This window comes from Sorex fumeus, unplaced genomic scaffold (assembly GCF_029834395.1).
Source record: "Sorex fumeus unplaced genomic scaffold, SorFum_2.1 ptg000131l, whole genome shotgun sequence".
Lineage (NCBI taxonomy): Eukaryota > Metazoa > Chordata > Mammalia > Eulipotyphla > Soricidae > Sorex > Sorex fumeus.
This window is the reverse complement of record NW_026606188.1, coordinates 2,513,207-2,585,295: the sequence shown is the minus strand read 5'-3', so window position 1 is coordinate 2,585,295 and position 72,089 is coordinate 2,513,207. Positions and strand designations below refer to the sequence as shown.

The 72,089-nt window shown below is 39.1% G+C and overlaps 2 pseudogenes; one reads left to right on the top strand and one right to left on the bottom strand.

Moving 5' to 3' along the window:
* Positions 1 to 25,812: 25,812 nt before the first annotated feature.
* LOC130046068 (craniofacial development protein 2-like) lies at positions 25,813 to 49,991 on the bottom strand (annotated as a pseudogene).
* Positions 49,992 to 57,438: 7,447 nt separating this feature from the next.
* LOC130015796 (craniofacial development protein 2-like) lies at positions 57,439 to 58,248 on the top strand (annotated as a pseudogene).
* Positions 58,249 to 72,089: the final 13,841 nt, after the last annotated feature.

Here is a 72,089-nt window from a genome sequence, read left to right as displayed (position 1 = left end):
TTCATATATCCATACTTTCAAAAATTTTGGAATAATGTTATTTAAAAACTGAAGAATATTAACTAAAACATTACTCACATTAGGTAGTAGAAACATGACGCATATTTTTTAAAAAAATATTTTGAGTATATGAATATTTTATTTAAAGAGATAAGAGACAAGAAAGACATAAAGCCCAGAGTAGAACATTAGCAAAAGAGAGTAATAATTAAAGAGGAAACCTAAAGAAATATGTATATATATTCAATCACAGTGAATCACACAGGGATATGTAACATTGAAGGTCTTATGTACAAATAATATTATCATGAATAGGCCTTCATGCTGTTGTCCACAGAATAAGAAATTTCATCATCATTATATGAGTGGAAGACTATGGACTGAAGACTAATCTAAATCAATATTAATTGATAACTGGACAAATTAAATTTTATTAACATTATGGAATACTAGACATATAGAATTAATTGATTAGCATGAATTTATCAATATTGCTAGATATCATATAGAGATATTTTATAAAAAATTAAGCTATCACAGGTTACATGATTCATGATACCACTTATATAATTTAGAAAAACATAAATTCTCTTTTCTGCTTTTTGATAAATTTATCACCATCTTAGGGCCACGAGTCCTAAGTATGGTTGTTTGATAATGGTTCTTAATAGAGATTACATGTTTCTATTTCTATCTTAAATCTCTTTAATAATATTCTTAGTTTGTCTTTTATCCTTATTCAAGTAAAGTTTAAAGACAGCTTGTAAATTAAATGAAAATGCGTTAAGGATATATTTGCATTTCACAGATTCTATTCTTGTTATTAATTAGGGAGAAATGATACCTTTGTGACAGACTTCCATCCTTAAAAATACTTTTTTAATAGTCATAAATATCTTTCCACAGTGTGTATATTTTCTTTAGAATAATAGCAAATGTTTTGTCATCCTAATTCTGTTACATATTTATTGACTACCTATTATCTTTAACCCTCTGTCTCCTGCATCCTTGCCACCTATCTTTGCAATAAGGTAATCTATTTTTGCTCTTCTCAAAATGAAGAACCACTCTCATTTTTGGTGATGAAAGAAACCCTATCTCCTCACTTTCTACCTATTATTAATGAAGTTGTAGATAAGCAGAGATCCATTAATATACGCCAGTTTCTATCATGAATGCCAGTCAGAAATTAAGCTAAAATAAATGGCAAGAAATACACGTTTGAGGTAAATATGTCAGGAGCCATGATTTACTAGCTCTGTCTAGACTGTCTGATCCAGGTATGTGGAGGCATTGCTGCTGGGATTATGACAGATGTGGCTGATTGATCAACGTTTAAAGGCCACATTAATAACACACTTTCAGAGAATGTAAATGAAGCTACGTGCAGGATTGCTTTTCCAAGTAGAGGAGTTGGAAATAATAGTTTGACTTTGCTCTTCATCCTCCTAAATCTGCTTACCTATGGGCCATTATACTGTAACTTCAGAATCAGACAAGTTATAGGATATATTCTTGCATTATGACAGTTACCCTAAGTAGCAGTAAAAATGTCTACTCATAAACAAATTCTACAGGATACTCATTTATTAAAGATACCAGTATGCCCTTTGAGTCTATGGGTTCAGAATTAAGCAGCTGAAAATAACAAATACTGCTGTGCCTCTAGCAGAGTTCTGCACTTAGCATAGTCTAGACATGTAACAAATACACCTAGATCAATAAGCAAATATTACTAATAAGTTATTTTTGCGATGTTTTGAATTTGAAACTGAAGTTTGTTTATTTATATGGGGAAACCCATTTGGTATTGTGGGAAAATTTCCAAAAGTGTTTAAATTTGTTCAGTTGTACCACAAGGATCTTTGGGTGTTTTTAGGACCCATGATATAAATCTTTCTGCGTGGAAACTTTATTATTCTATTTCTATCTATATGTATATTTTGGAGGTAGAAGGGGTCTCCTAAGCATTTCTCAGGGTGGTGGGAAACGTTTCACTAATTGTGATTCGTTGAGGGGGGAGTGCTCTTCAGGACACGAGATGATGGCAGTGGGGAATATCTGGGCCACTCATGCAGTATTTGGAGGCCACGGGCTATGACTGCTGATTCCAGGGATCTGGTGTATGCAGCACGAGTCTTAAACCCTGTTCTTTCTCTCTGCCTACTCCCCACCCTTATCTTTATATTTAGCAATGAGATTACAGAATCAATGTGTCAGAAGGATTTCAGCTTTTCATTATAAGTTCTGAAGCAAAGCTTAATATTTACTAGCTATCCATTCTGATTTCTATCCTTGGAAAACATAGTAATTAAGTTCAAAGTCACGAGTAAAATACTCAGCAACTATGAATTTAATTGTTTTATATGTCTATTGGAATATGAATTTTTATGTTTCCTTTATGAGTATTTCTCTTACTGGGTTGTAATTTTTAATAGGATAAACTCAATGACTGTTAATTATTTGGTGCTATTATTATAAGAAATTTGTTATGTAAAAAAGGTTGTTGGAATATGAGTGATGCTGCTGGGTTAACACTTTATTTTCTACAACATTAGCATTGTAGCATTGTAGCACTGTCCTCCTGCTGTTCATCAATTTGCTCCAGTGTGCCCAGTAACGAATCTGCTGTGAGACTTGTTGTTACTTGTTACTGTGTTTGGCATATTGAATATGTCACAGGTAGCTTGCCAGGCTTTGCTGTGCAGGCAAGATACTCTTGGTAGCTTGTCAGGCTCTCCAAGAGGGGTGGAGGAATCGAACTCAGGTCGGCCAAGTTGGCTGCATGCAAGGGAAAAGCCCTACTGCTGTGCTATCGCTCTAGCCCATTACTGACCTTATTTAGAATGGGGTATGGTTGGGTTGAATGGAACTCTGGACATACTTTAGCACCTTTTCATAATATCAAAAATTGTTTCCAGTTTGAACATCAAATGGTAACTAATTCTTAGTAGAGAAGATCAGAATAAACATCTGGGAGAGGGTCAAATGATGCATAGGATGAAGCATAGTTTGCAGGTGAAAGTGAGGAGTTTGGCTGTACCACTAACTGGTTATCTCTAGAGGAGAAAGAATTGTCCAGGGCATGAACTTTGCATGCTGGAGAAAGGCCACCATTCCTTAGCCATACCTTGATGACAATTTTCACCTTAAATTTTTATTTTAACCAAGAACATAAGCCAAGAACTTTTTTAAAAGGAGTGCAGTGAATACTGCGTTATTGAATACCAAAATATTAGATAGAAAACAAATTGGAAAAGAGGCAAAAAAGATCTGGTGAGAAGCTGAGGAAAGTCTAGTAATGAGAAAATAGGCTCAGTTTAGTGCATATGCAGTCAGGTATGGACCAGCCTGACTGGGATTCCCGAAACTTTGGGTGGCTGGAAGAGTGAGAGTTGGAAGTGGTATTCATTTGAATTCCAAATTATTGGCATGCAGGGGAAAAGGGCTCAATGAAGCTTCATGAGGTGACTTTGGCTGTAGGGAACAGCAGAGGCAAGAGTCAAGATGCTTTTAGCTATATTTGGCCCCTGTGTATGAGAGATTATCTTAGGCATTTGTTACTGTGGTAACAAGGTTCTCAGAGCCAACTGAGTTGGCCTATTGGGAATGACAGAGAGGGCTGTGTAGGGAACAGATCCGAGACACATTAGAGAGATTTATCTAGGCTCCTCAATAGTAGCACCCCAGAAATGGGAGAGCTTTCCAAGAAAGGATTGAGTCATAATATGAACTCCACCACAAGTGACAACTGCACTTGGTCCCTCAATTTGACAATTTGTAGCCACTCTTTTCTCCCATTCTTTCCTTTGGATTCAGTTCTCTAACTCACAGTGTTTATTACCCCAACAGTATGAAGAATCTTGGTTCCATGCCCAGAAAAGTATCATAAAAATACTTTTTGCAAGTATTTAAATGATAAATTTTAAGGTTATTGCTTGAAATCACTGAGCCAATGTTTCATTAGAATAGAGTTGAGCAGGGTATATGAAAATAGTCATTTTTGAACTTTGTCTACCAAGACTGACAGGAAGTAGTTAATTATATGTCACCACCTTCTCTGCATAACTTCCTACATAAAAAGCTAAAACATCTACCAAAGTACAACCAATACTAGCAGTATTTTATGTACTATTATTTTCCTGCCTCATCCCATCCCAGACTATTCTATTTTAACTTTTTAAATACCTTTAATGCTTAACTTTTTACAATGGCTTTAATACTTCACAAAACATACTTCATTGTAATATTTTGATATTTATATAATAATTATGTTATATTATTTAACTTTTTAATAATATAATATTTCATTGTGTACTCTATAAAACATTTGTAAGCAAACTACAGCTAAGGTCAAGTATACAGATTGTTTTTTATAAATAGAGCTTCATTTATTTATTTTTAATTTTATTAAATCACTGTGAGATAATTACAAGCTTTCATGTTTGGGTTACAATCACACAATGATCAAACACCCATCCCTCCACCAGTGCACATTCCCCACCACCAATCTCCCCAGTAAACCCCTCTTCCCCACACTCCCTCTGCCTCCATTGAAGACAATATTCCACATATTCTCACTCCACGTTTGGGCGTTATGGTTTGCAATACAGATACTGAGAGGTTATCATGTCTGGTGCATTATATACTTTCAGCACACATCTCCCATCATGACCGGTTCCTGCTGCCATCATTTTATTAGTGATCCCTTATCTGTTCCAGCTGCCTTCTCCCCTCTGCTTATGTGGCAGGCTTCCTGTTATGGAACAATCTTCCTGGCCTTTGTATCCACTGTCCTTGGGTGTCAGTCTCATGTTATTTTATACTCCACAAATGAGTGCAGTCCTTCTATGTCTGTCCATCTCTCTCTGACTCATTTCACTTAGCATGATACTCTCCATATCTATCCATTTATAAGCAAATTTCATGACTTCATCTCTTCTAATAGCTGCATAGTATTTCATTGTGTAAGTGTACCAAAGTTTTTGGTACATCTACACAATGGAGTACTATGTAGCTGTTAGAAAAGATGAAGTCATGAAATTTACATACAAGTGGTACAACATGGAAAGTATCATGCTAAGCGAAATGAGTCAGAAAGAGAGGGACAGACATAGAAATATTGCATTAATCTGGGGAATATAAAGTAACAAAATATGAGATTAATACCCAAGAATAGCTGAGATCAGCACCAGGAGGATGACTCCATGGCTTAGAGGCCAGCCGGGCATTCTAGGCGAAAGGGCAGCTCAGATAGAGAAGGGAGCAGCAAATAAAGAGTGTTTGGAGGATCCTCCCAGGAGGGGAGATGCATGTCGAAAGTAGACTATGGACTGAACATTTTTGCCACTCAATGCTTCTTTTGCAGACCACAAGACCCGGAAGGAGAGAGAGAACAAAAGGGAATGCCCTGCCACAGAGGTAGGGTGGGATGGGGAGGATGGGGGTGGGAGGAATATTATCCATAGTGTTGTAAAATGGGCACTGGTGGAGGGATGGGTATTTGATCATTGTATAATCGAAACCCAATCACAAAAGTTTGTAAGTGTACAACTGTACCACATGGTGTTTCACTAATCACTTCACTTAATCACTTAATCCCCGTTATTCATCGATTTATTCTAGCGGGTGCCAGTAACGTCTCCATTCATCCCGGTTGCGTGCTAGCGTAGCCCAATGGTATCTGTTCGTTCTAGGAACATGCAGAGCCTCAAACCAATCATTTAGAGTCTTGAGGAAGAAGTCTGACCATCTTATAGGTGGGTGTCCACGTGATCTTTTGATGTCCCGTGGAATCCAATCAGTAATGGCTCTAGTCCAGCGGTTGTCTGTAAACCTCATTACATGTCCAGCCCATCTGATTTTTGATGTCTTGGCAAATGAGACAGCGTCCCTGATTCTTGAGCGTTGACGAAGATCAGAACTCCGGATTCTAACTCTCATTTGAGTGAATCGTGATATTCCAAGCATAGTTCTTTCGATTCCTCTTTGAGAGACCCAAATAGCGTTCTCATCCTGTTTTTGTAGGGTCCAGGTCTCTGAGGCATATGTTAATGCAGGAAGAATAGTGGAATCAAAGAGATGTGCTCGTAGCTGGAGGTTCTTTGTCCTTTTAGTTATTCCTTCAATGCTCTTGAAGGCATTCCAAGCCGCTCTCTTCCTCCTGCGCAACTCAGGTGCCAGGTCATTCATCATGTTGATTTCTCGGCCTAGGTATATATAACTGTTGCAATCGGAGCTGGTGGTTCTGTTGAAAGCGAATGGAGCGTCAGGAACAAGGCTGTTTCTCATAAACATTGTCTTCGTAAGATTCAGCTGTAGTCCGACCTTTCTACATTCACGGTCAAAGTCGTTCAGCATTTGTGCTGCTTGGCTGATGTTTGGTGTTATTAGAACGATGTCATCAGCAAAGCGGAGGTGGTGTAGTTGCCGACCATCTATCTTCACTCCCATGTTTTCCCATTCCAGTCATTGCATGATGTTCTCGAGGGTGGCACTCAAGAGTTTTGGTGAAATGGTATCACCCTGCCGAACCCCTCTCTTGATATGGATGATTACTTCTTTGTAGAATGGTGAGATCTTGGTAGTGAATCCGCAATAGAGCTCACGAAGGATCCTGATGTATTGAGTTTGTACGCCCTGTTTGGCTAGGGCTTCCATGACCGTTTCCGTCTCAACAGAATCAAAGGCCTTCTTTAAATCAATGAACGTTAGACAGAGCGGCATCTTGAACTCCCGAGAAACCTCAATGAGCTTAGTAATTGTGTGGATATGGTCGATGGTACCGAATCCTTTTCGGAATCCAGCTTGTTCACATGGTTGTCCTTCATCTAGTGTTCTGCTAATCCTATTCAGGGTGACTCGAGTGAATAGTTTGTAGATGACAGACAATAGGCAGATTGTGCGATAGTTGCCAATGTCGTGGATGTCTCCTTTCTTGTATAGTAGTACAGTCCTGCTGGTTTTCCATTGGGACGGAACCTTGCATTCAGACAGGTAGCGTGTGAAGAGTCGAGCCAATGTATTGATGAGTACTGATGGTAAGTTCTGCAGGTGTTCAGGTCTGATCTTGTCTGGGCCAGGTGCTCTTTGTTTCTTTACCGACGAGATGGCATGTTGGATTTCAGAAGGGAGAACATTGGGAACGACATATCCATCATGTGGTATGTGGTATGTGGGCAAGTGGATGTTGCTATTAAAGAGATCTGAGTAGAAGTCATGAATAATCTTCTCCATTGCCCTTCTGGAAGATGTGATAGATCCATCATGATGTTGGAGTGCAGTCATCTTGGTTTTGTAGTTGGTCAAGGACAGGCGGGCATTACAAATGTTTTTCCCAGCTTCTGCTGCATCTACCAGTACTGTTGCTCTCCTGTTTTTGAGGTCATCCTTGATGGCTTCTCTGCACTGTTTATCCAGTTCGGATGTTCGCTTGTGGTTGCCTGAGGCATGTGCCAAGCCACGTTGGCGAATGAGTTCAAGAGTGTTCGAAGAAAGATGGTTTTTTGTGGTTATCTCTCTCTTGGCATTCTTTGCACAATCATGGAGGTGCTGAATCATTCGATCGTATTCCTTATCAATGTTGTCAATGACGGCATCTTCCCATGTTGCCGCAATAGAGCCAAAGAGCTCCCAGTTGGTGGTTGTTCTGGGAGTCCTCTTCTTAAACCTTGCATTCTTTTCTCCTCGTTCTGTGAGGTAGAATTTTGCATGAAGAAGATGGTGGTCTGATCCCGTTTGAAATTTTGGGACAACAGCAACTTCGGTTAGGCAAAACCGCCGATTGAATATGATGTGGTCTATTTCATTTTGGAACCGTCCATCGGGAGACTCCCATGTCCAACGTTTAGATTCAGCCTTTTGGAATTGTGAGTTTCCATGGAAGGTTTTGGTTGACATGATGAATTCAGACAGTCTGTCACCCTGTTCATTCCATTCCAGGCCATGGGTTCCGATGTGGAGTTCATCGACTGATCTTCTTGGTCCTATCTTGGCATTAAAATCACCGACAATGATCTTGTAGAAGGTGTGATCTTTTTTATAGAACTTCTCCAGCTCCATGTAGAATTTCTCAGTTTCTCTTTCACCATAACTGGATGTTGGTGCATAGACAACAAAGATAGAAACTGCCGGTAGTGAGCCACATTTATTCAAGTGTAATCGTCCGATTCGGGTTGTTAGGCATTCGAATGAATCAATGCTCATGACTAAGTTTGTGTTGACAAGGATACCGACACCACCGACGCCTCTTTTATCACATGTTCCAAGGAACAGTTCTTCTCCAGTGTCGAAAACAGCATGATGGGATTGATGTCTTCTCGTTTCGGTCAGACCAATGATGTCGTACTTGATCTTTCGCGCTTGTACCATAAGGTCTTCAATGGATGCAGCAGATGCCAGCGTACGAGCATTAAAAGTACAGACAATCATTTTTGTTTTTCTGCATTTTGGCAGCCTATGTCTGCCTTGGTGTTTTATCAGCCTCTCCTTCCATATCCTTCTCGACTCTGCATATTCAGGGTTAGGGAAATGAGATCCATTTATTACTGGATTTGGCATATCAATTTGGTCTATTTGGCATAGACCACGGATAGCTTGCCAGGCTCTGCCTAATAAAATTAAAAAAAAAAAGTGTACCAAAGTTTCTTTAACCAGTCATCTGTTCTAGGGTACTTGGGTTGTTTCCAGTCTTTGGCTATTGTGAACAGTGAAGGTCATTTCACATTATTCAATGAATCTGTACATCAGGAAAAACGTGCACTCCTAAATATATATGCACCTAACAAGGGATCACCAAAGTACTTAAAGCAACTACTCATAGACTTGAAGGAAGACATTGATAGCAACACAACACTAGTGAGAGTTTTAAATACCACTTTATCACTTCTCAATAGATCAACCAGACTCAAGCTTAGCAAGGATATATTTTATCTGAAGGGGAAAAAATGGAAGAAAGGGGCTTAGTGGATATATACAGGACACTCCATCCTGAAAAAGCTGAATACGGGGGTATGTTGCCGCAAGCAGGTCAATTTGTACTTGTGAGACGAGAGCATCAGCAGCCTGATGGCACCTTCAGACTTCCAGATACCCAAAATTGCTGCTGTGCTTTTGGCCAGACCCAAAAAAAGTGAGGCAAAGTTTATCAAGAAAGTAAATGGCCGAAAGTTAGGTATGTGGGAGGCACACCCACAAAACACCTCCGGCTCAGCTACATAATTAGAGGCATGGCCTCTCTGGTTCTTGAACAAACTGCTTAATGTCCATGATCCCAGAGACTCAGAAACAAATTGTGAAACCCAACGTCTTTTGGCAGAAATGTGTCCAGTCCCTGCAGTAAGTTACAGGTGCTAGGCCACCTCAGATGGGAATAGGTTTCGTGCGTTAGCCTGTTCCCCCTAATGGCCCAGTGGCTGCCATCCTCCAGAGGCCACTGGACAGTCAAGTTTAGGCCCACAGTGATGAGACATATGGGTCCTTATGGGATGGGTATGGAGCTGGTCCTTTCCTCTCTGTCCCAACGAGACCCCGAGTTGCCACCCTTGAACAGTCTCTCTTGCTCCTGATCAAGCTGCTTAACGGCCATGATTCCAGAGACTCAGAAACAAATTTTGATATCCAGCAGCTTTTGGCAGGAATGCATCTAGACCACTCAGTAAGTTACTGTTGCCAGGCGACCCCATGGGGGAAGGATGCTGTCCCTTGCCTACTCCCCTTGGCAGCTCGGTGGCCACCATCTGCCAAAGGCCACTGGACAGTCGGGTTTGGGCCCACAGTGACAAGAAACATGGGGCCTCACAGGATGGGTGTGGAGCCAGCCCTTTCCTCCTTGCCCCAATGAGACTCCAAGTCGCTGTCCATGAACGTCTCTCTGGCTCCTGATCAAGCTCCTTAATGGCCATGAACCCAGAGACTCAGAAACAAATCTCAAAACCCAGAGGCTTTGGCAGGAATGCATCCGGACCTCACAGCAATTTACTATCACCGGGCCATCCCAGAGGGGAAAGGGTGCTGTCCTTCTACCTGGTCCCCCTTGGCAGCTCTGTAGCTGCCATCTGCCAGAGGCCTTTAAACAGTCAGGTTTGGGCCTGCAGTGACAAGACATGTGGGGCCTCATGGGATGGGTGTGGCCCTTTCCTTCCCATCCCAATGAGATCCTGAGTTGCCACCCATGAATGGCCTCTCTGGCTCCTGATCAAGCCGTTTAATGGCCATTATCCCAGAGACTCAGAAAAAATATCTCGGAACCCAGCAGCTTTTGCCAGAAATGTGTCTGGACTGCGCAGTAGGTTACTTTTGCTTGGCCACCTCAGGGGCGAAATGGTGCTGTTCCTCCACCTGGTCCCCCTTGGTGGCTCGATGGCCGCCATCTGCCATAGGCCATTGGACCATCAGGTTTGAGTCCACAGTGACGAGACAAGCAGGGCCTCATGGGATGTGGGTGGAACTGGCCCTTTTTTTCCCCATCCCAATGAGATCCCGAGCTGCCCCCCATAAATGGCCTCTCTGGCTCCTGATCAAGCCATTTAATGGTCATGATCCCAGAGACTCAGAAACAAATCGTGGAACCCAGCAGCTTTTGGCAGAAATGCATCCAGTCCCTTCAGTACATTACCAGCACTCGGCCACCACAGGTGGGAATAGGTTTCGTGCCTTGGCTTGTTCCCCCTGGCAGCCTGGTGTCTGCCATCCTCTAGAGGTCACTGGACAATCAGGTTTGAGCTCACAGTGATGAGACACATAAGGCCTCATGGGTTTGGGGTGCAGCTGCCCCTTTCCTCCCCACCCCAGTGAGACCCCGAGTCACCACCCATGAATGGCCTCTCTGGCTCCTGATCAAGCTACTTAACGGCCATGAACCCAGAGACTCAGAAACAAATCTCAAAACCCAGTGACTTTTGGCAGAAATGCATCCGGATCCTGCAGTAGGTTGCTGTCACTGGCCCATTCCAGGGTGAATGGGTACTGTCCCTTCTCTTGCTCTCCCTAGGTGGCTTGGTGGCCGCCATTTTCCAGAGGCCATTGGACAGTCAGGCTTGGGCCCTCAGTGATAAGACATGCGGTGCCTCATGGAATGGGGGTGGAGCTGGCCTTTTCCTCCCTGTCCCAATGAGACCCCGAGTCACTGCCCACGGATGGCCTTTCTGGCGCCTGATCAAGTTGCTTAACAGCCATAATACAAGAGACTCAGGAACAAATCTTGGAACACAGCAGGTTTTGGCAGAAATCCCTCCAGAATTAATTCTTAAAATTTTGGAATTTCAAAATTGCGCAGCCACGTGACATCATGTGTTATTTATAACCAGTGATAGAAAACAAATTGTCTACTGTTGCCTTTTCAGCAGTTCTGAGAGTTGGGTTAAAATCCCAAATAATAATGGGTCTGGTGTCAAAATATTGAATGTAATCAAAGTAGAGAGAGAGAAAGAGTAATGTGGAAATCATCTGCCCCACAGGTAGGGAGAGGGTGTGGGATGGGGGTATACTGGGATTTTTGTTGGTGGAGAATTGGCCGTGGTGAAGGTTTGGGTGTTTCATTTTATGACCGAGACTTAGACCTGAAAGTTTTGTAACTGCTCTCATGGTGATTCAATAAAATGAAAAAAGTAAGGTGGAGTTCATGCCCAATTCAATCAGCTAATCAGTGGTTGAATAAATAGCAGAACTCATATATATGTATATATATGTATATATACATATATATATGCTGAATATAAATCCTTCTCAAGAGTGCTACATGGGACATTCTCCAAGATAGACCATATGCTGAGTCACAAAACATACCTCCATAAAATTAAGAAGATAGAGATGTTGTGTCTACTGTCCTTGGGTGTCAGTCTCATAGTATGTTATTTTATATTGACAGGAGCATTTTTTAAGGTTTGTTGGTTGTTGTGCTTTTATATGATTTAACACTCACAAAATTAGTAAGAATTAAGTAGAACCTCAAGGAATTTATGATTTTTTCGTCAGAGAAACATAGAACACAAATTTGGCAGTTGAGAATCACATGAGCAAAAATATTTAACAGGAGAGAGAATCACATGAGCCAAAATATTTACTGTTTGAGAGAAAGGGTATATTGCCCTAAATTTTTAAAATAAAAACTGACATATCAGAAGGCAGTTATTTGGAAATATAAGTAATCCATACTGCATAATGGAGGAAGGGTACAATACAATTGGATTTAGCCTCATGATCATTTGGACTCACCTCTACCTGTTCTTTCCTAACTGGGTTCACTTGAATCCTTGGCTTTTTTTTATACAACTGTTGATCAAAAGTCTAGCAAAAAACCTCTAGCAAACTCTAGCCCAAACTCAGTAACAACAACAACAACAAAAGTCCTAATAAGAACCATCCTCTGTGGCTATATCTTACACATTCAAGAGAATTTTTAGTTACATCTACTCCATTAAAATATCTAATGACCTATAGTCAGTAAAACGGACATCACTACTGCCTTTAATCGGATGTACAAGAACCTGTTTTAATGGAGCTCACATATTTTTAGTAATTATACTTAGGCAAAAATTGTATTAATTATATGATTTTTGGTGTTAAATTAACAAGCAGCGAATTTTTGCATTTTTTTCAGAAACTGAGGTTTATAGTGAGTAACACTTTAGTATTATCAAATGCACACAATTTTAATTTAAGAAATTTAGCAATATCACAGTTTTAGGAAATTAACAGCTTTTATATGGAATTGAGACTGGTTAGTTGTTTTATTCTTCAATATTTTATTTAATTAAAACATCATGAATTATAAAGTTATGCATAGTTGGATTTTTGACATACAATATTTTATTACGAATTCCACTGCTAGTGTCAACTTTTCTTCATAAATGTTCCCAGATTCCCTCTCCTACCCCTAGAACAGCCCCAGACTGCCATCTTGACAAACACCTTTTGCTCGAGCAGGCCCAGTAATGTCTCCATTGGAGACTTTGTTGTTACTGTGTCTGGCATATCGAATACGTCACGGGGAGCTTGCCAGGCTCTGCCGTGCGGGCGAGATACTCTCGGTAGCTGGCCGGGCTCTCTGAGAGGGGCGGAGGAATCGAACTTGGGTCGGCCATGTTGGCTGCATGCAAGGCAGACGCCCTACCCGCTGTGCTATCGCTCCAGCCCCTTTTAAATCTTGTTATTAAGGTTGGATCTTGTGATGTCAGTGTTTTTAGCTCTGTGGTTTGGAAATTTAACTCTATCATTCCTTAACACCACAATGTACCTGGGTCCCCTTGACCCCTGCCCACATTGCTTCCGATCTATCTCTTCTTCCTTTCTCTCTATTTCTTTATTTCTCCTCCCCAGAAGTCAAGGGTTATCTAAGCATCACCACAATAGACTATCATCCAATTATTCCACCACCACTAATAACCTCATCCAGTTATTCCAAAGACCACATATAAGTGATATCACCCTGTGTCTGTTCTTCTGGCTTACTTCATTTAACACGATATCTTCCAGTTCTAACCATGTTGCAGCAAATTGCATGACTTCATCACTCCTTGCTGCTGTCGTGTACATTGTATATAAACCCAAATCCTCATGATACTGATTTGTCATTGTACACTAGGTTGATCGGACGTGTTCAGGGTGGTATGGCTGGAGCAATAGACCATTGGGTAGGGTGTTTGCCTCTCATGCTGCCAACCTGGGTTCTATTTTTCTGTCCCTCTCGGAGAGCCTGGCAAGCTACCGAGAATATCCCACCAGCATGGCAGAGCCTGGCAAGCTCCCCATGGCATATCCAATATGCCAAAATAGTAATAAGTCTAACAAAGGAGATGTTACTGGTGCCCACTAGAGCAAATAGATGAACAATGGGAGGACAGTGCTACAGTGCTACATCTAGGTTCATTACAAATCTTAGCTATTTTGCTGAGTACTTCAATGAATAATGGTGTGCTTATGTTCTTTTGGTTGAATAAATGTTTTTCTGCACTGGGGGTAGGTACCCCATAGTGGAATTACTGGTTCGTAGGATAGGTCAATTTTTAGTTTTCTGAGAACTCTGCATACTCAGTTGAATCACACAACATTTCACACCTCTGCCAAAAATACTGCTCCTGGTATTATTGACATTTGCCATTATCATAGGTGTTTCCCATATTTCTTTTTTCATGCAGAAACTCTAATTTGATATAATCCCAGTTGTTTATTTTTGATTCTGTTTCCTTTGCCAGTGGCACTGTATCATTGATATAATAAATTGCAGTTCAGATCTTGGAGCATTCTGCTCACATTTTCCCCAATGTAATAGATTCTGTTTCTGGTATCAAGGTATTTGATTCAGTCTGAATTGACTTTTGAGTTAGGTGTGAGATATGGATTCAGTTTTAGCTTTTTGCACTGGATAATTTTAGTTTTATACAACTTTGCCAGCACCATTTGTTGAAGGAATTTCTTTACTCCATTTAATACTCTAGGCACCTCTGTCAAATTAACTGACCAAAAATGTAGTTTTTTTTAGATATTCTATTCTGACCCATTGGTCAGAGATTCTGTCCTTATTCCAATATCATTTTTGATCACTGTGGCTTTATATTATAGTTTTAAATTAGATAATGAGTTAACTCCCAGTTTCTAATTTTTCACTATGGTTTTGGCTATTTGGGGTGTTTTTATGATTATGTACAAATTTCATTATGCACAGTTCTAAATCCCTAGAGAATATCATAGTCATTTGGGTTGGGATTGCATTGAATCTATATAGTAGTTTAGGTAAGATGGTAATTTTACCAATATTAGTCCTTTCAATTCAAGAGCATGCAATATTCTTTTACTCTTCCTAAGATCTTCTCTTTCTTAACTATTTTGAAGTTTTAATGGTATAGCTTTCCTACCTCTTTTGTTTAGTTGATTCCTAGGTACTTGATGTTCTTGGACACTATTTTAAATGGAATGGAGTCTATGATCTCTTTTCCTCTGATTTGTTATAATAATGCAACCAATTTTTATTTATTGACTTTGTAGCTGGCCACTTTGCTATGTGGACTTATTGTTTCTAGAAGCTTTTGTGGACTCTTTTGTGGCTTCTATTTAAAACATATTATCTGCAAATAGATATAATTTGACTTCTTCTCTTTTAAATTTTTGATTCCTTTGACTTCCTTTTCTTGCTTGACTGCAGTACCTAGGACTTATAATCAGTATTTAACAAGAAAGGAGACAGAGGAAATCATTGCCTTGTACCTCATCTCAGTAAGAATGCTTTCAGTTTCTCACATTAAGAACAATATTTGCTGGGGGCTTGTTACAAATAACCTGTACTATCTTGAGGAAGTTGCTATCTACTTCTATTTTAATGGGAACTTTTTTCTTTATCATAAATGGATGTTGAATCTTGTCCAAAGCTTTCTCCACATCTATTGATAGGGCTTATGCTTTTTATCTTTCTATTTACTGCTCTGGTATATTAGGTAACTTATAATTATGGTGTATATGCTAACAGTGGTATATTAGGGTAATTATTAGATATATTGAACCACACTTAGAGTCCTGAGGTAAGTCCCACTCGATTGTGGTGTATGTAATTTTCGGATATGCTGTTGGATTAGGTTTGCTAAGATTTTATTGAGGATTTTTGCATTGATGTTCTCAAGAAGATTGATCTGAAGGTTTCTTTCATAGTAATGTCTCATTTTTAGTAATTTCTCTGTATCAGTGTAATATTAGCTTTGTAGAAATTGTTAGGAAGGATTCCTATTTATTGATATTTTCGAAAAGCTTAAGGATCAAAGGCAGGATATCTTCTCGGAAGGTTTGATAGAACTCACCTTTTTGTTTTGGGGAGATGCTTGATTGCTGTTTCACTTTACTTGCTTGAAATTATCCTCTTCAGGTTTTTTACTTCTCTCTGTTTAGTTTTGAGAGATTAAATGTTTCTAATACTCTGTCAGTTTCTTTTCTTCTGGTCCTCCACTTAACTGAGTAGAGTTGTTCATAGTAAGCTTACATGATATCTTGGTTTTCTGAAGATTCTGCCGTAATTTATCTCCTTTCATTTATGATTCTATTTATTTGAGTACTTTCTCTTTTTTACTTGTGAATTTAGCCAGGGGTTTGTTTATTTTATTCTTTCAAAGAATCAGCTTCTGATTTATTTTAACTTTTATTGCTTTTTTAGTTTCTATATTGTTGATTTCTGCTCTGTTTTTTTATTATTTCCTTCATTCTTCTTGTTTCTGGGTGTATTCGTTGTTGATTCTTCAGGTTCTTGAGATATGTATTTAGGTTGTTGATTTTATCTTTTTCTTCTTTCCTGATATAGGCCTGGGAGTTTCTAATGCAGGCCCATGAGTTTCCCTCTAATTATGACTTTTACTGTGTCAAATAGAATTTGGTAAATTTTCTTTATTATCGTTAGTATCAAGGACTTTTTTCTCTCTTCCTTGTTTTCCTTTTTGGTTCTTATTTAGTAGTGAGTTGTTTAGTCTCCAGGTGTTAGTTTCTCCACATGTTTTTATGATTCATTTCTATCTTTGCAGCATTGTTATATGATAGGATATTTGGTATAAGATTTATGTTTGTGAATTTGTGTAGGTTTGTCTTATGCCACAGTATGTGATCTATCCTGGATTATGTTCCGCTTCACTAAAGAAGAATGTGTATTCTACTATGGAGAGATTTAAAACCCTGTATATGTCCACAAGCCCCATATTTTCAAGTTCTTCATTCAGTGCTCTTATTCCTTTAATGAAAATATGTCTAGATGATCTGTACAATGGTGACGGTAGAGTGTTGAAGACCCCCAATACTGATATGTTTCCATCCGTATGATTCTTTAGATTTCTGAGCAAAAGCATTATATACTTTGCTAATCCTACATATAGTGTGTATATGTTAATTTTTGTTACTAATGGGCTGGAGCGATAGCACAGCGGGTAGGGCGTGCGCCTTACAAGCGGCCAACATGGCCGACCCGAGTTCGATTCCTCCGCCCCTCTCGGAGAGCCCGGCAAGCTACCAAGAGTATTCGATATGCCAGACACAGTAACAATGGAGATGTTACTGGGCCCGCTCGAGCAAATCGACGATCAACGGGAGGGCCTTTACCTTTACTAATGCTTAAACAATTGTTCTTTAACCAGTATTGTCCATTCCTATCTCTGATTACTTTCTTTAGATTTGTAAATATGGTGGTTCCAGCTTTTTCCTGTTTACTCTTGGCTTGTACAATTGTTTCTAATCCTTTCACTCTGAGTCTGTGTTTATCCTGTGATTTTAGATGTGTTTCCTCTAATCAGAAAATAGACAGATTTTGTTTCCTGATTCATTCTGCCACTCTGTATCTTTTTATGGGAGAGTTTGGTGCACTGACATTAAAAGAAATTATTAATATAAAGAGCTGTTTTGCCATTTTATTTTGTGGGATTGTTACTTCTACAATTGGCTGTTCAGTTTAATAAAAAGACTTTCAGTATTTTATTCAGGGCCAGTTTAGTTATATCAAGTGTAGTCAATTATTGTTTGTCTGAGAATAGTCTTATCCTTCTCTTCCATCTAAATGAGTTTCCTGCCCCCGCGCCTGACTGTATTCATGGGTTTCCATTGAAGGGGGCGCATTGAGTTTTCCTCCCCACCCCCGGCAGCCGAAGACCTCCAGAATCTGCCACAGCCATGCTGAGACCCCTCTCCACACATGCGGACAAGCCTCATGCATGAAGGAACTGGCAGAGGAATCCAGGCATGCGGGTCCCAGGGCTGAGATCTCAAAACCTGCTCTGATCAGGATGGGCCTTCTCCACCCAGATCTCCCATCTTCCTTTAGGTAGGTATTACACCCATTAGCTGCCGCCGGCACCAGCCAAGACCCAGTGACTATAAAACACAGCTCCTGGAAGCACGTGGCTGTATTTGCAGCTGTGCAACATCTTATTATCTCGTTTTTACTTTGGAGAACCCAGCAGGCTACCGAAAGTATCCTGCCCGCACGGCAGAGTCTGGCAAACTTCCCATGTCATGCTCAATATGCCAAATACCAGTAACAATGGTAGGTCTCATTCTCCTAGCCCTGAAAGAGCATTGAGTATGGCTCTTTTAAAATCTCAGGGCTAGGAAGAAGGATATGTTACTGGTGCCTGCTAGAGGCAGTTGACCAAGAACAGTATGATCGTGATCATGATCCATCTAAATGAGAACTTAGCAGGGTAGTTGACCCTAGGTTGAAAGTATTTTTTGGTGAGGAATTTGAATATGCAAGGCCATTCTTTACTGCAGTATTTCATATGAGAAATGAAATGTTGTGATTCTTACATTGATTCCCTTATATTTAAGGCTTCTCTTCTCTCTAGAATCTTTTAATAAGTCTTTCTCTTTAGGATTTGCCATTTTAATTACTACATGTCATGGCATTGTTCTGCTTGGGTTTATTTTGCTTGGTGCCTTTTGTGCTTCTTAAATCTATGTATTAGCCTCCCTCCAGGAAGTGGAGAGATTCTCTGCTATGATCTATCCCACCAGTTGTTATCCCCCTTTCCCATTTTCCTTTCCTTCTGGTATTCCTATAATTTTGGAGATTATTCCTCTTACAGTTATCCATAAAGTACTTTCACTCTCTTCCATTCTAGTGTTTCTCTTCTCTTTTGTCAGTTCCTTATCAATGCTGGATTGTATTTTGTTTGCAAATTCACCTATCTGGTTTTCTGCCTGTACAGTTCTGCTACTCTGGCTTTCTATTTTGTTCTTTATTTCTTTAAGTTCATTTTCTATGAAATTTTCATCCTCTCAATAAGTTCTTTGAATTGGCTGAATTTCTCATCTATAATTGCTTAATTTCATTGGCTAGTGCTTGCTTAATTTTGATTGCCAATGTAGTCAGTGTTAATTTTGGGTCCTCATCAACCAGCCATGCAAGTTTAAGTGGGCTTGGGGCCTTGCCTGGTTTTCTATTTCCTTCTGATAAAGTAATTGAAATTTTTAGGTTTCCCATTTTTTTGAACTTTATGTGGGCTAATATTGGAGATTTAGATTCCCAATTACTTAAGAACTAATATCCTCAGTAGTGTAGACCAGAGGGGTACTATTCTTCAGATTATTTCCTGTATCACATAGTGCTATTAGACTATGACAAGGGACTTTTGTCACTCCATTTAGTTGTCTGAGATATATGATTTTATTAGGTCAGTGATGTGTGGCTCCTGCATTCACTGACTGTAATATGAAGAGTGTGTTCAAGTAATAGTGTTGGTAAGCTGTGTTAGCGTCTCCCTGGTTTGGTGTTTGAAGAAGCAGAGCTGATGTTAGATGGGGTAATCCCTGATCTAGGGTCTCAAGTCCACGGAAGAGAAGCCCAAGTCTGAAGGGTTCAGGACACTGGGCTCTATTTAGAGCCGCTTGTGGTGAGAGGGAGCAGGTGGGCCAAATTTTGGAGAATTATTCTGATGTCAGACAGGATGACTCCCTGATCCAGTGTGTCAGGCACAAAGAATATAAATCTGCCATGTTCTGGCCGGAGGCATCCCCACCAGAGCCTGGTAATGGTGAAATAGAGCCTTGTTTGGGTTTGGATACATCATCTTAACTGACTACAATTTTTTATTAGCTATCTTTTTATTTACAAGGATAACACAGAGTATTAAAGGGATTATGCTATTATATTCAACTAATCTCTAGAAATATTTCTGTGAGAACAAACAAGCAAGAGAAGCCATGCTTATAGTTTCAAGATGGCAACATTCATTGCTTATGCTTATACCCAGTAACAATGATGGGTCTCATTTCTCTAACCCTGAAGGAGCCTCTAATGTGGCACTTTCTAAAAATCTCAGGGCTAGGACGAAGGAGATGTAACTGGTGCCTGCTCAAGGAAATAGATGAACAACAGGATGACAGTGATATAGTGATACTTAATTTAATGGCAGACTTAAATCATTTGGAAACCTTTATGTAGAGATTTAGAACAGAGGCCTAATAGCATTTCTCCCTAATAATTACTGGGGGAAAATTCATGAAGGTGGGTTGAGCCTTTGTAAAAAATTCAATCATTCATTCACATATTCATCAAATTATATTTATTTTGGGATGGGCCTCCCAGCTCATCCTCAGTGACCTCTGGGAGTCCTCCCAAAGATTCTCGGCAATCAGGTGGGTGTGATTCACTGAGGTGCTTCTGGGACTCTGTGGTCCATGAGATTTCCTGAGCATCCCCTGAGATGCTTGGGTGCCTCCAGGACTAAGTTAGAGATGACAGGCTGTGCAATTTTAATTCAACTGGGTTGGACAAGATGGAAGGCATACATCTTAACCCCTGTGTGCTCTCTCTGACTCTTGTTCATCAATTTTTAATTTATTCTTTTCTAGGCCTATTAGATATAGTTAATGAAACAAACAGAGTTCCTCATTGCCAAATTTATGTTCTAGTTAGTAGTTATGATGAATGGAATAAGTAGAAGAGCTGGGGTAAGATATTGAAAGGGAAAGAGTTTTTATTGTTATTTATAAAATTGTTGGGAAAGGGAAAATCAAGCTTCATTTTTAACTGAGAGACTCATCATATAAATGTTGGGAAGTCTGGTTTTAAAAAGTAGAAAATCGAAGATGGGAAGATGCAGGGAATCAGTAGCAAAAGATTAATTATTTTAAAGTAGTGAATATGGGTCTAGTACAAAAGTATAATGACATGAATATGTATAATTATTACTACTGAAATTGAGTGGTAAAGCACAGATATTAGAAGTGCTATAATTTGATTATGAGTATAGGTACCAAGTTACCTTTGGATCAGAGACGTTTAAGGAATGATAATTTAGGACAGACTTATTTTATCTGTTTATATCACTAAAATTACAGGAGGGGAGCAGGTTGAGCTTTCCTCCCCGCCCCGACCAGGGCTCCGGCAGCCGAAGACCTCCAGGACCAGCCACCACCATGCTGAGACGACTCTCTGCACACATGAAGGTACTGGCAGAGGGTCAAAGCCACGCGGGTTCCGGGACAAAGACCTCCAAGCCTACTCGAATTGGAGTCGAGCATCTTCCACCCAGATCCTCCAAATTCCAGTAGGCAGGGGTCACACCCACCACCTGGCCCCCTGGCGCCGTGTAATCCCATCAGCGGCCAAGACTCAGAGACTATAAAATCCAGATCCAGGAACCGCGTGGACGCATTTGCGTCCGCGCGACATCTTATCAGAACTTTTTTTTTATGACATCTTATTGTCTCATTCCTACTTTGGACAAACTTGCAGGCTATCGAATGTAGCCTGCCCACAGGGCAGAGTCTGGCAAACTCCCCGTGGCGTACCAAATATGCCAAATACCAGTAACAATGATGGGTCTCATTCTCCTAAATAGCCTTGAATATAATCTCAGGGCTAGGATGAAAGAGACGTTACTGGGGCCTGCTCGAGGCAATCGACGAATAACAGGATGATGAAATTAAATGAAATGAAATGAAAATTACAGGAAGAATATTGGGCAAGAATTTCTTGCTAAATTCTTCAAGAAATAAGGTAGAAGATATATGGGTTCCATAGATGATCGTAACAGGAATCATATGTCTTTCAGCAACTAGGACCCAGAAAATTTAGCCAGAGCTTTTTCCCTGATTGGAAGGTTGGGTAGTTAATCTTTTGCATTAGTCCAGTGGGACTATCCTTTATCTGTAACTTCAAGGTTTAAAGCCAGAGAATGTTGAAGTAGAATCTGCTGAAATGATCTGAGGGACAATAACTTCAATTGTAGCATCAGAATAAGGCAGCCCTCGGTAAGGTCAAATAGTCAAAGATCTGAGGATTCTGGACATAAGATCGAAGCGATGATGTTATTGAGCGTCTACTTAGATTTAGACTAGACAGAATGTCAGGGCAATGCAGAATTGGTTGTTATATCTGTTTTTCAGAGATCCTTACAGTAGATCTTGAAAGAACTTGCACAGAGCTCCAGGATCAGAGTAAACAACCCCCTACTGCCAAAGAATATTTTCTCTTTGATACAGTGATTGATATCAAAGCTGTAAGTGTTCCCAACTACTACAGAATCCTATCTCTCCATTCTGACCATTACTTGTAAAGGTGTATGTTTCTATCATATGTGCCTACCATTCTACAAGTCTCTTTTGTTTGATCATATTGTTTCATCATAAAATACCACTCCTGGGAATATATCCCAGAGAGGCAAAAATGTATAGTCGAAGTGACATCTGCACTTGTTTGTTCATTGCAGCACTCTTTACAATAGCCAGAAACTGGAAGAAACCTGAATGCCCAAGAACAGATGACTGGTTAAAGAAACTTTGGTACATCTACACAATGGAGTACTATGTAGCTCTTAGAAAAGATGAAGTCATGAAATTTACATACAAGTGGTACAATATGGAAAGTATCATGCTAAGCAAAATGAGTCAGAAAGAGAGGGATAGACATAGAAAGATTGCATTCATCTGGGGGATATAAAGTAACAAAGTATGAGATTAATACCCAAGAATAGCTGAGATCAGCACCAGGAGGATTACTCCATAACTTGGAGGCCAGCCGGGTATCCTAGAGGAAAGGGCTGTTCAGATAGAGAAGGGAGCACCAAATAAAGGATGTTTGGAGGATCCTCCCAGGAGGGGAGATGCATGTCGAAAGTAGACTATGGACTGAACATGTTTGCCACTCAATGCCTCTTTTGCAGACCACAACACCCAAAAGGAGAGAGAGAACACAGGGGATTGCCCTGCCACAGAGACAGGGGGGATGGGGGGATGGGGGTGGGAGGGATATTATCCATGGTGGTGGAAAATGGGCACTGGTGGAGGGATGGGTATCTGATCATTGTATAATTGAAACCAAAGCACAAAAAATTGTAAATCTACAACTTTAAAAAAAATAAAATAAAATAAAGGGAAAAAAAAGTCGCAAAATGTTGGATAATGATGTTGACAGTTTTACTGGAAGGACTGAGCGTTTTTACTTGTGATTGGTCCACTGAATGGGGAACAGTAAGGCAGCCTCTGCTTACCAATTCTGGGTAGAACAGCATTAATTAATGAAAGCAGGGGAGTGGGAATATGGAGAGGTCTAGTTCCCCATTGATTCTTCTGAGCACACATGACTGTTGTCATTTGTACTGACATTTAAAATTCTCCCTGTTTTTTTTTTCCATTGTGTCATCAGCTCCCTCATTGAGTTTCTTTATGTTCACAGCCTGTGTAAGATTTTCTCATATAAAAAAAAGCTGCTAAAAATGCTGAACCTTGCTTGCTATCACTTTTTACTTTCTGCTGCTATTCTTGCTGTCTGTAGTCAATCCCAAAAATATGAGAATAGGTAGATCCTTTACAGATTCTACTATAAATTTGAGATCAAAATCTCTTCATTTTCACAAATAACAGAGATGAGGGTCTGTGCTTTCATTTCTTTCCTGTCAAAAGAACTAAATTTAGTTGGTTGATTTACTTTTATTCATCTAAAAATTAATTCTGAAAGCAAAGAAACTTTCCCAGATGAACTTTAAAGATAATATATCTGATCCCAAAAGTCTCAAATCAGAGATATTACATTAGAGACTTGTTCTGGTAGTGATTATTTTTTCACATTCACATTTATCATTTGCAGAAATGATCTATATGCAGAAATAAGATGCGAGCATATGCATTCCTCTGTATTTTCTGCCACATCAAATCTTCAATCCATGTTATACAGATAATAAATAAACTCTTAGAACCTTACTCTTAGTCACCAAATACAGATATTACTGATTTACATTCCTTAATTTTACTGCTTGTTTGGAATTAGATGAGTTGATTAGAAAAAAGGACCAAAGGATGCATGAATAGGGTTAATAAAATTATTATAAATTTGTATCTTACAAAGCTCTTAGCATTAACCCCAAAGTTATTATCCTTCATCTCCTTAATTTACTAATGCATAATCTAAGTATGTTTTAAATATTTCCATATCTCTCTCCCTCTCCACCCCCCGCAATACCATCAGTCTTTAGGTTACCTTGCTACCCCATACTTAGAGATTTTACAACTTTCTTTAAAACCATTTGAATGCTTCTATTTCCTTCATTAAACTATCTTTTCATGTGAATCACAATGTTATAACATGGAGATGGCTTTGAAATATTTAACTGTTGTATAGTCAGAATTCAGGCTACTCAATTGCATTTGATATTCTTTAGGGATTTATATATAAAAAGGCGCTCCGAATTAAATTTGCATAGCTTTGGTTCTAAAGCTGCATTCAACCAATGTTCAATATGAAGCATTTTAATAGAGTTACCATATTTCTATGGGTAGAGTGATAGCACAGTGGGTAGGGCGTTTGCCTTGCATGTAGTCGACCTGGGTTCGGTTCACCTTGCATGTAGTCGACCCGGGTTCGGTTCCTCCGTCCCTCTTGGAGAGCCTGGCAGGCTATCGAGACTATCCTGCCCCCGTGGCAGTCTGGCAAGCTCCATGTGGCGTATTCGATATGCCAAAAACAGTAACAATAAGTCTCACAATGGAGACATTACAGGTGCTCACTCAAGCAAATAAATGAACAACGGGAAGACAGTGCAGGACAGTGCTACAGTACTACAATATTTCTAAGTTTTTAGGTAGAACTCAGTATTTTAGATCCCGACTGTTTGTTGTATTTTTTTTATTTTTAGTATTCCTTAGAGTGTATATTATGTTGAAAATTAGAAGTATCTTGAAGCCAAAATTTGAAATCTAAGTTTTAAAAGATATATTTTGTAATTTCTGTAACAGAACATTGAAGATGTGTCACTGGAAAAAATGTGAACCTCAGTAGAATTAGCCAGAACTGTGGTTCACAACTGACCACTTATTTCGTTAATGGGTATTTATTAGGCACTTACTATGAGTAAAAAGCATTAATTTTTGCCTTTGGGATACTGTAGTGAACAAGAGAAAAATCCTTATCATCATTGAATCATCCTCACTAATTAACTGGAGATGTATAGTATAGATGATGAGATCTGAGGCAAAGGACAAAAAGGTGGAAAAGGATAAGGATGAAAACTCCAAGTTACTAGGGAGGTACATAGATTTTAAAAATAGTATAATTACCACTTTTTACAGTAAGGTTAATGATAGAGTTTCATGCAGACCACATTCCAGCACCACACCCTTCCCTAGCTTGCCTGCTTCCATTCGACATTTCCTCAGGCTGTCATCTCTCACACATTCTTCACCCCCATCCAGACTCTTCATAATGGCAAAGTCCGTTCTTAACTCATCTCTCAAGTTTTCTGTCTCTTATTGTTATTCCTTTAATAAAAGCTTGTGTTTGAAGAGACATATTACTTTTTATCTTTCATTTAAAATTTTTTAATTTTAGCTGCTGTGGTGTATAGCATTGCTATGCTCATTGCAGCACTTTTCACAATAGCCCAAATCTGGAAAGAACCAAATGTCCAAGAGCAGAATACTCCCTAAAACACAAGGGGGCTCATCTTTCCTTCCTTCCTTCCTTCCTTCCTTCCTTCCTTCCTTCCTTCCTTCCTTCCTTCCTTTTTTTTTGTTTTTTGGTCACACCTGGCATGCTGAGAGATAACTCCTAGCTCTGTACTCAGAAACCATTCCTGATGGGTTGTTGGCCATTTGAGATGCCGGGGATCGAATCTGTGTTGGTAAAAAGCAAAGGAAAGGTCCTACCTGCTGTACTTTTGTTCCACCCCAAGACCCATGCTTTCTTTACCCTGTTTGGTAAGTGAGAAGCAGAAGCTCAGGGCTGGAGCAAGAGTACACGAGTCGGGCATATGTCCTGCACACAGCAGACCTGAGTTCAATCCCTGGCATCCCATTTGTACCCTGAGCCCACTAGGGATGGTCCTAGAGCACAGAGCCTGGGGTAAGCCCTGAGCATCACTTCTGAAGGAATAAGTTGAAGCTAAGCAGGGTGTGACTTCTGTAGGAATCACGAGCCATTACAGCAAGATGTTTCTCCAGGTTTGAGGAAAATTTTGCCTGTGAATTTGTCTGTTGCATGCGGTAACTGGTAACATAAATATTAATGTTAAAAATGAGCCAGTAAACAATCTGGTTCAACCCTCCCAATTTGTCACTGGAGTGTGAAATGACCCTCCAAATACTTTAAACTGACCAAAATGATATCTGCAAAAGCCCAGTACTAAATTCACATGCTTTTCCCTGATAGTTACTTTACAAGTACCTTTCTTTTTCCCTTCTAGTAAAGGTGGTCAGCAGAGAACTATTAAATACAGGACTTTAAAAAAACATTTTCCTCAAAAACTCTTTCCATTTTCCGTCATTCCTGTTATTTAAAATAGATGAATTCTGGCATAACATTCATTTCTGAAGAAACCAACACTGAAAGTGCTATAAAATGTTTATAACGAGAGCGGTAGGGTGTTCGCCTTACAAGTGGCCAACATGGCCGACCCGAGTTCCATTCCTCCGCCCCTCTCGGAGAGCCCGGCAAGCTACCGAGAGTATTCGATATGCCAGACACAGTAACAACAAAGTATCCAATAGAGACGTTACTGGGCCCGCTCGAGCAATCGACGATCAACGGGAGGGCCTTTACCTTTTTACCTTTAACGAGAGTTCTGGATGTCTGTTTATTTTCTCAAGATCCCCTGGTTCCTGAAGTGGCAGTGATGCTAGCTCTTTTTGAGTGACTGCTTTGTATCGGCAGCAGTGCTGGTGTCTGAGTGCATCATTCAGCTCTGGTTTGCTCCACAAGAGAATTTTCTGGGAAAATGAAGGTTTATACATGCACGTAAAGGAAAGACCTGTTTCAAGTATGATGCATACCAGAAGCTCTTCTATTTAATAGAAAATACTCTCTAAAATGTTGTAATTATGAATTTGAAAGTTTAGTCTTTTGAACGCCTAATTTCATGGTTCCTTAGACACTAGGATTGGGACTCATAACATTTTGGTATGGTGATCAAGTTAATTGTGTGTGAAGTAAACCTTTATTAATGCAGAAATTTTCTTCCATCCTGTTACGTTCACCTTGTGTTAGAGATGGTTTCTACAAACAAAGTACCATGGAAGACATCTTCCAAAGCTGTTTTCTGTCAGGCCTATTAGAAAGTTGTCAGGAAGTTTGTGAGATCACAGTCATACTGGTGAGAAGAGACTGTATGCTCTGATCCATAGAAACTGGCCACCTTAATGAGTGAAAAGTTGTGTTTGTAATTATATATACACTAAATCCACATGTATCTTAACATAATGAATTACTTGTTATTTCCTTCTTTTCTAGAATTGTTGTAATCTCCGTTCTTATGCTAGAACTTTACTTCTTAGAAAGTGATTGAATACTTAGAAACAGATTGCCTGTAAGGTATCATGAATTGAGGGGCAAGAGTGATAGCATAGCAGAGGGACCTTTGCCTTGCATGCAGCTGACCCAGGTTCCATCTCCAGCATCCTATGTGGTTCCCTGAGTTCCACCAGGAGTAATTTCTGAGAGCAAAGCCAGAGTTAACCTGAAAATCACTGGGTGTGACCCCCAAACAAGCAAACCAACAAGGTATCATGAATTTGGAAATGGACATAACAATTTATTTTAGATACTTGAGGGTTTTTTATCTTAACTTGACTATTCCTAGGGAAAGAATGTTCAAAATATTTAGCCATTTTAAATATGCACATATAATATCTCAAGTTATCTGATTTGAAATCTAGCATCAGATATTTTTGATGGTATTGAACCTAGCAAATGTTCAATAAAAATACATGAGTAAGTTAAACATGGAGATCTTCAGTTTTTTTCCACTTTTCTTAAGATCTCAGTTGTCCAAAGTTTACCTACTACAGAATGTAGTATTTTCTATGATCTATTTCATCAGGTTCTAGGATTTACTCTATAGAGAATAAGAGATGGGTTTTGACCCTCAAGAATCTCATTATTATAGTACAATAAAATATTCTAGGGTCATTTTTATATTACATATGTTATATTAGGCATTATGAATGCATGTTGCTATAGATATAAAAATTAATGCATCATGCCTGCCCCCAGGAGACTTACAGACCAATTGTAGGGTAAGAGAATTGTCTACACAGGATTGGACAATTAGTAGTGTGAGGCTTTGGGTAATAGATCTCCACTGTTTCTCTGTTTTCTTGCATTCCACACAATTCAATGTCTCCCTTATCCACTCTATGAATTGTCCTTCCTAATTCTTCCAGTGATTTGTATTTTAACATCTCCAGTTACCCCTATCTTTATACTCATCATTCCTTTTTGAAACTTCTTTCTCATATTCTCTCATAGTTTCAAAGGGAAAATGACTAGTTATTCTATTCTAAGTAATTCTTTCTGCTTGGAAAAAGAATCACTTGGCAGCACTGGGACAGAATTCTTTTTTTTTAGGTATATTATCTCCAATGAACCATTTAAATCCCCTTTGTTCTCATTTTTTGATCATTTTAGATTGCATCTGTAGGAGATCCCATTATTACCATAAACTCTTTAATCAACTCAGTAACCTTCATCACACTATAGCAAAGGCCAAAAGAGGTAATTTAGGCAAAAGTAAATCCCTAATATTTGATTTGATGAAAGGATAAAATCATTCCATTCAACCTAAGTGACCCTATTTGAACTTTTTATTTAACAAAATCCTGGGATTAGCTTAGATTGTCAGTGACCATCCTTGCATAAGATGAAATATAATTACAGGGCAATGTTAACCTCTTGAAATTGGTTTTAGATGGGAAAGAGATACAATTAGCTGGAATAAGTGAGAGAAATAAAGGAGGGGATGTTTTATAGTAGTCCTTATTTTTAGTTTCTTTACTGTAGCACTGTAGCACTGTCCTACCATTGTTCATCGATTTGCTCGAGTGGGCCCAGTAACGTCTCCATTGTGAGACTTGTACTGCATATGTTAAATTCTAATTTCTAACAATACTCACATTGTATCATAATGCTTGACCATGGTCAGCATGCATTGTTTATTCCATCCTGAGTGTACAAGATCATGCGCTCAGGTTTCGTGACTAAATAAGAAAACAAATTCTTTTGTTAGATATTTAAATATTATATATCCATAAATCCCTTGGAGAAACACTTCTTATATAAAAGGGGTATGATCTTACAGAGGTGTATTTTATTCTTTGGACAATTGGAATTGCCTTTTTGTTTGTTTTGCTGTCTTTAGTTTCTCCAACTTCCAAATTCCTTCAGTTAGTTTTGCATTTTGCTTTAGGAAAAACCTTTAGTAAACTCAGACCACTTGTCTTTGAATGAACCGATGTTGTATCATTAGTGACAATCACATACCTCATACAGATACCTTAGAATGTTCACTTCACCTTTTTAAGTATTACTTATGAGGGACAGAGAGATGATGCAGGGATTAAGGTACTTGCTTTCCTTGTGGACAACCCTGGTTTGATCCTCAGCACTGCATAAGAGTCCAGAGTAAGCCCAAAGAACCTCTGGGTGTGACACCTCTCCCCAAACAACATGAATATTTTCTTTTATTGCAGTTAAATAAACAAAACGATTATTATTATAACTTCAGTACAAGACTTTTTTTTCGACCTGTGCTCTTAAATAAACTCCTCATTTCCTAAATTACTCTGATAACCTTATGCTGAAATCTTTTCTATTTCAAGCCTGAAACATCATTACTTTAAAAAAGCCTTTCCAGAATTCCCATTACTAGGTTATCTCTTTGTGTAAATTTTCAAGTACCCTTCATTTGTGTACTTTTTTATTATAATATGCTTCATCATAACACATATGTACATATATATGTAAAAATATATGTGTAGTTTGTATCTGTGACTTTGTCTCTTTATTAAACATAAGGAAATATTAATGTATTCTTCATTGTACTTTTGTGTATGGTGTGTTCTTTTTGTAGAGACATTCATACAGAAAACTTTTAATAATCATTTCTAATTAAAATTTTGGTATTGGATCATCTGTAAGAAACTACACTCAAACTGTAGACTGAAAGCCTACGGTAAGCATCATCCTAAATGGGTAAAAGCTGAGAGCCTTCTCTCTAAGATCAGGGACACAACAAGGATGCTCATTCTCTCCACTGCTGTTCAATATAGTACTGGCAGTACTTGCAGTAGCGGTAAGACAAGAAAAAGATATTAAGGGCATTCAGATAGGAAAGGAAGAAATCAAGCTCTCATGATTCGCAGATGATATGATACTATACTTAGAGAACCCTAAAACCTCTACCAAGAAACTCATAGAAACAATAGACTTATATAGTAAATTTACAGGCTATAAAATCAATACCCAAAAATCCATGGCTTTCCTATATGAAAACAATGAGAGAAGAAAGTGACATTAAAAAAAAAAAGATCCCATTCACAATTGTGCCCCAGAAAATCAAATACCTAGGAATCAGCTTAACAAAGGACGTTAAAGACCTGTACAAAGAAAACTACAAAACTATACTTCAGAAAATAAAAGTGGACAGGGGGAACTGAAAAGATATCCCTTCCTCATGGATCAAGAGAATTAACATTGTCAAAATGGCAATACACTATACGAGTCTATTGTTTCTAGGAGTTTTTTGGTGGAGGTTATTGGGTTCTATAAGTATAGTATCATATCATCTGCGAATAGTGAGAGCTTGATTTCTTCCTTTCCTACCTGAATGCCCTTAATATATTTTTCTTGCCTAATCGCTATTGCAAGTACTTCCAGTACTATATTGAACAGCAGTGGAGAGAGTGGGCATCCTTGTCTCGTCCCTGACCTTAGGGGGAAGGCTCTCAGTTTTTCCCCATTGAGGATGATGCTTGCTGTAGGCTTGTGGTAGATGGCTTTAATTATGTTGAGGAAGGTCCCCTCTATACCCATTTTGGCTAGGGTTTTCATCATAAAGGGGTGCTGGATCTTGTCAAATGCTTTCTCTGCATCTATTGATATAATCATATGCTTTTTATCTTTTCTTTTGTTGATATGATGGATTATGTTGATTGATTTCCGAATGTTGAACCATCCTTGCATCCCTGGGATGAATCCTACTTGGTCATGGTGTATGATCTTTTTGATGAGTAGTTGGATTCTATTTGCTAGTAGTTTGTTGAGGATCTTTGCATCTGTGTTCATCAGGGATATCGGTCTGTAATTCTCTTTCTTTGTGGTATCTCTGTCTGCTTTTGGTATCAGTGTGATATTTGCTTCGTAGAAACTGTTTGGAAGTGTTTTTGAACAATAGACTCATATAGTAAAGTTGCAGGCTATAAAATCAATACCCAAAAGTCCATAGCATTCCTATATGCAAACAGTGAGAGAGAAGAAAGCAACATGAAAAAAACAATCCCATTCACAATTGTGCCCCAGAAAATCAAGTACCTAGGAATCAGCTTAACTAAGGAAGTAAAGGACCTGTACAAAGAAAACTACAAAACGCAACTTCAGGAAATAAAAGAGGACATGAGGAAATGGAAAGATATCCCCTGCTCATGGGTCGGGAGACTTACCATTGTCAAAATGGCAATACTACCGAAAGCATTGTATAAATTCAATGCAATCCCTATAAGGATACCCACGACATTTTTCAAAGAAATGGAGCAAACACTCCTGTAATTTATATGGAACAATAAGCCCCCACGAATAGCTAAAGCAATTCTTGCGAAAAAGAAAATGGGAGGAATCAACCTCCCGATCTTCAAACTGTACTACAAAGCAGTAATAATTAAAACAGCATGGTACTGGAACAAAGGGAGAACTGCAGACCAATGGAACAGGGTTGAATACACTGACATCTCCCCTCAATCATATGCTCATCTAATCTTTGATAAAGGTGCAAGTAATGTAAAGTGGAGTAAGGAAAGCCTCTTTAACAAATTGTGCTGGCATCACTGGACGGCTACATGCCAAAAAATGGGCTCAGAACTCTGCCTAACACCGTGTACAAAAGTAAGATCAAAATGGATTAAAGACCTCAACATCAGACCAGAAACCATAAGGTACATTGAAGACAAAGTTGGCAAAACCCTCCATGACATTGAAGCTAATGGTATCTTCAAAGATGCCACGCCACTGGCCGAGCAAGTGAAAACAGAGATAGATAAATGGGACTATCTTAAACTAAGAAGCTTCTGCACCTCCAAAGAAACAGTGACCAAAATACAAAGACAGTCTACAGAATGGGAAAGGATATTCGCCGAATACACATCTGACAAGGGGTTGATATCCAGGATATACAAAATACTGGTTAAACTCCACAAGAAGAAAACATCCAACCCCATCCAAAAATGGGGCAATGAAATGAACAGAAACTTTCTCAAAGAAGAAATCCGAATGGCAAAAAAGCACATGAGAAAATGCTCTACATCATTAATCATCAGGGAGATGCAGATCAAAACCACAATGAGATACCATCTCACACCCCAGAGACTGGCCCACATTCAAAAGAACAAAAGCAACCGATGCTGGTGTGGATGTGGCGAGAAAGGGACACTCCTTCACTGTTGGTGGGAATGTCGACTAGTTCAGCCCTTTTGGAAAACAGTATGGACGTTTCTCAAAAAATTAGAAATTGAGCTCCCATTTCACCCAGCGATACCACTCCTGGGAATATACCCCAGAGAGGCAAAAATGTGTAGTCGAAGTGACATCTGCACTTGTTTGTTCATTGGAGCACTCTTTACAATAGCCAGAAACTGGAAGAAACCTGAATGCCCAAGAACAGATGACTGGTTAAAGAAACTTTGGTACATCTACACAATGGAGTACTATGTAGCTCTTAGAAAAGATGAAGTCATGAAATTTACATACAAGTGGTACAATATGGAAAGTATCATGCTAAGGGAAATGAGTCAGAAAGAGAGGGATAGACATAGAAAAATTGCATTCATCTGGGGATATAAAGCAACAAAATATGAGATCAATACCTATTAATAGCTGAGATCAACACCAGGAGGATTACTCCATAACTTAGAGGCCAGCCGGATATTCTAGGGGAAAGGGCAGTTCAGATAGAGAAGGGAACACCAAATGAAAGGTGTTTGGAGGATCCTCCCTGGAGGGGAAATGCATGTTGAAAGTAGACTATGGACTGAACATGATTGCCACTCAATGCCTCTTTTGCAGACCACAACACCCAAAAGGAGAGAGAGAACAAAGGGGAATGTCCTGCCACAGAGGCAGGGTGGGAGGGGGGGTGGGGGGAAATGGGCACTGGTGGAGGGATGGGTATTTGATCATTGTATGACCGAAACTCAGGCACAAAGATTTGTAAATCTACAACTGTACCTCATGGTGCTTCACTAATAAAAAAATTAAAAAAAATGGCAATACACTACAAAGCATTGTACAAATTCAGTGTGATCCCTATAATGATACCCATGACATTCTTCAAAGAAATGGAGCAAACACTCCTGAAATTCATATGGAACAATAAGCCCCCACGAATAGCTAAAGCAATCCTTCGGAAAAAGAAAATGGGAGGAATCAACCTCCCTAACTTTAAACTCTACTACAAAGCAATAATAATTAAAACAGCATGGTATTGGAACAAAGGCAGAGCTGCAGAACAATGGAACAGGGTTGAATATACTGACATCTCCTCCCAAACATATGATCATCTAATCTTTGATAAGGGAGCAAGAAATGTGAGGTAGATCAAGGAAAGCCTCTTTAACAAATTGTGCTGGTGAAACTGGAGAGCTACATGCAAAAAAAATGGGCTCAGATCTCTGCCTAACATCATGTACAAATGTAAGATCTAAATGGATTAAAGAGCTCAACATCAGACCGGAATCCATAAAGTACATTGAAGATAAGGTTGGCAAAACCCTCCATGATATTGAAGCAAATGGTATTTTCAGAGATGTTATGCCACTGGCCAAGCAAGTGAAAACACAGATAGACAAATGGGACTATCTTAAACTAAGAAGCTTCTGTACCTCAAAAGAAACAGTGACCAAAATACAAAGACAGTCTACAGAATGGGAAAGAATATTTGCCCAATACACATCCAACGCGGGGTTGATATCAAGGATATACAAAGTAGTGCATGGAATCTACAAGAAGAAAACATCCAACCCCATCAAAAAGTTGCGCAACGAAATGAACAGAAACTTTCTCAAAGAAATCCCAATTGCTAAAAGGCACATGATAAAATGCTCTACAACATTAATCATCAGGGAGATGCAGATCAAACCAACGGGATATCATTTCACACCACAGAGACTCACCCACATCCAAAAGAACAAAAGCAACCAGTGTTGGTGCAGATGTGGCAAAAAAGGGACCCTCCTTCACTACTGGTGGCAATGCCGACTGGTTCAGCCCTTTTGGAAAACAGTATGGACGATTCTCAAAAATTTAGAAATTGAGCTCCCATTTGACCCAGCAATATCACTTCTGGAAATATATCCCAGAGAGTCAAAAAAGTACAGTCAAAATGACATCTGCACTCCTATGTTCATTGCTGCACTGTTTACAATAGCCAAAATCTGGAAAAAAACCCGAGTGCCAGTAACAGATGACTGGGAAAAGAAACTTTGGTACATCTACAGAATGGAATACTCTGCAACTGTTAGAAAAGACGAAGTCATAAAATTTACATATGAGTGATACTACATGGAAAGTATCATGCTTAAGTGAAATGAGTCAGAAAGAGAGGGACAGATATAGAAAGACTGCATTCATATGGGGAATATAAAGTAAGAAAATAAGAGACTGACACCTAAGAATAGCTGAGATAAGTACCAGGAGGTTCACTCCATTGCTTGGAGTCCAGCCACACATCCTAGGGGAAAAGGCAGCTCAGATAGAGAAGGGAGCACCAAGTAAAGGGTGTTGGGAGGATCCTTTCAGGATGGGAGATGCATGCTAAAGGTAGACTACAGACCAAATTTGATTGCCACTCAGTGCCTTCTTTGGAAATCACAGCACCCAAAAGGAGAGAATGAACAAAAGGGAATGCCTTGCCACAGAGGAGGGGTGAGATGTGGGGGGGATTGCGGGGTGGGAGGGCTACTGGGATAACTGGTGGTGGAGAATGGGCACTGGTGGAGAGATGGTTACTAGATCATTGTATAACCAAAACCCAAGCACAAACAATTGTAAATCTTCATCTGTACTTCATGTGTTTCACTAATAAAAATTAAAAAAAAACCCTTTATTTCAAACGGCAATATCCTAAAGGAAAGAGTGAGCAAAAGGAAATGCCCGGCGACAGAGGCAGAGTGGGGTGGTGGGATGGGGTGGGGTGTGTAAAAGCTACTGTGATCATTGGTGGTGGAGAATGGGCACTGTTGGAGGGATGAGTACTCAATCGTTGTATAACTGAAACCCAAGAACAAAAGTTGTAAGTCTACAACCGTACCTCATGGTGTTTCACTAATAAAAAAAAAAATTGCTGAGTAGTAAAATAAAAAAAAAAACAATGTAGACCTATGGAAATAAAAGAGTTAAAGAATCCTTTCCCATGATGAAAAATGTAAGTGATTTATTTCATGAAGAAATTATAGAAGAAAGTGGTAACTGGTGCTCTATCCACATAGAGTTAGGATTTCTAGAAGTGGGATAAAATGTCCAAAAATAATAGCTTGTATAGGGGCCAGAGCATAGTACAGCAGGAAGGGTGTGTGCCTTGCACATGGCCGAACCAGGTTCAATCCCTGGTGTCCCATATGGTCCTTCAAACACCTCCAGGAGTAATTCCTGAGTGCAGAGCCAGGACTAAATCCCTGTGCATCGCTGGGTGTGACCCAAAAAGCAAAAAAAAAAAAAAATAATCATAGCTTGATAGTCAGTGGGCAACTCTTAAAAGCTTATTAAACTGAAATACAATGAAATTTTTTGTTAATTTATCAGAGTATCAGTGCATGCAGACTCCAATAAGCAGTTATTGTATCTATCAATCAATCAGGAAGAACAATGGGATCAGAAGTCAAAGGCTCCATGTAGGTCAGGCATCTGGGAATGACTAGATTCAAGGGGCAGCTCTAATTTTTTATGGAATTAATTTGAAAAGATAAGTGCATATATTCAGTGTTCAAGATATATAAGCCTATCAAGTACAAGAAGAGGGGAGATGCAAAAAATTATAGAGAAAGAGAGCTGAAGTCTGTTGAAATAAATATCTGAATACATATAAGAGCCATTTTGCAACCGCAAAAAATAGATTCAGGGTGATTTTCTCTGAAACAGAGAAAAGAAAGTATAGAAAAAATTACAAATACAAGAAAATAAGTTGAGATAAAAATCAAAATAATAACTCAAATTTGAAAAGAAATGTTTCATGATAATTAGAAGATGGCATGAATATATTTAATTCATGTGTTCTTTCAGGACTGGAGCGATAGCACAGCAGGTAGGGTGTTTGCCTTCCATGCAGCCACCATGGCCGACTAAAGTTCGATTCTTCCACCCATCTCGGAGACCCCAGCAAGCTACCAAGAGTATCTCGCCCGCACGGCAAAGCCTGGCAAGCTACCAGTGAAGTATTTGATATGTCAAACACAGTAACAACAAAGTCTCACAATGGAGACATTACTGGGCTCGCTCTAGAAAATCGATGACCAACGGGAGGACAGTTACAGTGACAGTGTTCTTTCAAATATGAAGACTATAGGAAAACTATGAAATATGAAAGAACTCCAGGACTATTATCGTTGGTGCGCTTTCTGCAAAAACTACAAGAAAATCAATTTTATAAAGTAATGTGAAGTGTTTCTGGCAGCGTGATCAGTGTTGTTTTAAATATTTAGGTAAAGGTAAAGGCCCTCCCGTTGATCGTCGATTTGCTCCAGCGGGCCCAGTAATGTCTCCATTGGAGACTTTGTTGTTACTGTGTCTGGCATATCGAATACTCTCGGTAGCTTGCCGGGCTCTCTGAGAGGGGCTGTGGAATCGACCTCGGGTTGGCCATGTTGGCCGCGTGCAAGGCGAACACCCTACCCGCTGTGCTATCGCTCCAGCTGTGCCTAAAGTAGAGAAAGAGTAAGAAGGAAATTGTCTGCCATAGAGGCAGGGGGTGAGGTGGGGTGTGGATGGAGTGAGGAATACTGGGGACATTGTTGGTGGAAAATGTACATTGGTGGTGGGATGGGTGTTTGATCATATGACTGAAACTCAGTCATGAAAGCTTTGTAACTATATGTCAAGTGATTCAATAAAAATAAATATTTAGTTGTAGATGGAAGATATAAAATAACACTGTGAACAAGAGGAAAAGGCAGATTTGTTAGTGCTAATTCATTATCAAGGTGAAAATAGTGCAACTAGAGTATAAGAAAGATGAGATGGAGGGAAATTGAAATCAACAGTCTTTAGATATTATTTTAAAGCTGTACAAGAATAGTAGAAGTGTTAGCATTATTAATATAAAAGTAATGCCTTAAGAAAGATATCAATAATGACGAAAAGTATCTGAAAAGCTGTGAAAGATAAAGAGAAAGGAAAGATAAAAATGGATTTTATTGTGGCTCACCTCATGAATTTTTATTACCCAATGAAAGGTATGTTATTATCAAAATATTAATTTAAAAACATCCAACAGAATAAAATTTCGACAGGTTTGATAAACAAAAATAAAACAAGAAAATTAAATATTCCACTCAGTGAATAACTATAAAGATACATAAGAAAGAAAATCTCTCTCTCTTTCTCTCCCCCACCCCATTAGGGCATTGTGGTTCACAATATTGATACTGAAAGGTTATCAAGAATATCTCTTACCTACTTTTAACCCTGAGATATTGTCTAGTGTGATCATTCCCAGCTATTCTTATCATACTCTCTCTTCTCTATCTTACCTTGCCTACCCTCAGCCCCCCACACACTTGTGGTTAGTTTCAAACATTGATTAGTCCTCCTAACACTTGTTTTCCCTGGACATGGATATTATTTTTCTACTATATTAGAGAAAAAAAGTGTCTGCTATAGAGGCAGGTAGGGGGCTGGGGGTGGAAAGCTACGGGAGGGAACCTGGGACACTGGTGCTGGGAAATGTACACTGGTGGAGGGACGGGTGTTGGAATTCTGTGTGACTGAAACCTAATCATGAACAGCTTTGTAATGGTCTATTTCACAGTAATTCAACAAAAGAATTTTAAAAAAGAAAAAATACCCATATTTAATTGTATTATTTTCATAATGGGCTGGAGCGATAGCACAGCGGGTAGGGCATTCGCCTTACAAGCGGCCAACATGGCCGACCCGAGTTCCATTCCTCCGCCCCTCTCGGAGAGCCCGGCAAGCTACCGAGAGTATTCGATATGCCAGACACAGTAACAACAAAGTCTCCAATGGAGATGTTACTGGGCCCGCTCGAGCAAATCGACGATCAACGGGAGGGCCTTTACCTTTACCTTCATAATGAGAAAATCTAGAAGAATAATCCAGAAATTGACTAGTGATCACCTCTGGATGGTAGGAGGAAAGGGGCTGATGGAATAGAAGTGGTATTGTGACTTTTCTATGTATGTTTTCATTAAAATATTTTATATGTGCTATATAAATGTGGTAAATATTAAAAATAAAGCTAAAAAGTGTCCTATATCTTGGCATTCACACCCAACAGCTGCCATTGTGCCTCTGGTCAGACATTACCACCTCACAACTGGGCTCCACAGAGATGCCAAACTGCCCAAAATTTTAGGTACACTGGGTTTTTAATTTTGGGACTGAAAACTTTGGGCCTACTCAGAGTGGGGCAGGTGACCTCTGCCCTCTCCCTGCAACCAAACTTCTGTAAGTCCTGGCAGTCATACTCATATCCCACTGCTGCCACCCTGTAAGCTCACTGCTTAATTGAAAATTCTGGATTTTCTACAGTGACATCTCTAAGCTCTACAATACTAACATCCCAGTAGGAGCACATCAGAGTGAATGGGAATGCAACCTAGAAGCCAACTAAACTCAATTAACAAAATTAACACATAAGGCTCCACTAGCAACTAAAGATTAGTAAACCCTCAGGACTCAATGTCCCCATGGAGAGATAAAATAGTTTTCACCAATTTTCTTTTACTGAAGTATTTTTTGATAATTCCATTAGCCATTTAGTAATAGAAAGCAATATAAAATAAATTATTGCTGACCTATTTGAGGGATAGACATATTTGTTGGGAGAACCCTGGGAGGATAATTGGACAATGGTGGAGGGAAGGTCACAGTGGTGGGGGGATTAGTTTTGGAACATTGAATGCCTGTAGCAAATGCATCATGAGCAATTTTGTAAGCATTGTATGTAAATAAAGTGTGTGTATGTGTGAGAATGCCCAAATTTAGATTAACAGAAACAAGTCAGTTATATAATATTCGAGATTTATAAATAAAATTATTATCTTGAATGTGACTCAAACACAAAAATGAATACAAACTTAGTAACTACAAAAAGGATGAAAAGAAGTGTAAAGAAATCTCAAACATCATTGAGTAATGTCAGTAGCCATAGTGATAGTATATTATTGTATGTGTATGTGTTTAGGGTGTTATATAAATAAGAATAACCCAAAAATATGTGATATTTTTTTAATTGTTAATATAAAAACACCATGGGGTACAGTTGTAGACTTACATTTTTTTATTAGTGAAACACCATGAGGTACAGTTGTAGACTTACAAATTTTTGTGATTGGGTTTCAGTTATACAATGATCGAGTAGACATCCCTCCACCAGTGCTCATTCCCCACCACCACTAATCTCAGTAACCCTCTTAAACCCCATACTCCCATCCCACCCTGCCACTGTGGCAGGGAATTCCCTTTGGTTCTCTCTCTCTCCTTTTGGGTGCTATGATTTCCAAAGAAGGCACTGGGTGGCAATCAAGTTGGGTCTATAGTCTACTTCAGTACACTTCTCCCATCCTGGGAGGATCCTCCTAACACCCTTTATTTGGTGCTCCCTTCTCTATCTGAGCTGCCTTTTCCCCCCAGCATGTGTGGCTGGCCTCCAAGCAATGGAGTAAACCTCCTGGTACTTATTTTGGCTATTCTTGGGTGTTAGTCTCCTATTTTGTTACTTTATGTTCCCCAGAAGAATGAAATATTTCTATGTTTGTCATTCTCTTTCAGACTCATTTCGCTTAGCATGATACTTTCCATGTAGTACCACTTGTATGTAAATTTCATGACTCCATCTTTTCTAACAGCTACATAGTACGCCATTGTGTAGATGTACCAAAGTCTCTGTGACCAGTCATCTGTTTTCGGGCACTCAGGTTTATTCCAAATTCTAGCTATTGTAAGTAGTGCTGCAATGAACAAATAAGTGCAGATGTGACTTCGACTATACTTTTTTGCCTCTGTGGGATATATTACCAGGAGTGGAATTACTGGGTCAAATGGGAGCTGAATTTCTAATTTTTAGAGAATTGTCCATACTGTTTTCCAAAAGGACTGAACCAGTTGGCATTTGCACCAGCAGAGAAGGGGGGTCCCCTTTTTGCCAAATCTGCGCCAACTCATTGTTTTGATCTGCATCTCCCTGAAGATTAATGATGTTGAGTATTTTCTCCTGTACCTTTTAGCTAGTCGGATTTCTTCTTTGAGAAAGTCTCTGTTCACCTCGTTGCCCCATTTTTTGATGGGGTTGGATGTTTTCTTCTTGTGGATTTCAACCAGTACTTTGTATATCCTTGATATCAACCCCTTGTCGGATATGTATTCGGCAAATATCCTTTCCCATTCTGTAGACTGTCTTTGTATTTTGGTCACAGTTTCTTTTGAGGTGCAGAAGCACCTCCTGTTTTATTTCCTTAAGTAGCGTTTTGTAGTTTTCTTTTACAGGCCCTTTACTTTCTTAGTTAAGCTAATTCCTAGCTTGTTGATTTTCTGGGGCACAATTGTGAATGGGATTTTTTTTTATCTCCCATCCCGACCGATTCCTCCAGCAATCTTTTTCTTAGTGATCCCTTCTCTATTCCAGCTGCCTTCTCCCCTTTGCTCATGAGGCAGGCTTCCAGCTATGGAGCATATCTATCTGTCCCATGTATCCACTGTCCTTAGGTGTCAGCCTAATGTTATATTGTTTTATACTCCACAAATGAGTACAGTCCTTCTATGTCTATTCCTCTCTTTCTGACTCATTTCACTTAGCATGATACTCTCCATGTCTATCCATTTATAAGCAAAGTTCATGACTTTATCTCTCCTGACAGCTGCATAGTATTCCATTGTGTAGATGTACCAAAGTTTCTTTTTTTTAAATTATTTTTATTAGTGAAACACCATGAGGAACAGTTGTAGATTTACTATTTTTTGTACTTGGGTTTCGATTATACAATGATCAGATACCCATCCCTCCACCAGTGCCCATTTTCCACCACCATGGATAATATGCCCCCCACCCCTATCCCCCCATCCGCCCCAGCAATCCCCTGTGTTCTCTCTCTCCTTTTGGGTGTTGTGGTCTGCAAAAGAGGCATTGAGTGGCAAACATGTTCAGTCCATAATCTACTTTCGACATGCATCTCCCCTCCTGGGAGGATCCTCCAAACACCCTTTATTTGGTGCTCCCGTCTCTATCTGAACTGCCCTTTCCTCTAGAATACCCGGCTGGCCTCTAAGTTATGGAGTAATCCTCCTGGTGCTGATCTCATTTATTCTTGGGTATTAATCTCATATTTTGTTACTTTATATCCCCCTGATGAATGCAATTTTTCTATGTCTATCCCTCTCTTTCTGACCCATTTCGCTTAACATGATACTTTCCATGTTGTACCACTTGTATGTAAATTTCATGACTTCATCTTTTCTAACAGCTACATAGTACTCCATTGTGTAAATGTACCAAAGTTTTTTTAACCAGTCATCTGTTCTTGGGCATTCAGGTTTCTTCCAGTTTCTGGCTATTGTAAAGAGTGCTGCAATGAACAAACAAGTGCAGATGTCACTTCGACTATACATTTTTGCCTCTCTGGGATATATTCCCAGGAGTGGTATTGCTGGGTCAAATGGGAGCTCAATTTCTAATTTTTTGAGAATCGTCCATACTGTTTTCCAAAAGGGCTGAACCAGTCGACATTCCCACCATCAGTGAAGGATTGTCCCATTCTCGCCACATCCGCACCAGCATCAGTTGCTTTTGTTCTTTTGAATGTGGGCCAGTCTCTGGGGTGTGAGATGGTATCTCATTGTGGTTTTGATCTGCATCTCCCTGATGATTAATGATGTAGAGCATTTTCTCATGTGCTTTTTTGTCATTCGGATTTCTTCTTTGAGAAAGTTTCTGTTCATTTCATTGCCCTATTTTTGGATGGGGTTGGATGTTTTCTTCTTGTGGTGTTTAACCAGTCTTTTGTATATCCTGGATATCAAACCCTTGTCAGATGTGTATTCGGCGAATATCCTTTCCCATTCTGTAGACTGTCTTTGTATTTTGGTCACTGTTTCTTTGGAGGTGCAGAAGCTTCTTAGCTTAAGATAATCCCATTTATCTATCTCTGTTTTCACTTGCTTGGACAGTGGCGTGGCAGCTTTGAAGATACCATTAGCTTCAATGTCATGGAGTGTTTTGCCAACTTTGTCTTCAATGTACCTTATGGTTTCTGGTCTGATGTTGAGGTCTTTAATTCATTTTGATCTTACTTTTGTACATGGTGTTAGGCAGAGTTCTGAGCCCATTTTTTTGCATGTAGCCGTCCAGTGATGCCAACACAATTTGTTAAAGGGGATTGTTTTTTTTTTTATGTCACTTTCTTCTCTCACACTATTTGCGTATAGGAAAGCCACGAACTTTTGAGTATTAATTTTATAGCCTGCAACTTTATTATACAAGTCTATTGTTTCTCGGAGTTTCTTGGAAGTGGTGTTAGGGTTCTCTATGTATAGTATCATATCATCTGCGAATAGTGAGAGCTTGATATATTTCTTTCCTACCTGAACGCACTTAATATCTTTTTCTTGTCTAATCACTATTGCAAGTACTTCCAGTACTACATTGAACAGCATTAGAGAGAGTGGGCATCCTTGTCCTGTCCCTGATCTTAGGGGAAGGCTCTCAGTTTTTCCCCAATGAGGATGATCCTTTCTGTGGGCTTGTGTTTAATGGCTTTAACAATATTGAGGAAAGCCCCCTCTATCCCCATTTTTGAGGGTTTTCATAATAAATGAGTGCTGGATCTTGTCAATTGCTTTCGCTGCATCTATTTATATGATCATACGATTTTTATCTTCTCTTTTGTTGATATTATTGATTATGTTGATTGATTTCCAAATATTAAACCAACCTTGTATCTCTGTTATGAATTCTGTTTGGTCATGGTGTATGATCTTTTTGATGAGTTGTTGAATAATATTTGCTAGTATTTTGTTGAGAATCTTCACATCCGTGTTCATCAGGGATATTGGCCTGTAGTTTTCGTTTCTTGTGGTTTCTTTGTATCCTTTTGGTACTAGAGAGATGTGGGCTTCATAGAAACTGTTTGGGATAATTTCTGATTCTTCAATTTCCTGGAAGAGTTTGAGAACAACTGGCAATAGGTCCTAATTAAATGCTTGGAAAAATACACTAGTGAATTCATCTGGACCTGGGCTGACTCATTTCATCTCTATCCCCACGTAATGCAGATTTGCATTTTCTTCATTTTAGTGTGTAGGTATGGGAACTGAGATGTTACCCAGATTTGTTGGTATTAGAAAACTACCTGCAGCCCGAAAATAGGCCACGCCCACTTCCACCGAAGCCATGTCCACTTCTGAAGAGGCCATGGCCCCATGGGAACCTGGTGTGTGTGGGAGTGAAAGCTGGGTGGAGAAGAAGACCAGAGGGCATTAGGGACAAAGAGGAAGAGGCAGAGGCTCAAGACAGAGGCTCAGGGCTGCTTTTGTACCAGCATCCTAGAGGATGCCTGGGGTGCTTCCACAGTGAAAGCCAAGTCCCGGGTTTGAATGCTGGCGGGTTAACTGAACTGGGATGGGAAGAAGGCCAACAGGGCTTTCGGCACAAAGAGCTCATTTATTTACTTTTGATGCTCTTTTTGGTGTCCACCCATGGAGGTGCTTGGGAGACCATACAGTGCTGGGGATCCAACCCAAGGGGCCCACATACAAAGCATGTGCCCAGCTCTTGAACTATTTTCCTGACCCTCACTTACTTTTAATCTTGGAGAATTAAAACACATTGTCAATTAGATCCTTATGATTTCATTTTTCTTCTCTGTAATGACTTTTCCTCTATATTGCTATTTGACTTGAGCTGTCTGAGGCAGTGGACACTAAAAGCCCTATCTTCTCCATAACCAGCAAACTAATTTGATATTCCCATTGGCTTGAATCTGTCAGCTTTATATCTTGAATCTGTGAGTGTGTGACCCCTTCCACAGAGATTTGCAGCTTCTGGGCATTTTGTAAAGTGCTGAAATTGTCTGGAAAACTAGTCTTTGTGCTTTGCAAACTAATGGAAAAAGAGAAAGTATTTCCTATCTTACTTCCTGCAGCAGTTCCCCAACATTGCAAGTGTATTTTTAAATTTATTTTCATTTGATACCTGAGAAACATCTCAAGGTATTTTGATTCTTAACTATTACTCTCTATTATTTTATAAGATTGGGTGTTAGAGTTTAATTTATTCTCCATTCTACTTCCTAACAAAGTGTTACGTATTTCTTGAGTCATCCTATATTTTTGGAGGTGGGGAGGACGCAAAGTGAAAACACAGATGATAATATTTGGTCAAATCTTGAAACCACATCCATTTCCTAAGATGTATAGGCAATTAGTTTTCTTTTCATCGGCTCAGAAAATTGTGGAGATTTTTCTCATGGTTTGCTTGAATTTATGAAGAACAATTAAGAAGGATATTTTATAATTTCTGCAGACTTTCATATCTTTGGATGTTTGTATATACATTAGACCAAAGTTACTTAACAAATAAAGAACTTAGGTTTCTTTTCTCATTCCTTTTCTCAACTTTCACATTGTCCTTTTGAAATTTTGCCACAGATGAGCTATTTTAGAATATGGGCAAATATATTTTTGTTTGAGCCTGTAAGCTTACAACACAGGCTTCTAAGGCTGTGGCTGATCTAGTAGTTTCTAAGGCTGGCTCTAATCTAGTGGTGTAATCTAATAGGCGCAAGATAAAGTCGGCTACTCTTCTCCCAGTAACAGGCTTTCCCTTGCGGCCTTGAACCACTTTCTGAATGCATTTATTTCCCTATACCCAGGGTCTTTATAGACTGCAAGAAGTCTAAAATGTCTTGAAGAGGAAATAACCTCTATCCTGGGATTTGCACTTAAGTTCCAGTCATCTTCTTGCTTGGGCTGTTATTTCGGATTCCCTGAATAAACTCTGAGATCTGGTACTTAGCGGTATGCATCCACTTATTCTGCCAGATGTTTATCTAACAGAACTTCCCGCTTTGCTCTCCTCCCTGTATGATTCTTACATAAGGTTTGGATTCAAATTGTGATTTCTTGGAAGTTTGGTGCTGTGTCTTCTCCATTTCTGTATTTGACGTACAATTTTACCCCAAGTCAGGACTTGGTCAATATTTGCTGGTTAATGGTATTGATTGTAGCACCCGCTGAGCTTCTCAGCTGTTGGGAAGTAAGAATGGAAGCAAGGATGGAAGATGTACCTAGGCCATATTCTTATACCTATTCTGTTTACTTCCTCTTCTGTATTTATTCACATTTGTTTGTCAGTACTGAATCCTTCCTGGATCTCATCTGCATGTTGGCTACCCACTTTCCAGTTTCTACCTATTAAACTTCTTGCCAAAAGGACCTAAGTTTCTCTCCCCATAATAGTAATGGAGGGAATCAACACTTTCCTCATTCTAAAGATGTAATGAAATTTCTACATACCCCAAATAGAGGGTATATGGCTAGATAGAAGTCCAAGGTGTAATAAAGAGACTACAAATCAAATCAAAACTGATTGCTTGTGGTCCAGAAAATTAGTAAAGTGGATAGGGCATTTGCCTTGCATGCAGATGACTAGAGTTCAATCCCCAGCACCCTATAATGTCCCCCAAGTCTGCTGGGAGTAATTACTGAGCTGAAAGCTAGGAGTAACCCCCGAGCATTGTCTGGTGCAGCCCGAGACAAACAAACCCAAATCTACCAGCAACAACAAAACCCTGATTGTGACACAGTGCTTCAGGGGGATCACCAGTTAATAAAGACCACCACCTCCTTCCTGTTCTGCCTTCCCTGAACAGGGAGCAGGCTCAGGAGTTGGAGGAGAGGTCAAGCACCCAAGACTGAGGTGCCCAGCAGTGTTGCATCTTGAGGGTAGAACTGCTTCAAACCCTGAGGAACTGGCAGCCTTGGAAGTAGGCTTTTGTGCCTCTTTTGCTGTTGGCACAGGCTATCCTTGGGGGCAGGGATGCACTTGGCTTGGATGAGGGTGTAACTCTGCACTCTGAAGCCAGGGGGTATCCCTCCTTGCGTCCTCTCTAGGGGCCAGGGAATGTCTTTCTGCTTATACTTTGAACATAGGTGCATTGTGTGGATGCTTTAAGATATAAACCGATTTCATTTATTTATTTTTCCTCCTTTTCCTTTCTGATCTGTATCTAGTCTTAGAACTTTCCATTGGGAATTTTAAAAAAACAGCAATGCAGGGGGCAATTAGGGACTTCTGCAGCTCAGACAGCTGTGGCCAAAGATTGCTCTCTCCTCTTCTCTCTGTGTTTTTATGTCCTTTCAAAATGTCAGTTAGCACCTTTCAAATAAAATCTGCCATCAAAGACACACTTTCTCCTCCCCGTCTGTGGTGCCAAAGATAGACATTACTCTGTCTGCTTCAGTTCTCAGCTTCCTGTCATGTTTGGCAAAAATTTAATTGTGTCTGCTTTCAGCATAACTTTTCTTTGTTTTATTAGCTTCGGCATGTCCTCTAAAGGAAAGATTTTTCAGCAGGGGAATGTACACAGTGTTTTGTTTCTGCTTCTCATGATTGGCTTCCCAAAGTCTTTTAAGATGAAAATTTGCTCCTGAAAAAGATGCCACTGGAATCAGACTGTACTGGTTTATTTAAGGGGGTAGTTCACCGAGGGAGTCAGATTGACATAGTAGTGATGATACCGCTTACCCTCAGTTCATGGCTCCTGTGCAACTCAAGTTCCTTCTCTTTACAAGCCCTAGCCTTTCCTCCTGGTAACTTTATAACAATCCTTCAATATCTGGCTCAGGTATCCTATGACATTAATACTTTGTCTCTGTTTCCTTAGCACTATAAATATATATGATGTGTATATCAAATCGACGATCAACGGGAGGGCCTTTACCTTTATATATAAACATATATGTACATAGAAATATATATGTGTGTATAATTATATTCTTGATCACTTGATATCCTGTTACTTATTGATTTGCTCGAGCAGGTACCAGTAACATCTCCATTTCTCCTTGTCATATGCTAATGTAGCCCAGTGGCATCTGCTTGCTACAGGAACACAAAAAGCCTCAAATGTTTGTTCAGGGTGTTGACGAAGAAATCTGACCATCTTGTAGTTGGGTGGCCACGCGTTCTTTTGATGTCATGTGGAATCCAGTCGGTAACAGCTCTAGACCAGCGGTCATCTTCAAATCACATTATCTGTCCAGCCCATCTGATTTTTGGTGCCTTGGCAAATGAGACAGCGTCCCTGATTCTCGATAGTTGATAGAGGTCAGAACTCCAGATTCCTTCTCTCACTTGAGTGAAAGGTGATACTCCAAGCACAGCTCTTTCAATTTATCTTTGGGTGGCCCAAATAGCATTCTCATCCTGTTTTCATAGGGCCCAGGTCTCTGAGGCTTGTGTTAGTGCAAGGAGAATGGTGGAGTAAAAAATATGTGCCTGGAGCTGGAGGTTCTTCATCCTCTCAGCTATTTCTTTGACGCTCTTGAAGGCATTCCAAACTGCTCTCTTCCTTCTGCGCAGTTCAGGTGCCAGGTTGTTCGTCATGTTGAATTCTCAACCTAGGTAAATAACTTCTGCATTTGGAGATGTTCATTCCATTTAGAGCAAATGGAACATCAGGAACTAGTCCTTTTTCATAAACAATGTCTTCATGAGATTCAGCTGCAGTCCAATCTTTCCGTACTCATGGTTGAAGTCAGCCAGCATTCATGCCACTTGCCTAATGTTTGTTGTTATTAGAATGATGTCATCAGGGAAGCGGAGGTGGTGTAGTTGCCAACAGTCTTTCTTCACTCCCATTCCTTCCCATTCCAGTCATCGCATGACATTCTTAAGGGTGGCATGGAAGAATTTTGGTGAAAAGGTATCGCCTTGCTGAACCTCTCTCTTCATGTCGATGATCACTTCCTTGTAGAATGGTGAGATCCTGGTAGTGAATCTGTAATACAGCTCACAGAGGATCCTGATGTACTGAGTTTGAACTCCCTGTTTGGCTAGGGTTTTGATGATCATTCAGTCTCAACAGAACCAAAGGCCTTCTTTAAATCAATGAAGGTTAGACAGAGTGGCATCTTGAACTTCCAAGAAACCTCAATAAGCTTGGTTACCTTGTGGATATGGTCTATCATGCTGAATCCTTTGCGGAACCCAGCTTGCTTGCATGAATATTCTTCATCTAGTGTACTGCCAATCCTATTCAGGATGACTCGAGTGAACAGTTTGTAGACAATGGACAACAGGCAGATCAGGCTATAGTTGCCAATGTTGTGGATGTCTCCCTTATTGTACTGTAGAACGGTCCTGCTGGTTTTCCATTGGGATGGAACCTTGCATTAAGACAGGTGGCATGTGAAGAGCCAAGCCAATGTATTGATGAGTACCAATGGCAGGTTTTTCAGGTGTTCAGGGCTGATGTTATCTGAGCCAGGTGCTGTTTTCTTCTTTACCAACAATATGGTGTGTTGGATTTCAGAAGATAGAATACTGGGAACAACATATCCATCCAGTGGAATTTGCTATGTGGGCAGTTGGACATGGTTATCAAAAAGATCTGAGTAAAAGTCATGGATAATCTTCTCTATTACCCTTCTGGAAGATGTGATAGATCCATCACGACATTGGAGGGAAGTCATCTTGGTCTTGTAGTACGCGAAGGACAGGCTGTTATTGTGAGTACTTTTCCTGGCTTCTGCCAGATCAGCCAGCACTGTTGCTCTTCTCTCTTTGAGGTCTTCCTTTATGGCTTCTCTACACTGCTTTGCGAGCTCAGATGTTTGCTTGTAGTTGCCTGAGGCTTGTGCCAAGCCACATTGATGAATGAGCTTGGGAGTTTCCGAAGATAGGTGTCTTTTTGTGGCTTTTTCTCTGTCAGAGTTCCTAGCACAATTTTGGAAGTGCTGAACCAGTTGTTCGTATTCCTTGCCGATGTTGTCAATGATGGCATTTTCCCATGTTGCCGCAATAGTGTCAAAGAGCTCCCAGTTCTTGGTCATTCTGTGCGTTCTCTTAAACGTTGTAGCCTCTTCTGCATGCTCTTTGAGGAAGATTTTTGCACGAAGGAGATGGTGGTCCGATCCCGTTTGGAATTTTGGGATCACAGCGACATGGGTCAGGCAAAACTGTGGATTGAATATGATGTGGTCAATTTCATTGTGGAACTGTCCACCAGGAGACTCCCATGTCCAACATTTAGATTCAGCCTTCTGGAACTGTGAGTTACCATGGATGGTTTTGGTCAACATAATGAACTCAGACAGTTTCTTACCCTGTTCGTTCTATTCTAGGCCATGGGGCCCAATGTGTAGTTCTTTTGACAATCTTCTCCATCCTATCTTGGCATTAAAATCACCAACAATGATCTTGTAGAACGTGTGGTCTTCTTTATAGAACTTCTCGAGCCTCATTTAGAATTTCTCAATTTCTTCTTTATTGTAGTTGGATTTTGGTGCATAGACGACGAAGATAGAAACTGCCAACTGTGAGCCACGTCTATTCAATATAAGCATCTGATTTGGGATTTTAGGCATTCGACTTAATACTTATGGTCAAGATCGTGTTGACAAGGACACTGACAGCACCAATACAACCTCTTTTGTCACATGTTCCTAGTAGTTTTTCTCCATTGTCAAAAGTGATGTGATGTGGTTGATGCATTCTCATCTTGGTCAGAGCAATGACGTCGTACTTGATCTTCTGCGCTTGCATCATCAGGTTCTTGATGGATGCTTTTGATGCAAGCATAGGTGTGTTGAAAGTACAGACAGTCATTTTCATCCTTCTTTGTTTTGGCAGCCTAGTTCGGCCCTGAGATTTTATCAGCCTGTCCTTTCTCATTCTTCCTAACGCTGATGTATTGTGGGCTCTTTCAGTGTCAGGGGAATGAGGCTCATTGTTTTTACTGTTTTTGGCATATCGAATATGCCACAGGTAGCTTGCCATATATACATAGCACTGTCCTCCCATTGTTCATCGATTTGCTTGAATGGGCACCAGTAACATCTCACAACAAACTGTGAGACTTGTTGTTACTGTTTTTGGCACATTGAATACCTCATGGTTAACTTGCCAAACTTTGCCATGCGGGCTAGATACTCTCAGATACTCTCCAAGAGGGGTGGAGAAATCAAACCGGGCTCAGCTTGGATTGGCTATGTGCAAGGCAAATGCCCTACCAGTTGGGCTATTGCTCCATCCTCAATATATACATATATATATAATTATGTACATATATCTATATATCTTAAAGTACTGTTGTATTCATTTTGAGATGCAATGACTAATTATAGATATTCCTAACAGCTGAGCCCTCCCTTGTCCTGCAGACTGGAAGTGCTTAAGGTTTAAGAATGTTGCCCTTATTTTATTTATTTTCAAAGTACCTTTAAGAGTCTGATACACAGAGACCACTAAAAGAAATGAGTGCAACGGGTGTTTTTTCCACATAGATATCACCTTTCATATTGCCCCCAAATTTCTATTGCCAGATGAAAGTTGATGTTCCAGACAGGAGCATAGGTTTAACAGGAGGTGGTTATGTAAGACCAAATGATGTGGAATCCAATAATCAAAGAAAAATATTAGATCAAGGAAAGGTCGATGAATAAAAGAGTCTAAGGTAGACTAGCTGTCTACTTTGGAGCTTTGTTACAGAAGTTATAATCCCTTGATTTATGAATAAGGACAGAGTATTTTAACATCATTTTTGATAATAGCATAAGCCAATTTACAATTGAGGAGTGAGAATATATTAAGAAGGTTAAAATTATGTATCAAGAGCAGAAAACCTAAGATGGGGTAAAGAGAGCTCTCCCTTTTGTGGTGAAAGTTTTTGAAGCAGAGATGAGAAAATTGAGCCAATATTTTATAGAAAGAAATGGTGATTTGGAGTATAAATGATACCTCAGAGGGAAAGATCTGAAGAGTTCCTAAGAACTGAGAATTGTGACGTCTCAGAAAGAAACCTGAAAGTTCAGGTGAAGAATGAACTGTGCAGAGACCATGTTGTTAACTATCTTCCAAACAAGTTATCAAGAACAACTACAAATCCATGAGACTGTATTGTGGCAGAAGCGTGCTTGTGCATGTGTGCATATGTGTGTGTGTGTGTGTGTGTGTGTTGGCAGGGGTGGGAATGAGTGGCACAGCGGGGGGCAGCAGCATGGGGGACATGGAAAGGGGTGTGAATCATAATTTCTTTCTTTGCATGCATTAACTGTGTGACCTGGGAAAGTTTCTAACCCTTATTGGTTCTCAGTTGATTTATTTGCACTATGGTAATAAGGGAATTTTATCTGCCTGAAGGGAAAGGATTACACTGAATGATTTATTGAGCTCCTCAGGTACTATAAAATCCATTCTCTCTGGAAATTCTACATTGTGCCTGTTAATGTACATTTGTCTTTTGATTAGCACAGTGGGTAGGGCATTTACCTTGCGAGAGGCTGACCCGGGTTTTATTCCTCCATCCCTCTAGTAGAGCCCAGCAAGCTACCGAGATTATCCTGCCCACATGGCAGAGCCTGGCAAGCTACCCGTGGTGTATTCTATATGCCAAAAACAGTAACAACAAGTCTCACAATAGAGACGTTATTGGTGCCCACTCGAGAAAATCGATGAACAACAGGAGGACAGTGTGGACAGTGCTACTTATGACTCATTATTTAAAGCTTATATTATTACAATTAATAATCATATACTTATATGAAATATTTATGAATTAATATTTGTGTATTCAAAATAAGTACATAAATTAAATATACATACTAATAAGAATATTCATATACTTAACATACTTAGTTCTTTTCATGATAACTGAACTTTGGAAAATAGCTAATGGCTCTTTTCTTCATCAGTTATGAAAGAACCCACCTCATTTCCTTTCATCTTCTCCCCTATTCTATTAATTTTACATCAGGATATGAAATACTTACCTTTGGACATGGACCATAGTCTCAAGTTGGTTAAAAAGACACACCACCAGTGAAATAAAAGCTAATGTAAAAATATAATCCCTGGAACCATACAATCTGGTTTAAAAGCCAGGTTTGTCTGTTATTTTCTCTCTGGGCCTCAGTCTTCTTTGATAGGTTATCTAATTTTTCTGTGTCTTGTTTTCCTCATCTGTAAAAGTATTTATTAAATAGTACCTACATGATAGTAATATAGCATGAAATGAGTATCTTCTTGTAAAATTCCCAGAGCAATTGATACTCCATAGTGAGTGCTCAGTAATAATATTTCCTGAAGTGTTCTCCACTGTGACCGAACCTGTATCCCTAAATACTTTCCTCAAGGGGGAATATTTTAGGAAACAAGTTTATCTTATTTCTTATTTTCTTATTTTAGGAAATAAGATTTTCTTTAATTTATACATGCAACCAATGATTCTAAATATTAATGTAATTTGATTAAATGGTGGATTTGTTGTGCTCTTTTTTGCTTTATCTGAAATTCCTAATTAGTTTTCATCTATATTAATGGAGAGTGATGCTCTAATCACCTTGTTTGAGGAATATATTCTATTAATCTAAATAGGAAGATTGAAAATATAGCTGCTACTAAGGTTTTTCTTTTGACAAAGTGTTGAATTTTATTTGATGCTTTTCTAGAGACCTGGTAAGAACCAGATTTGATTTTTTTTTGCTTGATCTGAAAGGCCAGCTCAACGTGGAGTATTGTTATTTTTTATACGATACATTTCCCATCTCTCATTATTTAGATTGAATGTATTGGATTGTCTTGCACTGAACTGATTTCTCAAGAGTTTTTCTAAAATAAATTTTTTTTTGATAAATAAACTGCATCTTTCTACTTTTGCCTTTTCAGCTTGGCTTTTTGACTTCTTTTACTCTTTGTGCTATATGTTTAGTATTTTATTTAATGCCATGGTTTCTAGACTTAATTTTGAAGTTGTTCACACAGTCTTAGTGACCTGCTTCCATGAAAAAAATCTATATTAGAGAGTCCTATTTAGAGAAACCCATATTTAGGTATTATGTTTGAGGAATAGTTATTACCATATTAGTAGGAGTGAGAATTTCTGGGGCAGTAATCAAATGAGGGTGGAAGATTTGCAATCAAATTTCTAAGGACATAGAGAAATTCTATAATGTAGAAACTATGGAAGGTTACTTTTTAGATATGTGCCATAGTTTTGTTTTCAGAAAAATAATTTAGTGGAAAATTTGAAAATGACTACAGATGACGTTCTACAGACAGTTGATTAGAGATGAAAGCACAAATATCAAATATAGAAACAGTAAAGCATTGGTTAGGGGATTTGGGCCACCAGAACTCAACAGAACTCAGAGCTCACTCTTGGCTCACTCTTGGCAGTGCTGAGGGATTTGTGTCTATATTAGCTTCTGAGGATCAAACTGGACTTGGCTCTTTGTAAGGCAGAAACTTGTCATCTTCTTTCTCTCTCTCTCCCTCTCTCTCTCTTTCTCTCCTCTCTTAGGCCTCCAGGAAAATACTTTTAAAAACACTCCAACAAAATATTTTACAAAGGAATTAAAGGGATAAATGTGAAATATGACAGATTTTCTAAAATGTAATCAAGGACACAGTTATAATATGAGCACAAATACAGATTTGATGAATATAAAGAGTCCAGTTTTGGTTATCAGTCTTCTGTGTATCTGAGGGATTCCTAGAGAAGAAAAGAAGCTTAAATGGTAGTTGTAAACTAAGGACCGGCAATAAACAGAGAGGCGAGACCTGGTCACATATGTCTAAGAGCAATCGGATGGAGGCTATATAGATTAAAACTAGATAAGCTCCTTCAGGATAGATTCTATTGTGTCAAATATATTCTGAAATACAGAAGAGCTCAGTCATTGTCAGACAAGTCAGTGTAGTGAAAGTGTCTTGCTTATTTCTATGTGCTCCGTGTGTAACACTCTCACACAAATGCTCATTGGTTGTTTCCATGAGAATCAAAGGGAACTTTATGAATGGGGAAGTAAGATCAGAAGCTGTGATGAACTGGAACTATTAGATACAATTAGAAGTGTTATTTGGATCTGAGGATTTAAAGCCTTTTTTTCTGCCATAAGAAGATCCTGTGTTTGAGTAGGGTGGTAGAGTTAGAGCAATATCACAATCAGTGGAAGTATTCATGGTAGGGAGAGGAGGAAACTATATTTGTCTTTGAATAAGCAGGACTGTAAAATATTTTATATTTTACATTGTATTATAAAATATAAAAACCATTCCTAAAATAAGCATTCATATCTTAGGTGTGGGAGGGTCAATGAAAGGAACCAAAGAAGGGGGAAAAAACCTTACAATGGATAGTGGGGATATCTGCTTCTTCCTTATGCTTTTTGGGTCACACCCAGCAGTTCACACGGCTGACTCCTGGCTCTACACTCAGGTACTCCTGGTGGTGCTCAGGGGACCAAATAGGATGCTGGGAATCGAACCCGGGTCGGCCACATGCAAGGCAAAAGCCCTACCTGCTCTACTATCGCTCTAGCCCCTGCTGCTCTACTATCGCTCCAGCCCCTGCTTCTTATTTAATGCTGTAAATACATTACCTAATTCTTTCTGTTTTTTTGTTTTTAGTTTTGTTTTGTTTTGGACCACATTCTGACAGTACTTAGGATGTGCTCCTGGTTCTGTGCTCCGAAATCATTCCCGCCGGATTGAAGATCATGTAGGGTGCTGGGGATCTAACCTGGATCAGCTGGTTACAGTGCAATTTCTTTATCTGATATCCTATCTCTCCAGCCCACATTGCCTGGTTTTGGTTTTTGGGTGTATATGTTTGTTTTTTACCCCAGATAAGGCATCAGTTCTTAACAAGAAGAGGTCTCCACAACACCCAAAAGGAGAGAGAGAACACAGGGGATTGCCCTGCCACAGAGACAGGGGGGATGGGGGGATGGGGGTGGGAGGGATATTATCCATGGTGGTGGAAAATGGGCACTGGTGGAGGGATGGGTATCTGATCATTGTATAATTGAAACCAAAGCACAAAAAATTGTAAATCTACAACTTTAAAAAAAAATAAAATAAAATAAAGGGGAAAAAAAAAAGAAGAGGTCTCACTCTGTACTTATATTTTCCTTCAAACGTCATGTCATGCATATGATTTTTATTGCTCAAGAATAGCCCATGTCATTGTAAAAGCAAATACTATAATGCAGTTGACTTCTCTTAAATAGAACTGATATTGAAACTTTCCTATGGCCACGGAAGTCACAAAGCTGTCAGTTCCAGACTCCTGGAACTTTCTGACCAGACATGTATGCATGCAGATCATATGTAGTTGGATAAACAAATCTCTTTCAAAAATGGAAAATTAGCTCCAGTTTTAATAAAGGTTAGGAAGTTTGTCACTGTACTCAAGGTCAGGAGTGCATAAAGAAAAATGAAGACTATCACGTCAGCCCCTATTTTCTCCATTTCACCTAATGTGAAATTTGTTGTTGTGGGGGCAAAGGCTTCTCTGAAGGTCTGAACTGACATAGTTTCCTCTTACTAATGCCTGACTTTTCAATCTTGGGCAAATTTTTGTATTGCTTTCCTTTGCTTGAATTTAAGGGAAAGGAGAAATATGGAGTACAGTTGTACCTTGAACTTGATGATACCAGTAGATGTCACTCTGGGCAGCAGGATAGAGCATCCCTGTTCTGAGCTCTGGTTCAGAATGGGCTGTGATGTTTTCCGCTTCCGACCAGTTTTGAGTGTCTCAGAACTGACATATCTGAATTATGACATTTTCTGCATTGCCAGTTTTACTTCTATGTTGTAAAATAAGAAGGCTGGGATAGCTGCCATTTTATCTCGTTCTCATTCAGCCAGAATGCCAAATGCTTATACAGTTGCACCAATCACCTAGGCAAGAATAATATGGTTCAGGCGTGAATGAAGTAAATGTATATTTTAAAGCAGTTAATATAGCAAAGCAGTACTTTCTTACTTGAGTACGTTTATGTGACTGAACTTAAACTATTTAAGCTCACCTTTTCCTATGCATATCACTTTCCACTATTGCCCTTAATCACAATTTCTTAACTGAGTTCTTAGAGTAGGGGAATAAAAACAAATAGGAAATAGTCCTAAAATTCTCAGAAAGGAGTAGACTCATATGTTGTTAGGGACTAGTGGAACTGTTTTAGCACATAACAAGATCAGTGATCAAAAACTAAACAGGAAATATTGAAGAAAGGGTCAGTGTAGTTGGAGATATATATATATTTTCATATACTTGTGACTGCCATGTCATACACAATTTTATTTAACCATGTTTTGGTCTTATTCCACAGTAGTCCCCTAAACCAGAGTGGTCAATCAAATAATAGGGGAAGGAGGGGAAGGAAAGAATGTCAAATGGGAGGTGACAGAAGGAGGCGCGATCATGGACACTGGAAGTGGTTTGAAGTAACCCTGGACTTTAGTACTGTAAACTTGAACACCAGTACCTTTCAACTATAATTTTTCCATTGTTTTTTATGAATATTATATTTACTATAGGTGATGTTATATGTTTATGTGTTACATGTTTATGACATTCTGTCATCAGAACAAGAGTGAGGATTGTGTCCTAAAAATAGTTTTGGAGGGGCCAGATTGATAGGGGTAGGGCTCTTGCTCGAATCTCGCTGACCTGGGTTTGATCCCCAGCATCTCATATGGTCTTTTGAGTACCTCCAGGGGTGATTTCTGAACACAGCATTAGGAGTAATCCCTGAATATAACCAGGTGTGACGCCCCCAATAATTAAAATAAATAAATAGTATTGGATATTCATGCTAACCTGTGCAAATCCTGCCCAGGCCTACATAAAAATTCTTGATTGAGGTCTTATTTGACTTGGAATTCACACCTGTATCTCTTAACAAATATACAAAATGACTAATTCAAGACCAATCTCAAGTATTCCCTTCCTCTATAAGGAAAACTTGGTCAGGCAGTAGGAATTAAGAAATAATATCCAGGAAAACGAACAAACAAACAAACAAAAACAACTCTGTAGACTGGTAGAAAGGATTTGCCTTCCACTCATCTGACAAAGGGTTAATATCCAAGATATTTATGGTACTAGTACAACTTTACAGGAAAAAAAATAACCAGCCCTTAAAATATGGGGGGAATAGATGAATAGAAACTTCCTCAATGAAGTGATACAGATGGCCAAAAGGCATGCTAAAAATAGATCACTAATCATCAGGGCCAAACTAGGCTGCCACAACGAAGGAAGACAAAAATGATCGTCTGTACTTTCAATGCACGTACGCTAGCATCAGATGCATCCATCGAGGACCTGATACAAGCCCGAAAGATCAAGTACGACATCATTGTTGTGACCAAGACAAGAAGGCACCAATCTCATCATGCCGTTTTCGACACTGGAGAAGAATTGTTCCTCAGAACATGTAATAAAAGAGGTGTCCGAGGCGTTGGTGTCCTTGTCAACACAAACTTGGCAATGAGCATTGATTCATTCGAATGCCTAATAACCCGAATTGTATGTTTACATTTGAATAGATGTGGCTCACTGCCAGCAGTTTCTATCTTCATAGTCTATGCACCAACATCTAATTTTGATAAAGGAGAAATTGAGAAGTTCTACATAGAGCTGGAGAAGTTCTATAAAGAAGACCACACCTTCTACAAGATCATTGTGAGTGATTTTAATGCCAAGATAGGACCGAGAAGATCAGCTGAAGAATTTCACATCGGGACCCATGGCCTAGAATGGAACGAACAGGGTGAGAGACTGTCTGAGTTCATCATGTCTACCAAGACCATCCATGGTAACTCACAGTTCCAGAAGGCTGAATCTAAACGTTGGACATGGGAGTCTCCTGGTGGATGATTCCACAACGAAATAGACCACATCATATTCAATCGAAGGTTTTGCCTGACCGATGTTGCTGTTGTCCCAAAATTCCAAAAGGGATCGGACCACCATCTACTTCGTGCAAAATTCTACTTCACAGAGCAGGGAGAAAGGGCTGCAAAGTTCAAAAAGAGAACTCCCAGAATGACCACCAACTGGGAGCTCTTTGGTACTATTGCGGCAACATGGGAAGATGCCATTGTTGACAACATTGATGAGGAATACGATCGACTGGTTGAGCACCTGCATGATTGTGCGAGGAACGCCAAGAGGGAGATAGTCACAAAATAATGCCTGTCTTCAAAAACTCTTGAGTTTATTCGCCAACGTGGTATGGCGCATGCCTCAGGCAACCACAAGTAAACATCCGAGCTCGCAAAGCAGTGCAGAGATGAGATCAAGGAAGACCTCAAAAAGAGAAGAGCAGAAGTGCTGGTAGATGCGGCAGAAGCCGGGAAAAGAATTCATAACACCTGTCTGTCCTTCGCCAGCTACAAGACCAAGATGACTGCCCTCCGATGTCCAGAAGGATCTATCACATCCTCCAGAATGGCAATGGAGAAGTTTATCCATGACTTCTACTCAAATCTCTTCGATAGCCATGTCCACTTGCCGACATACCAAATTCCACAGTATGGATATGTCGTTCCCAATGCTCTCCCTTCCGAAATCTGAGACACCATTTCTTCAGTAAAGAAACAAACAGCACCCAGCCTAGACAAGGTAAGACCTGAACACCTGAAGAACTGGCCATCAGTTCTCATCAATACACTGGCTCGGCTCTTTACAAGCTACCTGTCTAATGCAAGGTTCTGTCCCAATGGAAAACCAGCCTGACTGTATTACTGTTCAAGAAGGGAGACACCATGACATTGACAACTATTGCCCAATCTGCCTATTGTGTGTCATCTACAAGTTGTTCACTCAAGTCGTACTAAATAGGATTGGCAGAACACTAAATGAAGGAGAACCATGTGAGCAAGCCTGGTTCTGCAAAGGATTCAGCACCATCAACCACATCCACACAATAACCAAGCTCATTGAGGTTTCTCGGGAGTCCAAGATGCAGCTCTGTCTAACGTTTATTGATATAAGGAAGGCCTTTGATTCTGTTAAGATGGAAGCGGCCATTGAAGCCCTAGCCAATCAGGGCATTCAAGCTCAATATATCAAGATCCTCCGTGAGCTGTATTGCGGATTCACTACCAGGATCTCACCATTCTACAAAGAAGTAATCATTGATGTCAAGAGAGGGGTTCAGCAGGGTGATACCATTTCACCGAAACTCTTCAGTGCCACCCTCGAGAACATCATGCGACTACTGGAATGGGAAGGAATGGTAGTGAAGATAGATGGTCAGCAACTACACCACCTCCGCTTTGCTGATGACATTGTTTTAATAACACCAAATATCAGCCAAGCAGCACAAATTCTGGCTGACTTCGACCGTGAGTGTGGAAAGGTAGGACTACAGCTGAATCTTACGAAGACATTGTTTATGAGAAACAGCCTCATTCCTGACACCCCATTTGCTATTAACGGAACAACCATCTGCGAATGCAACAGCTATGTGTACCTAGGTCGAGAAGTCAACATGACAAATGACCTGGCACCCGAACTGCACAGGAAGAAGAGAGCAGCTTGGAATGCCTTCAAGAGCGTCTAAGAAATAGCTAAGAGGATGAAGAACCTCCGGCTCCTGGCACATCTCTTTGATTCCACTGTTCTTCTGCATTAACATATGCCTCAGAGACCTCGGCCCTACGCAAACAGGATGAGAACGCTATTAGGGTCTCAGAAAGAGAAATTGAAAGAGCTATGCTTGGAGTATCACGTTTCACTCAACTGAGAGAAAGAATCCGGAGTTCCAACCTCCATCCACGATCAAGAATCAGGGACGCTGTCTCGTTTGCCAAGGTGTCAAAAATCAGATGGTCTGGTCACGTAATGAGATTTAAAGACGACCGCTGGACTAGAGCTGTTAAGACTCTATTCCACGGGATGTCAAAAGACCACGTGGCCGCCCACCTACCAAATGGTCAGACTTTTTCATCAAGATCATGAACGATCCTTTTGAGGCTCTTCATGTTCCTAGAGCGAACAGACACCACTGGGCTACACTAGCACGTGACAGGGACAAATGGAGATGTCACGGGCACCTGCTTGAGCAAATCGATGATTAAAGGGAAGTCAAGTGATCAAGTGACCAATCATCAGGGATATGCAAATTAGCACCACTATGAGATATCACCTCAGACCCTGAGACTAGCACATATACTCAAATGAAAAATAACTTGTGTTAGTGGGGTTGAGGGGAAAAACGAATCCTATCCACTGCTTGTGGGAATGTCGAATGGTCCAGTCTTCATGAAAAATAATATGGATACATCTCAAAAAACTAGAAATTGACCTTCCATATGACCCAGAAGTTTTACTTTGTTATATTTACCCCAAGAACCCAGAAAGTTGCTTCAGAAAATACATTTTTACTGCTATATTCACAACAGCCAAAATCTGAAAACAGCTCAAATGTCCAAGAGCAGATGACTGAATAAAGAGACCATGTTACATCTACACAGTTGAATACTACTAGCTACAAAGAAAATGGAAATAATGCAATATATGAAAACATGTATGGATCTGGAAAGTATCATGCCAGTAAACTTAGAAGGAGAGGGACAGATGCAGAATGATACCTCTCATTATGTGATCTATAAAATAATATTAAAGAAACAACAAATACTAAGAGGGAACAGAACTTGAGGACTGTCTGGTCAGACAGGATGGGGGGAGGCACTGGGACATGTTGGAGTGCAGGTAACATGCTGGTGGAGGTGTGGTGTTGAGATGATATTTTTATAAAACCCTAAAATTATCAATAATATAAACCATGGTTCCTAAAATAAAATATATAACACACACACACACATATATATATATATATATATATATATATATATATATATATATACAGTGCATGCAGATCAAAGAAATTTACCTTGTGTGATTACAAACATGACAGTGAGACTAATTTCTTCAGGACTCAGAGTATATGATTTATCAGAGATAAAGACTAATGTAATTTCCTACCCTCATTTTTTACCTTTTGCCAGGATCAAAGATTGAAGGAGTCATAATAAGCATTTCCCAAGTACAAGCTTCAGAAGAACTCTCTTCCTCTAGTTAACTAAATACCCCCATCTCTCTCATTTTTTATTTTCTCTTTATATTTTCTTTTTGAAGGGTAGTCAACATGAAGAAGCATCTTTAATAACAACAAAAATAAATGATAATACTTGCCTTTATGTGTATTGCCAATATCTTAAAGATGATGTCTGTTGCTGATCTTAAAGGCATGGTGTTAATCTCAAAGTACATTATGAAAAGTTGGAACATTGTAGGTGTTGTATTTCTATGCGTGAAAGTCTACCATTAACACATTTTAAAATTATTGTGTCTTAATTAAATAAAAAATAGAAAATAGAATTCAAAGGGAAATATTCCTCAATAAAGATGTATCCTTCTTATGGAAGAAGAGGAGAAAGGTAGTATTGCTCAAATTAAGGCATTTGTCATATTTCCATGATATTTTCTCTAATGGTTATATAGAATCTATGAAATTTAATTGCACAAATACTTTGAAATACTAGAAAGTTTTCTCACTTATAACTATATTTTCAAAACAGTATTTTGTTTTTAGAATTAAAGGATATTTTTACTTTCCTATTCTAAGATGAACTCAGTACTTTTCATAATAATAAGTGAATTTACAGGAGCTTTATTTAAATTAATATTTTTCTCAGAAATTAACACATTTTTAGAAAATACCCTGAAGCATAATGTACAATTTATATCTGAGGAAAAGAAAGGAATGATTTTCCATTATGTGTAAAGCTTTAAACTAAATCATCTACAGTCCTTGGTGTTGACAATTCAGCTATATAATACAGTGAGTTATTGAATTTTCTTATGAGTATAAAATCCTTATTAATCAAAACATGTTGGTGCAAAGCAGCGGATTAATTGTTTGCTTTGAAAATTAAGAAAAGGGCATAAGGAAGAGAAAAAGATATTAAATTGCATGATTTTCATTCTGTTTGGAATTAATGAGCATCACAATCACCTTATTTGAATTCCTGACCTTTACCACATAATCAGAATACATTATATGCATAAAATCTATGGAGATTTGAGATTCATTTGTTATGGACCTAGATGACTTGAAGAAATTCTTGTGAAACTTTGTATGAAGTTCTATGATATCATTTAAATTAGGGAACATGGACAAATCTTTTTAGTATTGACCAATACAGTACTTCACTTGGTTATAATACAGAGTTGTAAAGTACTTTAATTTCCCATATAGAAAGACACAGTCATCTTTTACAAAACTTACCATTTTCTATCAGTGTTTTTGTCTCTATGATTCAAAGCACTTTTTCTTATAACATCTTCCCCTCAATATGTGAGAAGAAAAATGATGATTTCCACCTAGTTTTCTTCTTATCACTTACAAGACCAGTGCAGTCATTCTCCTGCCCCTGAGCCTGGCTGTTCCTCGCTGGGGTCCCTTGGAGGGGAGCGGGTTGAGCTTTCGAGCCTACTCGAATTGGAGCCGAGCATCCTCCACCCAGATCCTCCAAATTCCAGTAGGCGGGGGTCACACCCACCACCTGGCCCCCTGGCGCCGTGTAATCCCATCAACGGCCAAGACTCAGAGACTATAAAATCCAGCTCCCGGACGAGACCAGTGCAGTCAGTCTCCTGCCCCTGCGCCTGGCTGTTCCTCGCTGGAGTCCCTTGGAGGGGAGCGGGTTGAGCTTTCCTCCCCGCCCCAACCAGGGCTCCAACAGCCGAAGACCTCCAGGACCAGCCACCACCATGCTGAGACATCTTATCAGGACATCTTTTTATGATATCTTATTATCTCATTCCTACTCTGGACAAACTTGCAGGCTATCGAATATAGCCTGCCCACAGGGCAGAGTCTGGCAAACTCCCCGTGGAGCACCAAATATGCCAAATACCAGTAACAATGATGGATCTCATTCTCCTAAAGAGCCTTGAATATAATCTCAGGGCTAGGATGAAAGAGACATTACTGCGGCCTGCTCTAGGCAATCGACTGACCGAATCAAAGTAAACAGAACTTAAGAACAGATAAATAAATATTTATAAAATAGTTGTCAAGTTCTTAAAACCAAAAAACTAAAATATAATTGTACTGACTAAAAGAAACCAGAATTAGGTTGCTGCATCCTTAGTGTTTTATTTTATTTTATTTTATTTTATTTTATTTTATTTTATTTTTGCTGTACCAGGAGTTGAATCAGGGTCTCATGCTTGAGACAAGAGTACTATCCCTGAGCTATATTTCTGGCCCAACATTTTTTGTATTTGACTTCAATCCCTCAGCCTTAAACTGTTGTTAGAAAATGGTGAATGGCATATGTAAAAATGAACTGCTTTCATTTGTTTTCCTTTATCTGTTAATTCATATTTCCGCTCACACTGCAGCTCTATTTTTTTTTCCGAGTGAGACACAGAAAATTTTAATCCTGAGGAAAGAGGCAATATAGTGAAAAAAGGTAGACCATCTAATTTTAGCGATGAGGATTATTTTGATATTTGCATATCAAAGTAAATTTATGTTTTTAATATATTTTTTATTTTATAAGTTAATTCACAATATTTGATTACATTTAATATTCAAACACCAATCCCACCACCATTACACCTTCCCACCACCAAATTCGGGATGTTTCCACCCCAAACCCCAATTCCTGTCCCAAGGTACAACTGAAAGAATATATTTTGTCTTGTCTGTTATGAAGAATTATTGAACATGCTTACAAAAAATGTCAACATAAGAAACAGTGTGAAGATTGTTCTATTTTGGCAGATGCCATTACGACATTCTGTAGGCTAATACTAACATGTTAAAGTTTGGGGTGATGTGAGCTTTGATATATATATCTGAAAATATGTATAAATGCATATATATATTTCCCTCTATGATTTGTGGCCTACTGCCATAACCCCATCAAATATGGTATAGTAATTATGCAGAATGGGTAGGGAGTGTCTTATAATGTGTCTTTCATGGCTGCACAGTTCAGGAATATGTTCACTCATATGTGAGGCTTGGCCTGAGTGAACGGGGAGCAGCATGGAGCGTGACAGTGGTTGGGTTATGGGGGCTTTTGGCTGCCAAAGCTGGTTCCCTTGGGGCAGGGAGGGCTCTCACCTATCCCCCTGTGAGGCACCCCATGTGAAAACAGCCAGGCACGGAGTCTGGTGGCATGGCCATGGTGGCCTCATGTTATGCTTCCTTCCAGGAGAAGCAGCCATAGATCTGGACGGTGGCCAATGAGGAGATTATCTGGCACCGGCAGGGGCAGGAGATGCCTTATGGACATGACCCCTGGGATACCAGAGACTGATGGAAGTGGGTAGAGGATCTCTGCTCCCGAGTCCTGTTGAGCCCAGAATCCAGGGTCACAAAGTTCTGCATTATCTGGGCTCCATAGGACTTCACTTATGTGTGAGGCTCAGCCAGAGTAGGTGGGGAGTGGCCATGCTCTGCAGCCCTATTAGAGGAATACAAGCTTACTACTAAAACCATGCCTTCCATTCACTCTGAAATCGTTTTCAAAATTCCAAGTAAAAATGCATACGGAAATTACAAATTTATATTATAGCTGAAGGAAGAGAAAGGTCACCTACAAATGATCTTAAATAGATCTAAACTAGCTTCAATAATGTCAGTGATTTTCTTCATACTAGGTTCGAGATAAAATTCCTGTTATGATGCCAAGAGCAAAAATTCACTGCTTCCAGACAAACATCAACTTCTTAGTTGTTACTGTCTATGGGGCAAAGCAGTTTAAGTCAGAGAGGCCCTGGCGATGTCATCTTCCAGTGAGCCCTATTTGTCAAGAACATTAATATTTCTCTGCTCTTTAGATCTGTATGGTGCTGCCATATCAACTACTCTACTAATATTCGCCAATAACTGAATTCTTGTTTTGGCCAAGTACAGCCCTAATCTCGTAATAGTTATGTCATTATAGAAAACCATTGTTTTAAATAAATGTATTATGCCATTCACTGTATGAGAAAACTAAGGTATACATCATCCAACTTTATTATGTCATGTTCTTGATAAAGTGCAAGTATAACTGCTAATTGCACTGGCAAGATTGGCCCATGGCTCATGTATAGGGTCAAAGACTCAGATTTCAGTAAAATTATGATGATGACATTTTAGATTTACTAAAAGGGGGAATCTTAATTGATATCTTAAAAATTCCAGTCTAATAGGATTGGTTCTTATAATCAAATAAATTTTGTTCCTTGCTTCAAACTGGAAAATAATGTTAGTATTTTTAAATACTTTGTTGACCTACAATCTTTAACTAGTTAACAAAACAAAATCGTTTTATATGGATATAGTTATATTTATAATTTTTTAAAAAATAATACTGAATGTCTAAATGATGTAAATTTTAATTGTGATAAAATGATTAGATCTTAATTTTAGCTCTTGAATACTTAAATACTAATCTATCTGTTTAACAGTGGTGTTGTTGAAGTTAATTTTATATCTTTTCATGTTTAAATTGACTCTTTTTTCTTAAGTGTCATAGGAATTTATAGAAATGCATCTTTGTTGATTCCATCAAATTAAATAAAGTTTGAACCTATTTAAGCGAAACAAAAATTGATGTAGGAAACAAATTTGAGCCTGAAATATCCTCTATGACAAAGGTTCCATATGGATAATATATGTGGAGACAGCTTAATAAATTCACATTATCGTGATCTGTGAAAGTGCATTTCTGGTAAAATTTTTAGGAGTCCAGAGTCTTGTACTTTTGTTTGTTTGTTTCTATCATTTCATTGGGCAATCAATACAACTTGTATTTCCTCAATGATAAAGAGGAGGACTGGGATACATTATCTTCTAGGCACTTTTTATAACAAGATATTAGATTGTTTTTATTCTAGTCTAAGCAGAAAATATCCCACATCTGCTCTACCCATATTTAAATTTGAGTAACCAATCTGAAATGACAGTAATAAAAAGCAGTGATTTTACTGGGAACCTAGTATTGTGATAAGGACTTAGCATATATTCCTGTTCATTCCTTACACATCACTAAGTTATGAAGATCACATCTATTATAAAATGAAGGAACCAAGGAGTTGAGACAGGAAACCTTGTTGAAGGTCTTGCTAGAAGGGTGTGAAGTGGATCCCAAAACACTAAGCAGGACTCCAGGGCCAGAATCGGAGTCATAATGTTCTTCCTTTCTAGAGAAACAGGAATACTTTCATGTATAATGGTCATTCCCAATGTGCTGTCTTGAGAAGGTATAATAGAAAAGATGAAAAATACTTAATAGCTAGAAAAGCAACAATACATCTCCTTGGTGACTATTTTATCACCTTAAATGATCTCTAGAGCATTCTTCTTTCATGCTTAAGCAAGATTTTGATATAGTGTCAAGTTAGCTGCGGCTGTAAAGTGTCTGTCAGATGAGCATTATAGTGCTACTCTGGATTTTTCTACTGTCCAACTCAAAGCAATATTTATATAAAAGATCACAGAGCAGAATTGCCAAAGTTTCTCATTCAGGCTTTGCAGATGGCACCTGTGTGTCAATCTAGAGCAACCACAGCCCATGGTAAGTAAAATAACTCACATAGAAGCAAAAGGAATTCTGCAGATATTTCCTTTTGGAGAAAATTAAATGTATAAAAACATATTTCTTCAAAACATTTTATAGGAGGTATGTCTATGCTTTGTAAATTTCTGAATTGTAAATAATTTTATATAGTGCATTTTTTCAGTATAGATATCCCTTGTAACTTGTCTCTCCTCTGCCGCCATTTCCTCTTTACAGAGTTTAAACAACTTCTGTAGTAATATGGATTACAAATTGAAAGGAAATTCTCTATCCAGCTGGTTAGTCAAAATCATTCGGAAGGCAAGCAAAGCCTGGCTCTATCCACTTTGACCACATTTGATGTAATTCATCATTTCGTTGGAGGGCTCCTTTCAGTGTTGAAGGGAGCTCTGCCTCCACAGTTCCTGCCATCTGCTCTAACAATCTGATTTTTCAGTGACATTCAAAAACACTCTAAGTCAGGGGTAAAAGTTTATTGTATTAAATTGGATTTTCAATTAATTGGAGCTGGTGGAAACATCACTCTGATGTGTTTTAAACACCTCTTTTACTCCATAAGTGAAAGAGGAATTCTCAGCCTATGGTCATTAGGATGTCTGAACAAGGGTCAAATTATGCAGGACAGGTGTATTTCCCAGCAATTAATTCACCCCCACTTACTTGCTGCAAACCTTGATACATGCATGTTCTGCTTGGGACCACCAGGAGCTACTGAAAGCAGATTTGGTTTTGCAGTAGAGGAGCTTGGAGTAACGCATGTATTCTATCATAGTATGTGGTTCACTTGTTTGAATGATTCCATTAACTGGAAAGGAAATGAAATCCACTATTCAGGGCTAAGTAGTAATTATTCTTAGCTCCTTTTTTGATAGAATGAGGTGTTTGGTTAGGAAAGTTGACCCATGGAAGTAAACTGAAGAGAAGAGCTTCAGGAAGGTCATATGAGACTTTCGGGGTTTACCAGATGTCAAGACAGCACATCACACCAACTTATAGGTTATGGGGAAACAAACTTTTCCAATTTATTACCTTCTTCCGGGAATTCTACTTTCTTTAAGTGAACAGACAGTGGCCCTGATTGTACCCAATGCTTCTAAATGTACCCCTTTCTTGTTCCAGTGCCCATTTTGGCAAAAATTGGTCTATACTTTCCCCCTTGTATTTATTTTTTTTTCAGTTTGTGGGCCACATCTGATCCACATCTGATGATGCTCAGGTGTTACTCCTGTATCTACTCTCAGAAATCACTCCTGTCAGTGTTGTGGTGAGCCATATGGGATGCTGGGTATTGAACCCAGGTTGGCTGCAAGTAAGGTGAGCTCCTTACATCCTCTCCTAGTTCTCCAACCCTACTTTCCCCTCTCGTGTTAACTCATTTGGGTTGTGAATAACCAAGCATCAAACAATGAGTGACTTAAACTGTCACTGTCACTATCCTCCCGTTGTTCTTCAATTTGCTCGAGCAGGCCCAGTAATGTCTCCATTGTGAGACTTGTTGTTACTATATTTGGCATGTTGAATATGTAAGGGGTAGCTTGCCAGGCTTTGCCATGCGGACGAGATACTCTCAGTAGCTTGCCAGGCTCTCTGAGAGAGGCGAAGGAATTGAACCTGGCTTGGCCAGGCCGGCCACACACAAGGCAAATGCCCTACCACTGTGCTATCACTCTAGCCCTTAAGCATCAAAAATAACTCTTTTCAATTACTGGATGCTAACTGTCCATGATCAAGGAGTCAGTAAATTTGATTGCTGACGAAGGCTTGCTATTCTTGTGAGTGGTTGCCTTTCTTACCATTTTCTCATCTAATGTTTGCTGTGCATACTTGGAAGGGATAGAGAGTAAATTTTGTGGTGTTTCTTATTATAGGAAGAGTATATTAACTCTTTATGAAATCACTCTTATGACCTAATTTGGTGTTAATTACTACTACCATAGAGATCTTGTCTCGTAATATAGCCACTTGATCACTCGATCACTTGAACATCCCATTACTCATAAATTTGCTCAAGCAGGGGCCAGTAATGTCTCCATTAGTCCCTGTTGCATGCTAGTGTAGCCCAATGGCATCTGCTCGCTCCAGGAAAATGAAAAGCCTCAAACCAGGGGTCAAATTCAGGGTCTTGACAAAGAAGTCTGACCATCTCGTAGGTGGATGGCCACGCGATCTTTTGACATCCAGTGGAATCCAATGGCTCTAGTCCAGCAGTCATCTCCAAATCAAATTATGTGTCCAGCCCATCTGATTTTTGACGCCTTGGCAAACAATACAGCTTCCCTGATTCTTGACCATTGGAACTCTGGGTTATTTCTCTTATTTGAGTGAAGTGTGATACTCCAAGCATAGCTATTTTGATTCCTCTTTGGGAGACCCAAATAGCATTCTCATCCTGTTTTTGTAGGGCCCAGGTCTCTGAGATGTATGTTATGCAGGAAGAACAGTGGAATCAAAGAGATGTGCCCAGAACTGGAGGTTCTTCATCCTCTTAGCTATTTCCTTGATGCTCTTGATGGCATTCCAAGTCGTTCTCTTCTTCGTGTGTAACTCAGGTGCCAGGTCATTTATCATGTTGACTTCTTGACCTAGATACACATAACTATTGCATTCAGAGATGTTTGTTCCATTGAGAGCGAATGGAACATCAGGAATGAGATGGTTTCTCAAAAATTGTCTTTGTAATATTCAGCTGCAGTTCAACCTTTCCACACTCACGGTCGAAGTTGGCCAGCTTTTGTGCCACTTGTCTGTTGTTTGGTGTTATTAGAACGATGTCATCAGCGAAGAAGAGGTAGTGTAGTTGCCGGCCATCTATCTTCCCTCCCTTTCCTTACCAAATATAGTCACATTGGTGTTTAAAACATCTCTCCTTCGTTTTTTAGTCTTGATGCTCTTAGTACTTGAAAGCGTTGGTTTCGTAATATTACTATTACCTACTACAGTATCAGGTCAAAATATATTATACAAAATTACTTGTTGAATTTAGTAAAAAGTATTCGGATCTAAAATTTAAAATATTCTACATGTACAATTTTCCTCCAGATTTTCTTTTGAAATCAGTCATTGAAAATATCAGTTAAAAATGTGGTTATCACATTTTACTTTTTTTTTAAAAAAAGGGAAGTATTATCTATAGGAGATGCGCTGTGCATTATATTAGTTTTGATTTATATCTTTGGTACTTAGTATTTGTCATAGTTTTTAATTTCTTCTATACTGTAAAGTTATAACATATCTCTCATCTTCAAGTTTATAAAGGTAAAAAATGAAAGCATAATGAAAAAGTTACTCAAAAATTTCAAACTTCCCCCAAAATGGAAGTTGAGTTCTTAGAACATATTATCTTTTCTACAGCAGCATTTTTTCAACTTCCTACAAACATGGGTTACTTGTTTCATGCTTTGATTGTCTTATATATTCAGAGCTGTACGTGCAGTGGTATATGCTATATATGTTATAAAAAATGTTCCTTGTATGTGTTATATATTCAGAGCTGTGTATGTAGTGGTATATGTTATATATGTTATATGTTCCTTGAATATGCTATATATTCAGAGCTGTGATGTAGTGGTTCACTGTATATGTTAAATATTCATAGCTGTGCATGTAGAGATTCCCAAGCCTGAATAATTCAGAAACACATTGGAGCATTAATATAGATTTGAGGGCCTCATTTGTGGATAATTTGACTCAGTTGGTTTGTGGAAAGATTAGAAAATATATTTCTCAAATGCTTAAACTACAGTCACTTTATTTCTGAGGACTGGAGATTCAGTTGTGGTAAAAATAATTGTAATGTCGACAGAATTAGTAATACCTTTATAGTACATTATATATACAAATTTCATTGTTGGATTATGGAATATAATGAATTCATTTTAATAGACAAGATATATGTTGATAACAAAGTTAATTGTAGTTCTTACATCTTCTTCAACATTGGATCATGAATGTCTGGTTAGAATGAAGCCTCTTTTTGTTTTGATTTAGAATGTGAAACTGAAGGCAAGGGGCTTTTACAGAGCTTAGCTTTCTGACTGAATGCTTATTGGCTTACAAGGTCTTGAAGTTTTTATTTACTGTCTTCTCTTTAACCCCAGGCCTTGAAAGGAAAAACTAATGGAAAAACTTTCACAAACCTATCTCAACAAAACATCTCTTTAGTGAAAGACAGGTTAGAAGTCTTTTAAATTCCAGAGCAGTAGATTTTAACATTCATATTGATGCAATAAGTAGCATTGAAAATATTCAGTAATTTCTCAACATTGTATTCAGACCATCACAAATATTATGGCATTGGGTTATGATTCCTTATTTCAACATGGAAATTGTGAGGAACATTTTATTTTCTTTATTGAAAAATTTAATTTTTAAAAATTTAATTGATGTTTAGGTTAAGATAGTTCAGTAGAGTTAAAGTGTATGATATTGATATGCAAAATTACTTTACCCTACTACCACCAAAATATCCATGTTCTCTTCACTTACTCTCCAGTCTATTGGCAGAACACTAGATGAAGGACAACCATGCGAGCAAGCCAGTTTCCAAAAAAGATTTAGCACAATTCACCATATCCACACGATAACCAAGCTCATTGAGGTTTCTCAGGAGTTCAAGATTCCACTATGTCTAACATTTATTAATTTAAAGAAGGCCTTTAATTCTGTTAAGACTAAAGCAGTCATTGAGGCCCTAAACAAACAGGGTGTTCAAAGTCAATACATCCGGATCCTCTGTGAGTTGTATTGTGGACTCACTACCAGGATCTCACCATTCTATAGGGAGGCGATCATTGACGTCAAGAGAGGGGTTCAGCAGGGTGATACCATTTCACTGAAACTCTTCAGTGCCACCCTTGAGAAGGTCATGCAATGACTGGAATGAGAAGGAATGGGAGTGAAGATAGATGGTCAGCAACTACACCACGTCTGCTTCGCTGATGACATTTTTCTTATAACACCAAACACCAGCCAAGAGGCACAAATGCTGGTCAACTTCAATCTCGAGTGTGGAAAGGTCAGACTACAGCTAAATCTCATGAACACAATGTTTATGAGAAACTGTCTCATTCCTTACATTCCATTCACTCTCAATGCGATGAAAATCTTCGAATGCAACAGTTACGTGTACCTAGGTTGAGAAGTCAACATGAAAAATAACCTGGCACCTGAGTTGCACAGAGAGGCTTGGAATGTCTTCAAGAATGTTGAAGAAATAGCTAAGAGAACGAAGAACCTCCGGCTTGGGGCAAATCTCTTCGACTCCACTGTTCTTCCTGCATTAACTTATGCCTCAGAGACCTGGGCCCTAAGAAAACAGGATGA